The sequence below is a fragment of the Netta rufina genome, assembly GCF_964035555.1.
Source record: "Netta rufina genome assembly, chromosome: 15".
NCBI lineage: Eukaryota > Metazoa > Chordata > Aves > Anseriformes > Anatidae > Netta > Netta rufina.
In genome coordinates, this window is record NC_140138.1 from 18086406 (window position 1) to 18157354 (window position 70949).

General features: G+C 42.1%; 4 protein-coding genes across 5 annotated transcripts in view; 3 read left to right on the plus strand and 1 right to left on the minus strand.

Moving 5' to 3' along the window:
• Positions 1-27163: 27163 nt before the first annotated feature.
• On the plus strand, positions 27164-33635 carry KDM8 (lysine demethylase 8). 2 transcript variants are annotated; one of them, XM_084295820.1, is made up of 7 exons: positions 27164-27639; positions 27736-27902; positions 29393-29525; positions 29957-29998; positions 30794-30943; positions 32557-32649; positions 32736-33635. In XM_084295820.1, the coding sequence occupies exons 1-7, from the start codon at positions 27172-27174 to the stop codon at positions 32898-32900; spliced, it is 1218 nt and encodes a 405-aa protein (XP_084151946.1). In that variant the 5' UTR covers positions 27164-27171; the 3' UTR covers positions 32901-33635. The 2 variants fall into 2 exon arrangements, with proteins under 2 accessions (XP_084151946.1, XP_084151947.1); XM_084295821.1 differs by lacking the exon at positions 32557-32649.
• A 434-nt stretch (positions 33636-34069) lies between these two features.
• Positions 34070-42123, minus strand: NSMCE1 (NSE1 homolog, SMC5-SMC6 complex component). Its single transcript, XM_084295779.1, has 8 exons — positions 41791-42123; positions 41305-41448; positions 39632-39753; positions 38260-38337; positions 36746-36892; positions 35693-35809; positions 34756-34876; positions 34070-34302 (listed from the first exon to the last, which is right to left on the minus strand). The coding sequence occupies exons 2-8, from the start codon at positions 41420-41422 to the stop codon at positions 34238-34240; spliced, it is 768 nt and encodes a 255-aa protein (XP_084151905.1). The 5' UTR covers positions 41423-41448; positions 41791-42123; the 3' UTR covers positions 34070-34237.
• Positions 42124-42287: 164 nt separating this feature from the next.
• Positions 42288-57063, plus strand: IL4R (interleukin 4 receptor). The gene is made up of 10 exons (XM_084296283.1): positions 42288-42540; positions 46203-46316; positions 49457-49592; positions 50490-50641; positions 51677-51831; positions 52228-52384; positions 53176-53275; positions 53880-53949; positions 54087-54163; positions 54280-57063. Exons 2-10 carry the CDS (start codon positions 46244-46246, stop codon positions 56483-56485), a joined length of 3126 nt encoding a protein of 1041 aa, XP_084152409.1. The 5' UTR covers positions 42288-42540; positions 46203-46243; the 3' UTR covers positions 56486-57063.
• A 13757-nt stretch (positions 57064-70820) lies between these two features.
• Positions 70821-70949, plus strand: part of IL21R (interleukin 21 receptor) — a gene marked incomplete at its 3' end in the record, with an annotated part of 11982 nt that continues 11853 nt past the window's right edge. The window contains exon 1 of the mRNA XM_084295758.1: positions 70821-70911. Within this exon, the coding sequence (XP_084151884.1) occupies positions 70857-70911 (55 nt within the window). The 5' untranslated portion in view covers positions 70821-70856. The remainder of the gene's footprint in view (positions 70912-70949) is intronic.

Below are 70949 nucleotides of genomic sequence, written 5' to 3' on the forward strand. Positions count from 1 at the left end.
AAAAAAAAAAAAAAAAAAAAAAAAAAGCAGACGACATATTTGCTGCAAATTTCAGAAAGAAAACCATGTCTCCCGCTTTTATGGTAACAGGAAAATCTGAAAAAGGCATTAACAGCTCCTTTAATCATTATTACAGAAGATGTCATTCTCTCTTCCTGCAATGAATGAACACATTGGTAGTTGGCCCCCAAACCCTCCCTAGCTGAATTACAATTGCTCTGTGCTAGATTTCAAACCAGACTGAACAAAGGTTGCATTTCCTTTCACTGTTGCTATAGTAAAAGCCTAATGGTCAAGGCTGCTCCCTTGAAACAGGAATTTGCTCTGTATAAAAGGTTGTAAACCAGCCCAGGTTCAGACCAACTAAAGAGGAAGCAGCAAAACACGAGACAGACAGTTCTGCCCTGTACCCCACACTCTGTCCTGAGGGGAATACAAGGTAACCCAAGAGGTCTTTCAGGTCTTTCCCACCTTTTACTCTGGTGGCTTTGGAAAGAGAAGGTTTTACCCTGGAGTTGCAAAGACAATGACAGAACATTATAACTTTTGTTTACCCAGTTCCTGCCTGTGTTTTCAGGAGATACAAGAGACCACAGACTGCACCATTGCCTATGCAGTGTAGTGAGCTCTGTACTGTACCATGCAAAGATGAAAGCAGCGAACCAGGGATGGCACACAGAGCTGCTGCACCTCTTGGTGACCTGTGCCTATGAGGCAGAGAGAGAGAAGGCAGCAGTGGCCACCTCCCTGTCAGAAAAGGGCCTACACCTTCCTGCATCATGACACCAACAGAGCAACATAGCCCAAGCCACCCATTCCTTCAGTCCTCCTGGCTCCTCCATGGTCCACCATGGAGGAGAATGTGTCACCCACATGGCAAGCAAAGGGGCAGAGAGGTGGATCACACAGGATTAGAGCCTTCAGCTGTTACACACACCTCTGGCAGCAGCTCCCTTGTCAACCAACCCCAGCAAGAATTTATTAATGAAACTTGCCTGATTGTTGATTCATTTGATTGTTAAAGCTTGTGGAACTTGTGCTGTTATTATTCATTGTTATTAATGTTCACAGCCCAGGTTCTCTCTTTCCAATATGCTCCACAGAGGAAATCGAAGGCTGAAGCCAATCGTTAGAGTAAATGAATGATGAAGCAGCTTGGGGATAGGAGTACCCCCGCTGCTCTGGGACTGTTGCATGTTACTAGGAGTCGGTTAATCTTCGGACACAAGGACTGCAAACTGAAAGGTTGTTTCAGGTCCATTCTCTGCTCTGTGCACAGCTTCTTCAGTCAACTGGTCAGTGAGAGTCACCCTGACTAAGCTGTCTCTGCGTCGGACCAGTTACCCAGGACAGGCTTTGATCTATGTGTAGAAACAGGTCTGAGTTCAGCAGGAGCATGGCCACTGCTAGGTGTGTTAGACACAAACGCTGAGACAGACACTACAGGCTATTTGTCACAACCTTGCAGAAAGCACACCTCCATATGACTATACATACTGGAAAAAGCAGAGCTGGCTGTCCTCAGAACGTTTCTCCTTTGCACTCCTCTGCAAGTGCATAGGACAACACCAGAACAGTGCAGTAGGTGGTAGACAGAAGCTCAGGAGTGCAATACTTGCATATACCGTGTAGAAGAGGAATAGCACACTGCTTGTTTCAGTATTTTTCCTCTCTTCTGCTTCTGCAAGCCTTCTCCACCTTTCCACAGCCTCTTTGCTACATGATGATTTCCAGTTCTTGCACCACATATAAATTCCCCAGGCCAGAATGGTAGAGGCCCTACCTGTCTGGTAGTCAGAATACCTCCAAATTCTCAACAGAGTTCTTATGCCAGCTTTCCAGAACAATGTATTGGTTCATGTTATACCTTTGGTGTCTACAGAGCTGTCACATACTATATTCAGCCCATTATTCATCTCAAATAGAGAATTCTGCAGAGCAAGAGGAAATAAAAGAGAGCTTAATACAACTGTACTAAAATGGAATTTGCCAAAGACTCTTAGAAAAATGGATTTAATTAGGGCTGCTAATGGGGAACAGTTTGTTCCTGTGATTTAAGGCAGAAGTTAGATAGTGTCTATAATTTCAACATTTTAAATTATATATGGCAAGTTATTTCTCTTTTCTACCTTAATTATAAAAATCCATCTTTATGAATCACTATTTTGAGGCAAATAAAGCAAAGGCAGAAAAAAAATTATATTTTATTTAATAAAACTTGTAAGAACTCACAAAAGAAGCAAAAGATTGCGGATGAAACAGACAGCAAAAAAAAATATTGCTGGACAGACTTCTGTACAGTACTTATAGACAGCACAAAAAGGTAATTTTTTTATTTGGGAACAGATGTATAAAGGAACAAGGTGTGTTCTGTTATAAAAACATGAAACTGTATTTTTTTTGCAATAACGTGAATGTCCTTCATTTCATTTTGCAGTCAATCAGAATACTACAGTTGCAGGCACTAATTGGCCTAAAGTGTTCCCTCTAGAAATCCTGTATTCTAGAATTCTCTGCTACCCCTTCTTAATTGATTACTGTCAAAATCTCTGAATTGCCTGAAAATTCCAGATAAAAGGGCCAAAAGATCTTGTTAGAACCACTCCTCCCGTGCCTCTGCTGTAGCCTTGGTTTTATTTAAAAGTAATGAATGTTGCTTTTGTGAAATTCCTCCTGTTAGTTGGCTATGACCAGATGATCTAAGTAAATGAGTCCTAGAATTCTAAAGCACTGATTAATTTAATAACAAATAGCACAGGCAACTGACTAGCAAGCTAGACCTAACTTCTGTCACTGCTGCAGCTTCTGTACCCACTGCAATGTATTTTAATGCTGCATCTCAGATCAGGACAGAATCAATGAGTGAAGTTCAAATGTGGCACATTTCCTATTTCCCTGACAGCTTATTTCATGGATCACAGGGACCAAAGTACAGCTGCTTACTCAACAGAGGAAAGAATGAATCAATTTTCATTCTTTAATACACTATGTGACCTATTCTCTGATGCTCTATCCTTTACAATGGCTCTAGTCTCTTCAAGGCCTTCAATTTTGTCAGATAGAGAAAATTTAAAATAATGACAAAATGCCCTGCCCTAGGTCTGCTTCCAACTAACTGCTCTGCTTGTAATAAGTCCAAATGAAAGATACTGTGTCACTCAGGTTGAATTAAACAGACGAACTATAATCCTATATCATTAAGAACGAACATATCTCCTGGAAGATTTCTATGCTTTTGCTCCAAGTTACCCATGAAAGGTGCTGGACTCCATGAAGATTTTGATCCTCATCTGCTCCAGTAATTTCCCCTACTTCAAAACATGAAGGAACAACATGACAAAATGGCAGCCACTGCAGCAGCATCTGGCTGGAAGAGCAGACACCTTGCTGGGGAAATCCTGTGCCCACCTGTTGCCTTCTTAATTGAAGAGAGAGCTCTAGCCTTATGCTGTCTCCCAGGAGGGCAGTGAACCAGCAGGAAGGCAAGACACAGAAAGGCAGAGAATTCTCCCCAGCCTCAGTCCCTACACCGAACTAGGACATGAAGTTCTGTTGCTGTGCTCACCTGCATCAGACTTTCTCAAGATGGCAGATAAGGTCGACATTTCTATTTAGGCAGTGCTAATTTGGGCAGAATTAATATACTGAGAAGCATCATTTTGCAATTTCAGTGTGAAGATTATTTTTTTCATTTAGAAATATCCCTTGGTATTGTGGCTTTAATTACCCTCTGTGTGCCTTGTGTTTGTATTGCCTTATTATTTATTCCGAGTTCACAGGTGATATTCACACTGTTCTTGTCATTGATAACTTTGTTTCAGCCTGAGCATTCCCATGGTTGTAATCTTTTGCAGAAGGAAGGTCAGGTTCTGTGAAGGAGAAAGAAGCATGGCGGTGAGCATGACAGACAGCCACCCTGGGCACCACAGCCAGTAGGTGTTGGCTCCCCTGAGCCTGGGCAGGGGGTTCCCTGCACCCCTGCTGAGGGCAGCATGCATGCACCTTGCATCAAGACACACAGGCAGACTACTGCACTGTGTGAACTGGACAGACTGCCAGGGAAGCACTAAGAGACCTCCACTGGCAATCAGGATTTCTGGCTTTCTTTCTCAAGCTTTCCAGCAGGCCCTCCTTCTGCCTCCTTGAATTTTATGGTTGGGACAAAGGTGAGATCCCATAAGGCTTACCTGGGCTTAACCCATGATGGTAATAAATCAGGCCTTATCAGAATATTATGTAGATGAAACTGACAACTCATGGCTGCCTTTTTTTGCCTTTTTTTTTTTTTCCTATTTATCAGGTAGTTCAATTTTAGGGCTTTCAAAGCATATGGATTTAACAAATATCAGTACTTCAGGGCACATGGGCAGACAAATTACTTTCTCCAGTTCAGAAGATGAATCTGAAGAGGCTGGGTCACTAAACTGTTGCAACAAATGTTCCATTCCAGACCTGTGTTTAAACAGGCTGGCAGCTGTTGTGGAGGTTGCTGGTTTGATTTGTTTGCTGCTGAGAGATTCATTTTCCTTTTTTATTTTTCTGCCTTTCATGAAGGAAGTCCAGAGACACATTACAGCTTAGAACACCCCATTAGCAACAGCTGTTCCACTTGCTGCTTTGGTCTAAAAGCAAACAGGACACTCAGTCTGTGGGAGCAGGTGGCTGAGCTGTGAGCACTACAGTATTTGCCATCCCTCCTCCTGAGGCAGCATTTTAGATGACAAAAAGAAATTTGGAAGAGCTGAGAATAGCAAGTGCTCTGATTTTGACATACAACCCTTCTCCTTCCCCTCTCCCCAGATTATCCATCTCTAATACAAAGATCTGTTCTTGTTGTTTGACAATGGAGCAGTTCTGAATGTTAATCAATTCTCCTTTCAACCATTAAGCTGCCCTTGAACCCAGAAGTCCTGTAGAATGAGAACAGACCTGAGGGTGCTATCCAGCTTGCATTCCCTGAGCCCCCCTGGAAGACAATTCTACAGCAGCACTGTGTGCATCCCAGTTTACCCTTTGCACATGTGTATTGAATTGAAGTGCATCTACATGAGAATATTACTGCTGAAGCACTCCCCGGTTGTGGAGACACAACAGAGCCTCATAGCTGGCATCAAATGGGTTACACCCTTCTCACCACAGACATCTTCCCTTCACCCCAGCCTGTAGACTTGAGGCTATCTTCACATCTTCCATAAAAAGATTGACTTTTCCTTCACAGCTTTACCACGCTTATCCTTCTTCTCTCCTGTCCCTCTCCTGAGCAGATGAGCTGCCCATGGACTGGCTACTAGCAGTGCTCAGTTCACCGTGACAGTAACCTGGAGCTTTGCTCATCTGGCCAGGATTGTACAGCAGCTCAGCTTCGCATATATCAAGTTCGACTAGGTGATCTTGGAGGTCTCTTCCAATCTAAATGATTCTGTGATTCTGTGAAGTTTTGGCAGCCAGTTCTAGAGGACAGTGTTGAAGAGATGGAAACTGAGTAGCCAGCAGCTGTTGTACCACCAGCTGCTGAGTAAGTGGGTTTTGAGTAAGTTCACCTGATTAGCTTTGGGTGCACAAACAGGAACTGTGTATGCAGCACTGAGCACATACAGCCATATGGGTTAGCACTTCATATCCCTGTCACCAGCACCCATTTGTCCTCCAGCTAGCAGAGGACATGAAAACTGCCCACCATGCTCTGTCAAAGTAATGTTTAAAATGGAATTCTAACAATATCTTTTCCCTTCAAACAAGCTACAAATTAACAGTCAGCAGCATTTGAAAAATGGCCCTAAGCCCTGTCTGCATTGGGAGTTTGTTCCCAGTGCAATGTGCCATATTATGACAACAATATATTCTTCAAGTGAATGAAAACTAATGAATAACTAACCTCCTGACAGTCTTGCTATTACTGAGTGCTTAGGAGTTGGGTAAAACTGACAGAGCAAGATGAATACAGCACTAAGATGAGATGTTACTTTGCATGACTGGTCAGGGGAATCCAGATTTAATGGACATTACAGATGGGTTAATTCTAAAGGCTGAATTTGATTCCAAGCTGTAGCTGCTCTTTGAGCAAGAGCTCATCTTGCAAATAGGAAGGCTTAATTACTTGGACAACTGAGTCACAGGGACTGTAGCCCCATTTATGAAGGAAACAGTGGGGGCATGGTCCTGGGAAGAAAGAACTTGACCTGTTGTCTCCATCTCCCAGGGAGCAGGCAGAGCCCTTCACCCTCCTTGTCAGAGTCCAACAAAACTCAGGCAGATGCCTCATCTACAAATGCAGCCAGAAAGGTTGGACTGTCCCTAGGAGCGATCACCAGAGCACAATGACTGTGTGCTAGCCTGTGTTCACAACACAGGAATCACAAGGCACCGGTGAAATTGTCAGGTATCAGACTGAAGGAGGAAGGGCGGTATGACCCCAGAACCAAATGTAGTGATTTGCCCAGAATGCTGTGGAGCCCAGATGTCTTCATGGGTTTTAAAAGGCTTCAGGTACACTCCCGGAGCATAGGCATAGCACATGATGGTAGGACACAACCACTACTCCGGAACTGTGAGAACAATCTCTGAGGACCACATGCAAATAATCATGTAATCCATGCCCTGCCTGTTATATGCTTTTCACAAGCATCTGCCAATGGTTATGGCCAAGGAGAGGCCCTGAGCTGGCCGACCACCACACTGAGCTTTCTCTGAGATTGCCTCCATACTGGTGCTGGAGACCTTTCAGCAAAGGATCACCTCTCCTGATCCTCAGCAGAGGACCACCACCTCCTGTGTCTCAGTGAGCTCTTGTCCCTCCCCAGGCTAAGACAAACAAGTGCAAGGCTTGCAGCAGTAAGCAAATAACATACATTCCTGGAGTCATGACATGGCTGCACCTTGTTTCCACCCTCTTTCCCCACAGTTTAAATGCAACCAAAGTCAGATCTCCTCTCTCCTCTGGAGATGTGGAACAGGCCCCAGTCGGTACCTCTTTTTTCAGGTGATGATAACCTCATACTGCATCATCCCAGTAAAACTGTGATCACAGTCGTGTTGGGACATTAGGCACAAACCAGGAGGAGCCAGTTCCTGTAATTACAAAGTTGAACCATATCAGAGGAAAAATAATCAGCTTGCTGGATGCCAGCAAATTAAATATTAATCTAACTATTACGAACACAAAAATGTTAAACTTCAGATATTTTCTGGCACGAGTGTCAAAATCAGAGCAGAACTAAGGCTTTGTTCATTTTTCATTATCAGTTTAAATAAAAACACTCAGAAAAAGTGGGCAATGATGTACAGAAGCCACTCAGCACAGATAATTAGAATGTAAGTTTAGGCAGCTAATCACTCCTAGAATATGCTTCTGATCGAGATAACTCGGACTGGCTTGTTTCCGTACTTTGTTAAATCAGCTCAGACAGTCTCTCAGCTTTGCCTGATGGGGATGAAGTTCCCAGAGGCAGCATCTTTAAATAACAAGACGGCTGTCTGGGAGGCTTGAAGGTTCACCCCGCCAGCCTCTACAACAGGAAAGCAAAGCAGGAAGAGGGAGGAACACAGCAGCCACCATGCTGGGAGGTGGGGCAGGGAGAGCCAGCAGGAGCTCTCTTCATGGTGCTCAGACAGGACAAGCTCCACAGGTTGCCCATGTAGCAGCCAGCTGCACAATCCTCATGCCTTGTCATGACCACACAGTGGTTGCACAGGACTCTCACCTGCTGCTGTGCTCCAACTATCACAGCGACCATTTTCCCCACTGAGCCCTAACAGGCTGGAGCAGCAATACTGAGAGAGAGGTCAGGAAATGCAGCCAAGAGGAAATACTTGCACTGAAAGCAAAGGATTCTTCTCCAAGAAAATTCATTTATTTGGACTGTGGGCAAGAGGTAATTTTTTACAACCCTTTCACCGGCTTCTCCCAGTCCCAGCTTCCCATCAGGTGCCAGTGTGACTGCTGCCTGCAGTCACAGCGAGCACACACATCACAGTGGCAAGCAGGACTGGTGAACTCCCACTCAGCATGGGGCAGATGCCATGAATATGGTCCGTGTACTGGGAGATGGTGCAAGGAGCACCTGCATGAGACACAGAGTACACTCAGCTGCAATATGAATAATTTTGCATTCACCAGTATGTTGAAGCAATGTCTGACCATTGTATTTACTCTATCCAGAATGGAAAAAAAAAAAAAGAACTCCTCTTTATAGTTCCAGTTTCAATTTTTATGTTCTCAATCACCAATTTACATTGGCTTTTTGCTTGGAACTAGGGCAAGAAATATTTTATAACAGCAATCATGGATATTCTCTCCTCTGCTTAATTATTAATTTTGTTGTAGTAAATAAAGGGTGTTTATGAATTCCATCAATCTCTACAAACCTTTTGCATGTAAGGCACTCCAAGACATTTGTAATGAAGAAACAGCTTTCACTTTTCCTTTATTTAAAGGAATGAAATGATAAATATAGTTCTGTGGATGCTCTTGTGCAGTTCCTTAAATTAGAATGCCTGCCAGCAATTATGCCTGACTTACTAGCTGTATGGTTATAACAACCTAAAAGATAGGAGTGGACTGGAATAAATTGGGACTTTAAGAGCTTATATGCCCTTCAGCAACACAGGTTTTCAGAGGCAGCAGAAGCTCTGTTAGTTACCACAGTGCTCGGTATTCTGTTTTGAAACTACGGTATCTCTCCATGTCAGGAAATGTGCATCAGTTGAACTCTTCAGACATGTCTCTGAACTCTGCTTCTCACAGACTCTGATCACTGTGGTGGTAGAGAGCTGCTTTGGAGGGAAGTGCAGAAATTCCATATTTGTTTCCTTTAGCACATTTTATGTCCAGCCTTTCTTTAGTCATTGTGATGGGCTTGTATTTTGAGGAGTGCTGCATTGCGCTATTTATTGTCCTCAAGACAACTGGCCTCACCATTGCAAATGCATCTCTCTAGAGACAAAAACTAAAGCAGACATTGTTCCTGGGTGTTACTCATCCCAAGACATTTCTTTCATCTACTTATACCCCATATTGCTAAACAGGCATTGGCAGGGTTTCTTCTAATCGAGTCTGACCTAGACAAACAGTTGTTCCCCTGAAACAGACACTGGAGAATGTTCACTTCTGCCTTCTAAATAGCTATTCATCTTTCCCCCCCCTCTTGATTTCAGAAAGCCATAATCTTCAGGTGCTTAGCTGTGCTACTTAGGATGCTAAGGGCTCAATGCAAGCAACTGATACAGAAACCAGCAAATGATTTCAGCTGAGCAACATAAACAACTAGAGCTTTTGTCGATATAAAATGAAAATGACCATGCTCTCATTCGGGAAGAAACTGTGGTATTAGAAAACACGGGTTTGACAAGAAAAACTAAAATCTACAGTCTTCGGATTCCAATAGGCCTACACCATATTAATTATTTATCAAGATGTTTTCTTAAAGTAGTGTCTTTGTGCCTTTAATTTTCAATTCCCTTAATGCTATGAGGATCTCTGCTGGCAACTCATCAATTATTAACAGAGTTAAAACAATATTTGTTTTCCCCTGAATACATTTTTGAATGCTGTCCTCATACCAGTTAGGTTTTTCTGAAACTTTAATGAGGGTCTCTGATTTTCTCCAGACTCAGCTGAGGCACAGACTTGGCTGGGTCTTTGATTTGGCTGTCGGAGCATGCATAGCACTGCATCTTTCACACTGTCTCACTGGAGTTGGGGGAGCGATCAAGCTAAACATCTGTGATGAGGGAGGAGATGCAGCAGCATGTCTGTATTTGGGAATTTCATTTGCTGAGTTCAGAGGTTCTATTGTTCTAGGGACTGTTTTGCATTTTCTTATTCTAGCAGGTGTCCCCAGGCTCAGTAAAGAAAGTCTGTGCTTTTCCCACTTTGGAGTACTTTTCTCCTAACAAAAAAAAACAACAGCATGGTTCCTTTAATCTACAAGAAAGCCATTTCAATTCAGCAAAAGGACATTTGAAATATCACAGTTTTAAGAATTTTATGCTATCTCAGCCACTTTTCTCTCTGCCAGGGCAGATATAAAAAAATAAAATCCCAAATACTGCATCGTGCCTTTTTATGCCCTAATTATAAATACATTTTCACAAGGAGGAGTCAACTTAAGCCTAATATTGTGTGAAATCTTATAATTTCAATAGTCTTCACTGGATGTGGATTGGTAATTGGAGCTGTGGAATCAATTTTTCCCCTACTTGAAACACCCAAATGAGTATAAAATGTGTTGCATTTGTTCCATGCACGTCTATAGTTCTGCACTTTTCTTGGAGTGGGATGATCATTCTGATGTATTTTTTATAACAGAGCAATGTTTCCTCAGACTTTGATGTTCTACGTATGGAGCTATTATAACCATTTGCTATTTAGATGCATGATCTGTGGCTAATCTAGAAAGCTTTGATGCATGCAGTAATTATTACTATTGATGTCATTTGACCATATTTTAAAATATGAACATGTTTTTGTAAGTCCTCCACTCATAAAAAAGGGAGGCAACTTGTTCACCCTAAGGCTGGAGATTTCCTGTAGGTAAAGAGAAAACCTCTGAAACAGTGTAAGATGACATCCTATAACCTTCAGCGAGGCAATGGTGATGATGAATGCAAGGGCTCAGAGGGCAGGAAGGTGATGTAATGTCTGCTTTGGTCTCTGAACACAGAGAACTGCTCCAGGAAATTAAGCCCTGGGGTCTCCAGACGCTGCATTTTGACAATCCACTCTTGACACTTGACCTCAACTCTGCCTTGAGGCATGTTTCAGCTAACTCCCAAATCTAGGACTCTGAGTAGTTTTATCTGTGCAGTGTGTCACTGGTATTCTGGAGCCTGGTGTTCACTCAACCCTTGGTGTTCAGATCTGGCTAAACAAAACACCTGGAATTTCCCTGAAACTCTCCACTGCCCTATCATGAAAGCTGGGGCCGGACAGGTTGTTGCTTGGGTTGTTGTCATGACATTTTTTTATGAGAGCTGCAAAACACTGTGAGTCAAATATCCCTCTTGGACTAGCCAAGACAATGCCTTTCAGATATTGACATTTAATCAGAACTACTTGTCCTATACACATGCACAGGAACATGAGGAGAAAGTGATAGTCCCCAGAGAAGTTTGCTACTTGGGCATAAATCTTGGGGGCAGGTTTAGAACTGGAGGAACAAATGTGCTTGTAAAATTGAAGATGCTGTGATGTGGCTTTGTTATGCTGTAGTGAAGTCAAAGTTGCTCATGAACTTCATCAAAAAGCTAATTTCTATTCTCCTGCAAAGTGTCCTTACTCATTGATTGCTTCTTCAGCTTTGAAACAACAAAAGCCCAAATGTTCAATAGCAGCACCTTGTGATGAACTGGGAACCAGTGAGGAGGAAAAAGCTGCCATTTTTTTATGGCAAAGTAAACAGACCCTGGAGAGTCTTTCTGGTGTTGGAGGCAGAGGGAGAAAGTTGGGGTTCCTCTAAAAAGTGTCCCTCTATTCAAAGTTTTTTAAAAAGAGATTAATTCAAGAATCAAACAGATTAAGTTCAGAACACAGGTAGTTGTTAATCAAGCCTGGCCTGCATTCTGGACCAGGCCAAGAAACTCTCAGAGATGCACATGAAGATGACACAATCACCTCAACAAAGCTGCACAAGAACCTCTGGGGTATTTAACCATTCATCGGGCAATGTAGCACACTAGAGGGTTGCTTTAATGTAGATTACCAGCTGCCCTTCATGATTTATTTAAAATAAAACAGAAGTAGTGATGGGGGGCATTTCTCATAAAAATATGTTTGTATATCTAGATGGCATGGAATAAAGCTCTCTGATATAAAACTGATAACACATTAACCCTAGGTGTATATGCCTAGGGTTACCTACATTTCCAAACTAATATTTCCAAACCAACACTTCATCTAGATTGCTCTGAATTCACAGAAATAAGAAACTCAGCCAGCACAAGGGCACTTCTGTCCCATCCCCTTGTGCTCAGTTCTTCTGCATCTGTCATCAGTTCCTGGATGGAGATGTGGCTGAGCGAGCAGCATTGGCTGAGGATAGTACCACTCTGTCAGATTACAATCTGAGCACAGCATTTTTTTCTGGACAGAGCTCTAGCATGCCTGCATTGTCACCCAAGGACTCAGGATTATGGTGACAGGAAAGGAATGATGATATTTCCACAGGGGGGAAAAAAAAAAGGTTAACCTGCTGTAGAGCACAGTGCTCTTTCCCATGGCACAGGAATTTTTTGGGCTGTGTTTTATCGTTTTATCTGACAACTTGTTCCAAACTCATTTCTCAATGTGAAAACAGACACACAGGACTTCATCACCAGAAAGAAGTTGCCTTGGATGTTATTGTACCCCCAAACAAGTACAGTTGAAATACATGGCACTTCATTTTTAGGCAGTAATGTCAGCTTTGGCTTTTTAACTCACTATTCAACCTTAACCTGCCACAGGAATCAGAATGAACAAGGCTTGCTCAGCTTCTGTAGCATTCTCTCATTTATTAGCTGCCCAGGTCTTAGCATGCAAAGCACATAGCAGTTGGAACAAATGAACAGTCCTGTCTGAGAGAGAAGCAGCTGAAATATCCATAATGAAATGTTCTGAACTTATTTTCATTTTTTCTGTCTCATACTAAAAATCATTATTATTATTACCAAACACTTGATTTCATTTTTAAAAGTGATTATAGAACTGAGAATAACAGTAATATTGAGTTAGCCTTCTCAAGGTAGGCATCAAAGGTAGAGACTTGTTTAGGTAACTACTGAGCCTGTAGATGGAATGCAGACACCACATAGCTTCTAAGATACAAAATGGGAGTCTGGAAAGGATCCAGATATGACTCAGCTGGAGAGCAGAAAGGAGAAAAAATGAATTTTAGCAGTTGCTGGTCTGGTCACTCTGTCAACAAACCAGTAAAAGAGCCTCAATATTTACCATGAGAACTTCAAATGCTGCATCATTGTTGCATCCTCAACACACTACTGAGTAGTTTCCCTGTTCTCTGATGTCAGTTCCAAAGAAGAAAGTTCTTATGAACAATTTGATAACACATTGGCTGAATAGGCTTTGCATAAGAACACCAGAACTCCTTATCTCTCGTCAGCCTATAAAGACAGTGGAAAATCTATGGGGAAGTGACCAGGCATCATATGCAGCAAGTTACACTCATTGCTTAGCAAAGACCAAAAAAAAAAAATAGCAAAGAATGAAATGCCACGCACAGAGAATTTCAACTATTTTTTCTTACTAAGTTCCTTATTTTTTCTGTACAATCTCTATCACACAGGACAATGACTCCTAGCACAGTCAGATGATGGCCTTCTGTGGCCAAATTCTGTATACATATACAATGTGGGAAACTGTTTTTACCACTGGAAGTTTTTCTTCTGAATCCCAGAACAGAAAAAAGCTGTGGATGCCTTTATAGCATAAAAGAGAGATAGGGCTTGGCAACAAAACAACAGTCACTTCAGTACCTTACTGCCTGTGAGAAATTTGGTTCTTGTCCCTACATCACCTCTCCAGAGAGTTCTCCTCATTTTTCCCAGTGAAGCTGGAAAACTTCTCAAGGCTAGGTTCACTACAGCTCTCTCCAAGCAGTTAAGGAATGAAAAAATGGCATACTTTTCTTTACTCAGCCCTCTCTCTCTTCCTGTCCCATATCTTTTTGGATAGCCAACTAGTCAAAGAGTCACATTCTGGGCAACTTCAGGAATAACAAAAAGACCCCAATTCTTTCAGCAAGGAGCCAGAGCTGCTTATCATCTGGATACACTGAAGAAATACCTGTATAGTATATAAATCACCTGTCATTACCCTCCCCAGAAAACTCATTATAATAATAGCCTAATCATTGTGATATCCACTGGTATTACTCACACTAACATTAATCCTGATTAGTTCATCTGGTATTAATGTGAATGTCACAAATACTTCCACAGGATTTTCCAGACCTCTTGCATGCTGTAGCCCATCCTGGTTTCTCCTTTGTGGAAAGAAAAATATTTAAAAAAAAAAAAAAAAAAAAAAGCTGCTCATTCATCACTTGTACAGTCAGGCACCAAAGTCCCAGGATTTGTTAACTATAAGCTGATCCTTTCCCTTGCATCTCAAAATGTCTTCCTTTTCGTGAAAAGCACTTCATATGCTGTCATTGTACAAGCTCCTTGGTTTAGGGGCTTTGTGTTTTCATTCTGTTATTTTGTGTATATTCCACAGGATGGAGTACAACATCAGTGCTCAATAGTTAATTCTAGAATCATCAAATCCATCTGATATGTGGGGTCGGTCTTTTAAACTGGGGGGAATATTTGGGGTTTCCTAAATGTTCTCTTTTCTGTCTGTGCATTCCACTGGACAACAGAGAGGGACCAGTCTGTAGACAGGTCACACAGGCACCACCTATTTTCATGTCAGACAGTCCGTGGCAAGGTAGCACAACTGCTGGTGAAACACATATTCTCCCACAGTAACAGGAAGAGGGATAACTCTGTCTGCTCAGTCCAGGCATCTTATCACAGAAACAAGAGTTTTACTACCAATTCCTTCAATGCTCTTCTAGATTTTACTAGCCCTGCCTTAGACATGTCTGGAATATAAAGTATAAATCCATGGGAAGGAACATGAGCTAACCCATGCTGCCCTCTTCAGGAGCTGTCATTAATTCATTTTCAGAGTGCTGCAGCAGCCTGCCAGGTAGAGAATAATTTGGGCTTGGTTTTCATAACCAGGCACATAAAGAACTTCTTTTTAGCAAAGAAGAAAAATGTTACCTCTATGTGAAGAGAAAAAGAGGATTAAGAGCATCTACCCTTAGCAACAAGCTCCTGAAATCACTTTCCCAATGTCACTCCAGTGTGCAAAGTGCAGCAGGGGGTCCCAGAGGCACACTTGGCAGAGGCAGAGCACCCGTTCTCTGGAAGCCGCGTGGTGAGCAGAGCAAAACCACTCGTGTTGCAGAGCCCTGCAGAGGTTTTTAGGTCACTGGGCTGAGTGGCACAAGGTAAAGACAGTGCCCCTCAAAAGGAAGAACTTTTTGTAAGGTACCAAATACTCATATTGGCCCAGGCTCATAGAAGCAAGAATCAGCTTTTCTTCAGGAAGAACATGCACCCAGGAGATGCAAAGGAAGATAAAGGGTAACCGTGGAAGTAGCTACAGCCTTTGTGTGTAACTGGGGGTGGGGTATATAACGGATAGAAGGAGAACAGCAAAAGCAATGCTTCCTGTTTCATCTCTGACAAGGGGTCTTATAAAAAGGGTGGAGAAGGACTCTTTACTCAAGTAGATAATGACAGGACAAGGGGGAGTAGTCAAACTAAAGGAGGATAAATGTAGATTAGACATTAGGAGGAAATTCTTCACTGTAAGGGTAGTAGGGCACTGGAACAGGTTTTGAAGAGAAGTTGTGGATGCTCCATCCCTGGAGGTGTTCAAGCCTAGGCTGGATGGGGTCTTGGCCAACCTGCTCTAGTGGGTGGCATCCCTGTCTATGGCACGGGGGTTGGACTTAGATGATCTTTAAGGTCCCCTCCAACCCAAGCCGTTCTATGATTCTATGATGCAGAGTATACCATTGAATCATTCAGGTTGGAAAAGACCTCTAAGATCATCTAGTCCAGCCCTTAACTTTTAATATGGCACATATGGGCATTCCCTGATGGCATACACCATCACACTTAGATCATAGTGAGCTCAATGGTTTGATCACAGTCACAGACTTGAAACACTAGAAGATTCTGTTTTGACAGAGGACTTCATTATTCAGGAAGCACCAAAGCAAGGTAGTTGGTGCACCCAGTGATAGGAATATGTTTTCTCAGAACTGGAAGGAAGGACATCTCATGCAAAGGAGAGGAAGAAACACCAGGAGCAGATGAACATGCTTGTCTGGGGTTTGTCCTGTCATAAACACTTGAAGTAGGTGTGGAGAGGGGGTGAGTATCAAACAACACACACAACAGAGACATAACAATCAAAATGCAAACATGAATGGATCACATGGAGTGGGAACAAGGGAATATTTTAGCATTACATCAGTATGAGGGGAGACTTGAAAGAAATTCAGAGAATTTCAACTATTTATGTTTCATTAAAGAGATAAGAACTCAGCATAAGTCTGTGTTTGAAAGGTGCAACTCTGTCTGGGAAGATCATAGTCTAGCATGTGCTGCAAAGGACTGACAGTAATGCTGTCTCAGTGAAGGGCTTTAAGCTTCTTCCCATTACACAAGAGAAAAAGCTAGTCCCATCATATCCAAAGCAGATATCTGGAGGCAAACTAAGGCACATTTCAGAGCTAGTGTGCTTATAGTGCAATGATATTTAAATCTTTTACTTCCATCTGCCACCCAGGGACATCTTTGCATTTTGCTTTTATTTATCACCAGTCTATTCTCATTCCAGCCCACAGAGGCTGGGGAACAACATTTCTTTATTTTTCATTCCAGGGGGGTATTACTTATGTTGAACCCATTTGTCCCTAACAGAGATGTAAGATGTAGCTCCCTAGGAATTCAGATGTTATTTAAAGTTCTTTTACAATATCTAATTTGCCTTTTGTTTATATAGGGAGTTATTTCAGCAGGAACCTTGCTGTTGAGAGACACCATGACTTGTTTACAGTGCTGGTCCTGAAGGCAGCCAGGAGCTGCGGGAGTCAGGCAGGCAGCAACATTACAGATTAAAGAAGTAATTACAAGATAGAATATAACACTTTAAAAAAAAAAAAAAAAAGAGACAAGGGAGGAAAAGGAAACATAAACTGGGAAGAATACACTAGTGCTTAGAATAATCACAGTGAGGGGACTGGACTGTGCTCTTGTGCAAGCACTTCTCAGCCAGACATTACCTCTTTTTGGAGCAGTTCTCCATACACATGTTGTGACGTGGTATGTGACTGCTAAATCACCCTGGCAGAAACACACCAGAAACACACCTGGCCTACACCTTTCCGAAAGCTGTAGGCCAGGACTACAGCTGTTGGTTGCCGGGCTACTTCAGTAAAAAGACTCATCTTGCTGCAGCGTGAGCAAAGGAATGCTAACTCCTAGCAACAGATACAAGAATCCCTGTCCATGCCCAGCCCTGCCCCAGTGCAGAAATACTGTGCAGCCCTGAGCAAGTCTTTTCACTTTCTCTTCTGTCAGAGGTGCTAGTTGATAATGGCACTCCTTGCTCTCTCACAAGAAAGTGATATACTTGTGACTGTTCACAGCTGCTCTGAGCTTGCCTGGTAGGAGAGGAGGGGCTGAAGAAAATCTTGCAGGCATTCCCAGGCCTCCTCATGGCACAGCTTACAGCCAGACGCAGCAAGAAAGGGGGCTTGACTCGGTCAGGGACCAGAGGCTGAGAAACCTCATCCATGTGGAACCTCCTTGGGAGTAAGCCTCCTAGTATTGAGAGTGAGCTCAGATCCCTGTGCACGGCTCCACACTGCCAGACAGACGCTCCCTCCGCAGCAGCAAAATAACCCACTCTAACTGCTCAGACTTCTGAATAAACATTAAGAAGACATGTCCATGCCTCAGATACAAAGTAGCTGCTAATTATTCCCCCTGCTTTTGGTTTCCTTTGGTCTCACTCTGTGATCATTTAATGGGAAGTAGCTTATGCAATAATTGAATGTTGGAACCAGCAGATCCCTCCACAGCAGGGGATATCTGTTATTTGCCCGTAAAAAGTATTCCAAAGGTTATTGCTATGTAAACTGTGATTAATTAAATTCACAGGAATTATTTCTGAGGCATGTAAGTGGGAAGATTCCTGCTAAGGAAAAGCTGGGAATCTGGCTCCACCCTGGCAGAAACAGCCATGGAGTGAGAGGAAGCCCTGAATTTACCCCCATGATTCTTGTACTACAGAGACCAAAGCATGCAAAGGTATGGGAATGGTGGAGACTGGATTCTGTGTCCCATTAACTCATTGAAATTTCCATCTAGAAGGGACACAGACTGCTGAACATCTGGTTTCCTCAGTGCTAGCAGGGTGTTATCCCCTTGCACAAGCATTAGGAATACTCAACAAAAAGGCACATAGGCTTAGAACAGCATCCACTGCACAGAAGTTTCCATAAGCACTCCCAGTGCCCCAGTGACTTTCTCACAGAGAATTCAGAATGGATCCCAGATGCTGACTGAGCCTCTCCTTCCTCTTTCTTCCTCCACCTCAGTCAGCAAAACATCACCAGATCAGGGGCTTGCTTACTGATCTCCAGTGGAATCTGAAAACCACACAGCAAAGCACTCGCCTCCTGTCTTTAGATTTGGCTTTCAGGGCTGCCAACACAACCTCCACTGCAAGCACAAAACACAACACAGCCTGAGGCTGCAGTAATCTCTGAAGATTCAGAGGTAAATTTTAGAGATAAAGTAACAGTAAAAAATATTGGACCTAAACATCAAACTCTATCATATGTAATTTCTTACCTAAAATGCGTCGAATTTAGAATAATATGGACATATAAGAGTGGCCACATGAGTTCAAACCTTAAGTCCATCAGCCCAATATCCTGGTTTTGGTAACAGACAAGACAAGAAGAACATTTAGAGAAGAATGTAAGAATTAGAAAAGAAGACAGCAATATAACCCCCAGCCTCCAGCAATGTGCATGTAGCTCCCAATCTTCCTGAGACAGAGAGGGGTGGGTCTTTGGTATTTAATGTTAACAAATGGCTTTTTCTTCCACAATTGTGTGCTGTCACTTTTTGAACTCCTGTAAATTTTTAGCACCTACAACATCCTCATGCAAGAAGTTCCACAGCTCCACTATGCACAAGGTGGATAAGAAGCCCCCTTTTCTTTTTGCTTTGAATTTGATATGTGTTATGGCTTTCTTCCCATCCCCAGCTCCTTCATAAACAAAGACAGTGAACAATCATTCCTTCCTCCTTCTTCCTATCCCACATGATTTTATAGACGTATATTTCATTTAACTGCAGTTTTTTTTCCAAGCCAAAGCTTCCTCCCCAATAAATAAATGAATAAATGAATAGATAAAGTTACAGACCTTTGATCATCTTTGTGACTCTTGTCTAACATTTTCTAGTTCTGCTTTCTGCTTTCTGAAAAGGGAGAACAGTACTTCACAGAGTATTCAAGGTATGCAGCACCAGGAATTTATGCAAGGACATAATCATGTTACCTGTTTTTCTCCTTCTCTAAGACCACCTGACATGTTATTTACTATTTGATTTATATATCGTTATTTACTATTGGATTACTACTAAGTTCTAGGCCATCACTGCCATATAAGTATTCATTACAATCCTAAGTCTTATCCATGACTTAACAATCACTGCAGTACTCATTACTGTACATGTAATGTACAGTTTTTTAGGGTTGTTTCTCCTTCTATTCATCACTTTATATTTATCTACACTGAATTATATCAGATCAGTCACTCACTATACAGATGGGTTTCCACAGATCTCTGCATTCAGCTCGTATTTTTACTGTCTTCAGTAGCTGAATATTGTCAGCAAACATGCAGTCATTGCTCCCCCTTTTCTCCAGACCGTGTATAAATTTGTTAAACAGCTGAAGCACAGATCCACAGAGGATCCCACTGGTGACCTCCCTTCACCATGAAAACTGAACATTTACTCCTACACTTTTTGAGTTCCTTGTCCATCTGGGGATCTGTTCTTTTATCCCATAGCTGCTTTCTGTATTTAGAAGACCTTGACTAGGGACTTTCTTGAATTCTTTGGGGAAATCGAAGCAGAATATACAAAACTTTTTTTTTTTTTTTTTTTTTTTTTTTTTTTTCTGTCCTGCATTTGTTGTCTCCTTCAGAGAACTCCAAGGGATTTATGAGACATACCTGTCTCCACAGAAGTCTTGAGTCTTCAGTGCATCACATTTACTCACATGCTACTGACTACACGCTTTCCTAAAAGAACAAGACACTGGACTCTTTCCCCTCTCTCACTCTCTGCCCATGTTGTCTCCAGGTTTTCCCTAATTAGGTTGCAATGACTAATATACATGGAGCCTTCCCATATGCCAGCATTGGCCTATCCAGGGAATATTCAGCCAATTGTTCCCATGAAATCCTGCCTGAAGTCACAATGAGCAGCACAGGCCAGCTGGGAGAGGTGCCTCCATTCCTCTCAGTTCAGGTGCATACCAGAAAGGTCATAAGCGGTGCAATGAGGAGCTCTATCATATCCTCATGATAATGGTCCTTTCTCTAAGAGCACAGGAAAGCTTCCTGGTTCTAGCGTGCCAATCCACAGTTCTGCCACTGGCAATGAGCTGTTGATCTCTGCCCACTCATGCAGCTCCTAACATCCCACACCACAGGGATTCCTAAAAACAGCTTTAAAGCAAGGTTTCTGTTCCACTCTCAGAATAGCCTTACAGGTACAGACTGAAATAGCATGTGTAACTTGGGAGCCATTTGTCACAGACTTTGTTTAACTTCTTAGAGTGAAGAAGACAGAAGAATATAGGATTCATCACTTTAAATTCTATATAATGACAATCCAGCAAGAGCATTTAAGATCTGAAATATACTTTATAGACAGTAATGGCCATTGTTAAAGTGTAACCTGGCATTTGGATTATCAAAGACAGAGGCTATCAGTTTTAGCTTTTGTATTAAGGTTATTTTTTTCCCCCCATCTGTTGAAAGTGGATCTTTGTGATTTCACAGGGCATTACACTTTATGTGTCTCATTTGCTGCACCCAAAGGATTTCATTCTGCTACATTAAATAATACCTTGGAATGCTGATTAAGCTTTTAACTTTCCAGGACATGCTGTTGCATGTCTATCTCCATCCCAGCACTTAGCTTCTTTGAATGTCTAATTTATGCATACATACATATATGTGTATGATGTAATTCACAAGTCATACTGGTCTTGTCACAACAATCAGGATTCTGTCTCCATCCCTTTGTGCCAAATGCATAGTCATCAGCTCAGCTTCTACTACACTTGGTGGGAAGTGATATACTTGACCTCTGAAGAATACTTAGGTTCTGTATCAGTGCACTACACACAGAGGGAGGAACAGGAAACTTCTTCAGAGTTCATTTTGCCACAGACATCATGCAAATGCATACTGTACTCACATGCAGGTACATGTGGGCATTCTTTCACTCTCATGTTAATCTTTATTTTTATTTTATTTTTATTTTAAGGTAAAGTACAGGTCATTCTAGCTGTATGTTATCAATACCAAAGAAGGACTAGCTCCTGGAGAATCATCCCAATCACATCACTATGACTACCGTTCATTACAAGTGCCATCACAAAACCCACTACCAAATGCATCATGTTTACTTCCTCAGCAACCAAACATTGCTGTCACCAGTGATCTTGCCTCAGGAGTAAGTCTGGTCTCCCATCTTGTCCCAGGCTCCCAATGCCTGCAGCTCCCTGCATGTTTGCCTTCCTGTTATTGTCCCTATTACTTCATTGGCTCAGATCTTCCTGTGGTAAGATTCTTCTTCCAAAGGATCTTGCTACAAAGTAAATTTGGCAAAGTTTAGTACATTGCTCAACCAAAGCTTTCCACTGGGTCTTTCCCAGCCGTACTATTACTTCACAAAGCTGTTAACTGGAACTGATGGTATAGCGTGGTAGGTGACTTGAACCTGCCTTGCAACATACACTGCCAAAAGCAAAGAAAGGGCTAGGTACTGCACAATTGTGCAACCTGGTAGACCACCTTTTTTTAAGCACCATTCTAATCTGCAGTTTTCAAACACAAGCTGTGTGTACAACAAAGCTAGGTCACTCACTGAGAAATGCAGCCCACATCAAGGATGATGCATATTACATTTCTTTTTAACTCACTGTGGAGAGAATTTCCAGGACAGGGGAATCTGAACAGCACTTTCATGGCTTTTTAAAACACAAAGGGATACCGAGTGCACGCTGCTTCTGTCATCTTCACCACAGTGACCCAGAAGGTTCTCTTCCCCAGTGGTTTCAGCCTGCTTGAACAAGAGAGGTGCTCACAAATGGAGGACACGCCTTCCCAGAGCATGTATGAAAACACACCCTTAACTTTCTATTAATTTTCCTCACTGTGACAAGTAGCTGCTAATCTGAGCACAATGGCAGTGTGAGCTGATTTTGCAGCATGCCAAGCACTCCAGCTCTGGCCAGACTCTGCGTAATCTGTGAGGAGCTTTGCTACCACCCACACCACATGCAGTTGCTCAAGAAAAGTCAAAAACAAAATTCCACTTTGTGTAAAGCACATCTTGGAAATAGTCAGGAAGAGGCAGCAGAGTAGCAAGCATTTCTGTCACTGCAGCAAGCATCCATCTACAATCTGACAGCATGGAGAAAGAAAAAAGTATACGCAGTTTGAGAAAAATGCTAGAGAGCAATGCTAAGAAAAAGCCTCCTGTTTCTTGCTGAGCACCCACAGCGTCACAACAGAGTGGAGTTTCATTTTTTCTGCTGCGATTCACACCAAATAACATCAACCTACATACAAAACAAAGAGGTGCTGGGCATTACAGGCAAAAAAAGAAAAGTCTGAGCTTGATGTGTTTCTCTTCAGCATTTTCTCACAACCTCCAATATTATTGTGACGCACAACACCAGAGAATATAATTGCTGTAGTGATTACTTACAGCCATTACATTAAGCTTTAAAATGCTCCTTTCAAATTGAACAATGTTTTTTCAAAGTCAACAGCTGGCTCACAGCTTGAAAGCAACAGTTAAGATAAATTAAATAAAAAGGGTAATAAAATCACAGACTAAATTTAATTTCTGAAGCACATGCAAACTCTAGCAAAGGCTTTAAAATATCTTTTAAAAACATCCAGAGAAACAAAAGTCAACACAACCAATAATTATACGGTGCTCATTAATAAGAATGTGATGTATGAACACATATTATTGTGTACACTTCTAAATATACTTAAAAGAGAGTACAAAAACAAATTCATGCAGCATTTATAGCCCCAGTCTAGGTGACAAATCAAACAAAAGTTTCAAATGAGTTTAGTAATTCTTGGGGGGAAGAAAAAAAGTGTTTATGTGTATATTCCCCTCATTGTATGTATGCATATATAACATGTGGTTTATAAAAATGATTTTCCCACCCTTAGGATAAAAAGGTGATCTGGTATATGCTCAAGATCAGTACAATGCCAGGAGCCTTTATCAACTCTTGAAATGAATTACTGGAATGATATGCAAGATTTGAATTTATAGAGAGCACAACTACACTTAAGTGCCAAGACACTTTTCTCTGGCCTGGTTTTCTGTTTGCCATTGCAACTCATAATTCAAATGGCCTCTGCTCTGCTGGCTGACAAAGAAGTGACAAAACGAAACATCCATTTGGATGAGGCAGGGAATCTTAAAGGAGTCATGCGCTGAGCTTCTTTCACACTTCTGTCAAAAAAGCTTTCCGCTTACCACACCTTTCCAAACAGGCTGACTAGCAAGCTCTCTTTGCTTCCATCCTTCATACTTTTTTACCGTTATTCAGCTGTTCAGTACTTTACATCCTATCACACTTCAAAAAGAAAATGACACAAGAATCAAGAATAAATATTCCACTTTCTTTATCACAACTTTTTTTTTTTTTTTTTCCTTATCAGAAAGGGTATTTTTTCCCCAGTGCTCAAAAGATAGAAGAAATATCCTAAATCAGTTTTCCTTGTACCTCTTACAGTGGACAGCCAGATTTGGTGTCACAGTTTTACAACACACCTATAAGAGACCTGCCTGAAACAGGCAGGTATGTTCTCTGAGCTATACACCATGTTCCTTCCTTCCTTGTGGTTCATTCCTTGCAAGTAGCAACAGGAACTAAGACAGAAAGAAGAGATTGCCCAACTACTTTCCACAACAGGTGATGGCATTGGTGGACAAAGGAAGGGCAACAAATGTCATCTGCCTTGATTTATGTAAAGCTTTTGATAGGGTTTCACACAATCTTCTAGTCCCCTGGAGCACTGCATTCAGCTCTCAGGGCTCCCAGCATAAGAAAGACATGGACCTGTTGGAACAGGTCCACAAGAGGTCACAAGGGATGATCAAAGGGCTGGAGCACCACTCCTATGAAGAAAGACTGAGAAAGATGAGGATGTTCCGCCTGCAGAAGAGAAGGCTCCAGGGAGACATTGCAGCCTTTCAGTACTTAAAGGGGGCTTACAGAAAAGACAGGGGACAACTTTTTACATGGGCAGATAGTGATAGGACAAGGGGGAAATAGCTTTAAACTAAAAGAGGAGAGATTTAGATTAGATGTTAAGAAGAAATTCTTTACTCAGAGGGTGGTAAGGCACTGGAAGAGGCTGCCCAGAGAAGCTGTGGATGCCCCATCCCTGGCAGTGCCCAAGGCCAGGCTGGATGGGGCTTTGGGTGACCTGGCCTAGTGGGAGGTATCCCTGCCCATGGCAGACGGGTGGAAACAGAGGGTCTGTAAGGTCCCTTCCAACCCAACCCATTCTGTGATTCTACTTACTCTGGAAATCATTGGTACTACCTGTGTAGTAAAAAACACATTAAGCACACATCCAAAAGAATTAGTTGAATATGTAAAAGAGGATGTATCCCATTAATCATAAGTAGACATCTCTGTGAAGACAGATTACACCAAATATTTTGTTACACTTAATGTGCAAGCAAGCAAGCACTCAGAACAAGAAGATGTGTTGGTTTATATTAAGTATGTCATTCACCTCACCTACACCTTGCCATATGAGGAAGAACTTCTTTACAGTTCAGGTAACAGAGCACTGGAACAGGCTGCCCAGAGAGGTTGTGGCGTCTCCTCCTTTGGAGATATTTAAAACCCACCAGGATGCAATCCTGTGCAACATGCTCTAGGTGACCCTGCTTGAGCAGGGGGTTGATCTCTGAGATGATCTCTGAGATGATCTCTGGAGGTCCCTTCCAACCTCAACCATTCTGTGATTGTGATATATTTATCTGCCTAAAAGGCAAGAAGGTCATCTAAGGTAGTCTTTTAGCTTCCTTCTATAGACTGAGGAGAGAAGCAGACACTCACATAGAGCAATTTACTCCACTTGCTTGTCCACCCTAACTACCCCATTTCAGGTTGGGAAGAATCCCTCTCTAAAGACATCTCTCTCCCATTACTCAAGAGAGCCTAGAAGAACAGCTTAGACTGGACACCTCATGGAATAAAATTATCCCCCTCCCCCATCACACACACACACACCTAGGGTCCCCTAGGGTCCAGCTGAGACAACAGGAGGAGTACCTACTGACATAAAGAATTTTGTAAAAATTTCTTGTAAAAATTTTTTGTTTCATTTAACATTGAAGAAGCTGTCAGAATATGTTTGCAAATATGAAGGAGATTCAAACTGATATAAGCAAAAAGAGAAATAATTGAATTTTAAAAATAGTCTAACTTACACAATTTCCATTCAGCAAACGTAATTAAGGCTACATATGTAAGCAATACTAATAGTGAATATGTCTCATTTGCTTCTTAGCACTGCCACGTATGTCCCAGATGGATGTTACATAAGATTTTTGGAAAAAGAAGCATTTTCCAATAATTTCTGAAAGTAGAACTTGGTGTGCTTTTATAGCCTGCTCCAGAAAGAACATTGTGTGTCCTACACATACTGCAATGAAATGCACTCCAAAGTGCCAAGCAAAATGCCACCTTATCTCACTTAAAGCTATTCCATCTAGTAATATCAGAGAAATTATGACAATATGTTGTTCTACATGAAAGTACATGACAGCACTATTTGTGAGACCTGGCAGCTGCCACTCTGAGCAGAGCAGATGGCAGTGATAAAAACACAATGCAGGGAACAGGTTGATAAAGACATATCCATCATTACACTTTTGCTTTACAGTTATGCTTGACTCCAAGATACAATCAAAATGCGTGGCTTTGTCACTCTTGAGCAGGAAGAATTTGCTTATCTGTGGAAAATAATTCTTGTGCAACAGTTAATTCTCTATGTATTATTAATCAATATTATTCATCTCCTATCCAAAGGAGCAGGTAGAGGCAGCCAGGAAGATATCCAAAATCTGTAAGTCTTATGAGTTTATTATTTTGTTCTTTCGGAGGAAGAGACAACCATTCATCCTCTGTAATGGAAAATCAGAGTCAGTCATGATAACAAACAGTGCCATGGCAATTATCAGTTTACACTCTCACCAGAGGACCACAGGGCACATTTATTTATTTATTTATTTATTTATTTATTTATTGGGGGGGGGGGGGAGGCAGGGCAGCTGGGGGGAGGCTAGGAAGAGCATTAAACGAATGTAGTTCTCATGGAAGGTACCAGCCCCAACAATCCTACTCACAACCTGTTTACCCTAAAACACATATGGCAGAGCAGCAGCAGCACCAGCCTTTCCTCCACTTCATCCCTGCGCCCACTGCTAACACTGACAGGCATCCTCTGCTGGGATGGGCAATGAAGGCTTACACCACTCAGGCCCTTCACGAGTGCATCTTCCCCGCTTAGACTCTTGCAGGGGATTACATATCCACCATCTCACACAAGCATCAAAATCACAGACATCGGTCACCATGGGCACAGCGCTAGTAGCCCTGACATGGCAGGTTGTGGTGCCTGCAGCAGCCCAGCAGTTTGTACGCTTGTGCCTGCCACCAGACACAAACCCACCTGAAAACCCTTCTCTCTTGCTGCAGAATGAACGAGCTACAGGTGCCAGCTCTGCCTAGATCAACTGCTGGAAATAGATTCAGAGAAAAACGGCTCTGAGCAATGTTCACTAATGTTAATGAATAAATATTGTTAGCTCCTGTTAACTCCATTAAAACATTTGTATATATAAGGATTTCTTTTTAAGTGGGCAAACTAATAAAACCAACTAGAATTTTAAGACACTCCACAAAGAAAACTAGATTGGATATGTATATTAATACAAATAGCTGCACCAATCAATCACACGATTACTAAACTCCAGTAGGTTTGCAGGTGAAGGGCCCAAGTGACAACTACATTGCGTGTTGGCGATTATTACAGCGTTCACAGAGACCTGGGCCGTAGGGGACACCTGCGCTACGAGGACACCCGGACAGCCGGCTACCCCCCGCGTGCCCGGCGGGACGCACCCGCTCGCGGCTCCCGGGGCCGGCCCCGCCCGGGCCCAGCCGGCGCTGCCCGCCCCGCGCCCCGCCCGCGGTCGCCGGGACGCGGCTCCGCCCGCTCCGCAGCGCCGGGACGCGCCATGGCGGCGGCGGGCGCGCTGTGGGCCGAGGCGCGGGCGCTGCTGCCCGGTGCCGAGGAAGAGCTGTCCCTGGCGCTGAGCGGCGAGGTGGACGACTGCGTCCCGCCCCTGCTGCGGCGGGCCCGCGGGCTGCTCTACGCGGCGCCGGGCCCGCCGTGCGGGGCGGCGGCGGCGGAGCTGCGGCGCCTGGGCGACGTCCTGCGCGACTACGCCTGGGAGAAGCTGAACGCGGGGCCGTGGCGGGAGGTCGGCAAGGCCTGGCGGCAGGTCTACGCCTACGGCTGCCTCTTCGGCGCGCTGGCCGAGGTCGCCGCCTGCCGCCCGCTGGCGCCCGCCGTTCGCCTGTGCGACATGGGGCTGCTGATGGGCGCCTCCGTGCTGGACAACGCCCTCGCCCGCCTCGTCCGCCTCCTGCAGGCGCGGCTGCCCCGCGGGAAGCGGCGCGCCGCGGCCGTGGGCAGCGCCAAGGTACGGCGGCCCGGGGCTCCCCGAGGCCCCGCTCCGGGCGCGGTGGGCGGCGGAGGGAGCCGCGGGGACAGCCTGACGAGGGCGTTTCTGTTGCAGAGGGCCCGGGTTGACCCCTCTCCGGCGCCCGTGGTGCAGCCAGGAGAAGCGCTTCCACACGTTCGCTGCCCTTCGCTAGAGCACTTCAGAGACAACTATCTAATTCCGCAAAAGCCTGTTGTCTTGGAGGGAATTATTGACCACTGGCCGTGTATGAAGAAGTGGAGGTGAGAAATCAGTGTTTCTTCCCCGTGCTTATAAGGACGAGGATCATTTTGTGCATCAGATGTCTTGGCGCGCCATGTAGCGGTAGACACCTCTACAGAAGACAAGCACCGAGAGGACTGATTTTTGTTGGGTGTATCTTCCTGCTGCAGTTCTGTCTTTGCTCAGTAAATGTTTTTCTATAGATGCTAGAAGTAAAGTGAATCAAATCAGTTTAGAACATCGTGTTGTAAGTGCTCCCGTGTGCCAGGGAAATCAGGTGCTGGCAGAGACTGCATTGGAACCCAGCTCTTCCTTTCAGGGTCTGGTGCAGGAGAGAACCCTGGCAAATTCCCTGCACGTTGTTGTACGTAACTGGAAACTAGAGGTGAGTATGAACCACTAACTATATCAGTGAATTTACTCTCATTTTAAGATCAGATGCTGGTGATACTTACATCCCAGAGTTTGCTGATAAATAGTGCAATAGGAATTTAATTTCAGAGAGGCATGAATAAAGCATAACTGTCTCTTTCATTCACAAGTGCGAGTAGTGATGTTTGCTCAGTAGCACTTTTGAGTGTTCAACTTCAGACAGCTGAATTTAGGAGTGAGTAATAACATTGTGCCATTAGTTTAATGTAGGCAATGGTGCCAACATTGCCAGTCATGAGAACCAAATATTTGTGAGCTAAAGCTTGTGATTCCTCTTAAAGGAAAAAAAAATAGTCAGGCTTAGTTTGAAGAATTGCTTTTATCCTTCCATTCCACAGCCAAGGGTAAAATCTGTGTTAATTTAATGTAGATTGTTGTTACATATTTTATATATAACATTATGTGTGTGTATGTATATATATAATACAACTGGTTATCTATATTTTATATGTGTATGTATTATGTATGTAATTTTGTTATTTCTTAGGTATTTTTGTCTTTTTTTTTTTTCAGCCGAGGTACTCTTCTGCCTATCTTCAGATACTTAAAATAACGAACTTCTTAGTATAATTAATATCATGGTCAATGAAGAGATGTGTATCACCCTTCAAAGGAATTCATCTGACTTTAGCCAGGGTGGATATTACTGGCACCTGTATACAGAATCTGGCACTGGTAGACAGTTGATCTAGCATTAATAGTAACAAGAAACAGTATTTTATTTAGCAAACTTGGTTGCAGGCAACAAAAAGATTAGCCATCAGTAGCCAAGAGACTAACTGCTTAAATCTCCCTAACTGTTAAGGAAACAATAATTAACTGATGTAAACAAGGTTTTAAAAACAAACAGGCAGTATATTATATCTGTGTATTACACAGATGATGTTAGCCACTTGGTTTCTTGCTGCTTGGGTTGTTTACTGCTAACCTTTGTCTCTCATTTGTTGGTTTAAGAGAGGAAAAACTCATGGTAGTGGTTTTATTACCCTGAAAGATTTATTTCGACTGATTGTCCTCACATTCAAAAATGGTAACAAGAGAAATATAAAAGAGTGATGGAACTTTTTTTTCATTTCAGCGTGGACTATATTTGTCAAGTTGCTGGGTGTCGCACAGTCCCTGTAGAATTGGGTTCCCGATACACAGATGAGGAATGGTCTCAGAAGCTCATGACTGTCAATGACTTCATCAACCAGTATATTGTGAATGAGGTCTGTTACTCTAATTTTCTTTCATTTCCAAAAGCATCAGTGTGTACTGGTATAGAATATTTGCCTAGTTGGAGCTTATTAGAATAAACACGCTTGGAGGTGGTCCTGAAGGTGGGGTTAGGCGATAAGCATAGCACTGAATTAAAAGGTTTGACATTTGTGAGATCTGAAGCTACAAATAGTTACTGCAACGACCATGGTTGTGGGGATGCGTCTACACTCTTACAATTTCAGTATAGATGTAAGTTGGTATTTCAGAAGACCCCTTATGCTAGTGAATTGAAGCAATTCTAGTACTCTTACTCTGAAATAGTACATTGTAAATACATGTTCTTACTTACAAGTAAATTTTTACCTATAAGTACATTAATGACCAAGAAGTCTTACCCTGTATGTCACTATGCATTTTTCTTTCTCTGCTGTAATTTCAGAACAGTGTAGGATACCTTGCTCAGCACCAGCTTTTTGATCAGGTAAAACTGCATAAATGTTTTTCCTCTCTGCAGTCAAGTGTTCCCTTTGTGTGTCAAATCATCCCTGAGACTGTCATTTCTACTAGATGGAAGGGCGTATGAGGAATTGACAATAAGTCTGAAGTTTATATTCCAACTGTTTTGAAGGAAGGATTTTGTTCCAAAGAGAGGATTTTGTTCCACCTGAATGAAAGGAGTGGAAACAAAAGCCTTTCAGAGGTGAAGGAGTTTGATTTTAGGGCTGTTTCGGTACAATGTAGCACTTATTTACAGGGATATTACCTGGAAAGCAGCATTTTCCCAAAGAATAGGCAAGTTAGGGAGGAGGTTTGGACAGGAAACCGACTTCAGTGGCGATATGTTCATCAAATCTGCGATGTCATTTTAGCTAAGCAGAGATTAGGTTGGTGGGAGATAGGAAAAGGAATCATACAGAGAATCAAGCTTAGTGTATAAAAGATAAGCTGCTCTTTTTCCTTGAATAGCAAACCTGCTTATTCTTGTAGTTCTGTCATTCCCTGAGTTTCTCTGGCTTCTGCTGAAGCAAGTGGGGTCTCTGAAGTATAAGAAACCCCTTTCCTTTTTTCTTCCACCTCCTTTCAACAGAATCTGCTAGGACAGAAAGCGTGAGGACATGTCCTGCAGATTCCCAGCAGCCCAGCTATTTCTCTGCCACCATTGCAGAACAAGCAGGTCAATTGTTTTCTTTGTGTCAAGCCCTGTTACTCTATGAATTGTACACCTTTTGCAAGTTAATACATACCTTTTTTAATGTTCATTTCTTTATGGGAGTAGATCCCAGAACTGAAAGAGGATATCAGTATCCCTGACTACTGCTGCCTGGGGGAAGGAGAAGAAGATGACATCACCATTAATGCTTGGTTTGGCCCGGAAGGAACTATCTCGCCTCTTCATCAGGATCCCCAGCAAAATTTTTTAGCCCAGGTCTGTACTCTGCTTACTCTATGCAAGCCGTCAATGCTATAGCTAGAAAAAATGTGTATGGTGTGTAAGTATTAGAGACAAGGACAGCAGACAAGTTGATGGATAACTGAAAGATAGTGAATAGGCAGATATTATTTCGCTATTCTCTTGCATTGATGCAACAACAGTGATGCAACTTAATGTCATCATTAACTACAACCAGTCATTGAGATTAACCATCACTTACCCTCATTCTACAGGTGAGTGGAAATGACAATGCACAAATGCACCTTGAATATTGTTTTCAGTTTTGGGCCACTTACTACAAGAAGGAAATGGCCTCAAGTTGCACCAGGGGAGATTTAGGTTAGATATCAGGAAGAATTTATTCACAGAAAGGGTGGTTAGGCATCGGAACAGGCTGCCCGGGGAAGCGGCAGAGTCCCCATCCCTGGGGGTATTTGAGACATGTGGACGTGGCACTAAGGGACAGACAGAGTTTAGTGGTAGACATGGTAGTGTTAGGTTGATGGCTGGACTTGTTGATCTTAAGGGTCTTTTCCAGCCTAAATGATTGTATGATTCAATAACAAGAAGTGGCTTTTCCAAGGCCACACAAGGAATTTGGAACCAAATTGGGAAAAACCTTGATCCTGTTACAGTGTCCAAAGGACTTTGGTTTTCCTGAACAGCAGGATGGTGGGTAGACTTAGGTGCATCCACTTCATGTTACCCCATGAGATTATCTATTTGTGCATGCATTGAGAGTTAGGTGAAGTAGTATTTACAGTAACTAACATTTTACATAGTTCCATGCATTAGTAAAAATACCACCTAATGCTTGGTTCCTTAGAGAGCTAACTAATATCCATATTAATATAGAAAAATACCTTAAGGAAGGGTGCAAAGGAACTGGAGTTAAGCTCATTTCAGTGGTGCCCAGTGATGGGATGAAAACCAATGGGCACACACTGAAATGCAGGAGGCTCCATCAGAACATCAGGAAACACTTTTTTACTGTGTGGGTAACTGAGCACTGTCAGAGGTTGCCAGAAAGGTGTGGAGTCTCCATCCTTTGAGATATTCAGCTGCCTGCTCATGCCCCTGAACAAGCTGCTCTAGCTGGCCCACTTGAACAGTGGGGTTAGACCAGATGACCTCCAGAGGTCCCTTCCCACCTCATCCAGCCTGTGAGTCCGTGAACTAATTTAATGATGATACATAAATAATAACTAAAGGAGTACATGGAAGCTTAACATTCACTGCCAGGCTGTATCTCTGCCTGCTGATGTATTCTCAGTTCTTCTGACAATTGCTTCCTGGCTGTAGGGCTCAAATAACATTGCATAAATTGGGTGCCTTGACCACTGAACTTAGAAGTAATTTGGTTATAGGTGTTTGCTGGTATTTTGAATTTCATCTGTTCCAATGGAGCAGGTACTTGGATTCCCATACTCCGATGTAACTTTTTATTATAATAGCATCTCTACTAGTAACAAAAATAACTTATCTTTTATTTAGTGTTAAATGCCAACTGTAGCCAACAGTATGGTATGCTAGTTAATTGAACATGTCACTTTCCAAAAATAGGTAGGTTCATGGCAGATAGAAAACATTCATTTTAATATGTGCAGGTATTTGGAAGAAAGTATGTCTGTCTTTATTCACCACAAGATTCAGAAAACCTTTACCCACATGAAGGACAAATTCTTCACAATACTAGCCAGGTAAATAGTTGTTGTATTTTTAGTGTCAGTAATGTTACTTTATCAAATCATATATAACACATTCTATTGTTGTTTGTTTTTAATAGGTTGATGTAGAAGATCCGGACTTAAATAAGTTTCCCAGTTTTAGAAAGGCTGCATGTCAGTCCTGCATTCTGATGCCTGGACAGGTTCTGTTCATTCCAGTTAAATACTGGCACTACATACGATCTCTTGATATTAGCTTCTCTGTCAGTTTCTGGTGGTCATAACTTTTGAAGCATGCATGAAGTTTGTTAGTATTGTAATAGCAATTAAAAGTCAGGAAAAGTAGCATCTAGCATGCTTCCCAAGTGAATTCTATTTAAACATGAGAATATTTTTTCACTATCCAGAGGCCAGAGCTGGATTAAAAAATAAAAATCCTTGTTTCAGTATGATGAAAGAATCTGGATGGGTAAATGTGGGTAAACAGCAGTTGCTTCAATCACTTTATTTTTGTGGATGTTTTCAATGTAACTTTCTTGTAAAGAGCAACTGTTGGTTCATTATTGTGTATGTGTGTGTGTATCTGAAACACATCTGTGTATCAACAGTGCTATGACTGCTTTTCAAACTGGAACATCAGGTTAGTGTTATCTTCTACTTGGATTTAAAAATAGTAAAAAATGGAGTAAAAGTGACAGCCCAACAGTTCAATATATCTGGAAAAAAAAAAGTAACATGAAGCAAGATACCAGTCTCCTAGGTGGAAGAAGGTAAGTGTTAGGGACTAGGAAGGTAACTAAGTGTAGTTAATCCTTAGTTTAATAGCAATTAAATAAACTGAAGCTTAATCATACTTTGATAGTCAGCTGAACTGCAGACATTCTGCAGTGGAAGTCTTTGAGTCCCTTTCATTTCTACCAAGGTAAGATGTATTAACGCTCTGCTCTGGCACCTGGCAGTAACATTGTCTTTTCTTTAAGTCGCTTTTTAAAGAAAAATGAATCTTTACAGAAAACTGGAGAGAGTGAAGTCCTAGTTCTTAAATAAATAAACATTCAAGATTCTTTTAATACTTCACAGATAAAAGCTGAAATTGCCCCAAGTGTCCTGTACTACTCCTTCCCACTAGTTTTGACTGCGGGAATATTCCATCTCTTCCTGACCATAGCAGTCTGCAACCTGGTTCTGTAACATGCACTCCCTTCTGTCAAAAGAATGGACAAAAACCAAGCCAACAGTGCCAGCTGAGAGTTCAGACTCTAGCCTTACATCAGACACAGGCATGGTAGCTGACACAGGTTTTAATAGTTCACAGGCATAGATCAGCTTTCAAGACTGAGCAAAAACATTTACAGTTTTCGTTCCCATACATGCACTGAGAGTCCCAACCCAAGAATATGGAGACTTGTGTACACACAACCACCCTCAAGAAAGTTGTCTGGGCATAACTGTGTAGGAGAAGAAATCAATGATTGTTTTATTGTAAGCCTTTTAAAACTTCAGAAAAAAAGTACACTTAACAGTGTACTGTTACTAATGAATACAATATAGTCTGGCTATTCTGCCACAGAATGGAGAAAAAAAATTAATTGAAAGTAATTTTTATTAACATTGTCTAATGCTAAGAATGAAGTTCTTTTCTGCTATCTCTTTTTGATGATGACTGGGACTCTATCCGACTCATATCTGTAAAGAAAGAAAAAAAGCAAAGTTAATGACAGAGAAAAAAAAAAGGGATGATACAGTATGACTTACAGATTTTAAAAATGCTTTATATATTTCTGTGCTCCTGTTCAGAAATGCCCAATTTCCCTGGTTAAATGGAGAAATCCTTAAAGAGTTTCCTATCTTCTTAGGAACTCGGTATTTCCAAATGTTTTTGTGCTGTTCCTATTCATCCCTCAAAACTTTAATGTTACGATAAATGTATTCACAGGATCTGCTAGTGACCATAAGATAGAATTTTTGCAGGTTCAGTGTTGCACAAGGATGGTTAATTCTCAAATATACAACTGAAGCCAGAAACAACTGATAATCAACTACAATTGTAAATAATACTGGCAGTGCCATTGAATACCACAATTCATTCTTAAGTATTATTACACTTTTTTTTTTTTTTTTAAATATATTGCTTGGTACCTGGAATCTCATGAGGCCAGAAATCGTTACAATGAGGACATCGTGGTTCAGTTTGAGCTTTGAAGTACTTTGCAACACAAGGTAAATGCATTGCAATTCCACAGGTTTCACATACTTGGCTCTGAAATCAGAAGTGTTACTAGAAAACCTTTCTAATCTATCCTTCAGTTCAACATAAAGTTGTCCCAATACACATAGGCAATGCTTTATTCCTGAGAATGGTTCATACATTACAGTTAGAAGACATCAGAAATCAAGGCTGGTAAAGGATAAAGAGTTTTTCTCCTAGAAACTAAGAAATGCTGTTTTCCTATATGGATATAACTTAGCTTGCAAGCCCAACAACAAGCTGCAATAAAGGAGAGCAATTAGGATGGAAAAAGTAGTATTATGGAAGCATGTTAGCTGGAAGATAAGATTCAGTGGTAAGGAGCAAGAAAATTTGGTAGTTTTGGAATAGGAGTTCAGGTTTTAACTTCTCACGCAAGACCAAACTGGAAACTTGCTATGTATCAACACATAGTCCTTTAGTAGTGCTATATATAAATACATGTTCACTCTGAGCCTAAATCCCCAAACCAAAGATGAATGGTTGTCATACAGAAGATTACCATTTGTAAGGTCCAAAGATAAGACAGCTAGCACTTAACTGTTATGCCTGTTTAAGGATAAGGGTTCATCTCAAGCCTGCTGGCTTTGGAAAGTAAGACAGGACAATAGTGTTGTTGGTTGGGTGAGTTCCCATCCTCCAAGTTCATACATTTTTTTCCAAAGACAAGATAAAAATATCTACATTGAAACATATATACATGTGCAATGTTTCCAGATTACAACACCAGTATTTTCAGGGTCTGTCTAATACTTGAGAAAGTATCACAAACTTTTGCTGTGACACAAGCCCATCAAGAGATGCCTGCTGCGGTAATCAAACTGTTACCTGGATGGCAAGGCTATGACAAATGTTACACTTTCTTGCTGTATCTTGGTAGATGCTGAGGATGTATTGTTCCATCTCCATTATGCAGCGAGTATGCAGAGTATATTCCCCATTTCTCTAAGGAAACAAATGATGAAGTTAGCACTATCTTTTAGTTCCTTTTTCCTTTTCAGATCTTCCTCATCACCTGTGAGGAAGCATTTGATAGCCAAGTTTTTTCTGCCATCATGAAACAAACATTCTTACATTGATAAAATGCAGAGCTGAAACACTTTTGATGAGGCAGAATTAATTTAAGAGAATTGTAAGAAAAAATCTCACACCTTTAACGTAGTCCCTGAAAGGTACAGAGGAGCATACATGTTCTTCTTAAAGGCATATGGTTTGGGAAACTTTCATTTGAACATTAGCAGAACTTCTACTGTTTTTCTACACATCTAGACATTTACTACTTGAGGTGTCTGAAAATCTCTCTAACATAAGAAAACGTGGCAGCAATTCGGAGATCTATGATGTGATAAATCCAGGAGAAAAGGGATTGAGGTCTTACTTTTCATGGCAAGCAATTGTCGTGTCCACATGGTAAAACTAATCTCAATTTCTCCAATTTTTCCAAAAATGCGTTTCTGATACAGGAGATTTCAATGTGCTTGGCCTCACTGCTTTTCAAAGAATTCTAAATGTAACTGACAGTTCTGATCAACCTAAAAAGTTTTTCCCCAGCTTCTGTTCCAAATTTTAAGTATATCATGCTGCTGTGTAAAAAGGATGCCTTTTATGTTCTAAGGCAGGGCTGAGCACAGATACCTGCACTAGCTCAGGTACAAGAAACTGAAACCTTGTTGTCCCGTGTAGACCTACCGGAGGACTTTTTGCTTGTAAATGTACAAGCTTTTCTGCAAAAATCATTGACTAGAGTACCAATAAGCACAGGCTTAACAAAGCCATTTTTGCTATCATTTAACAAACAGCTACAGTTTCAGCCATCAATCCATGAGAAAATAACAGCTGGACCTATTAAAATACAAACGCTTTAAAAGAGAAAGCAGTTACCTCAGAGAGCCACTTATCCTCCACAAAAATTTTCAGCACTTGTTCTGCTTCCTTCTTCTTCATTTTCTTTGTCTTAAGTTGGTCAGCTAAGTTTAAAATATCTGTAGAACAGGCAAAGCCATTTTCTGATAAAATGATTAGGTCCATCTGTCAAAAGAAACATTTTCAATCATTAAAAAAACATGCAATTAGATAGACACACCTTATAATAACATGCAGCTTTTTCAGCACCCATACAAACCATCCATATGTATGGGTGCTGATAAATACTGCAGTATATGGCTGGAATGAGAACTGCAGAACGAGGGCCAAAGGCTAAAGCCATCATTGTTACCTTGACAATTTTAATCTTTGCCAAGAAAGCATTTCCACAGTAGAACTGTTCAGTGCTGCCTAAATGAAGCCGCAACCCTTCAGCATTCTCAGAAGTGACAGATCTGTTTCTTCTTATCTGACCTCTGCCAATGTTCTTTTGAAGAAAAGTCTTTCACTACTAAAGTAAGATGGTGCGCTCTGGATTCATTTAACACTGCTGAACCTATCTGGCACACAGAGGTTATAGCAGTATTATCAAATTTCAGAGATTCTCTCATTGGGAATATTCCTGCTACACGTTATCACAGAGCAGAATGCAGAGATTATATGCTAGTAGTAACATGCACCATGACGACACCATCTCTGCGTTGCCGACATGGCTGTATAGGTTCTACCCCAATAAAGAGGGTGGGAAGACTCTACATACTACCAGTTTAGATGACACTTCAGCAGCTGTCACAGAACAATCAATACACCTCTTTCTAGTTTGTACAAAACAGTGTTAGAGTGCAAAATCAAGGAAAGTCTAATGGCTGGAGAAATTATGTCTTCCAAGTGCTAGAAAATTCACTAAAACATGCAAGATACAAAGCTATGATCACAACTCATTAATGTTTGTTGATATGAAACTAGACATTGCATGTTCTGGCATCTCAGCCCAGTAGATTTATTTGGAACTTTAGAAATTTCTCAAATGTATGTTTTCTTATTTGACGATCAGCATTCTGAGTAGTTTAATAAACAGAATAAATTGGCAACAGCAGTAACGACACAATCATTTCCATTCAAACCAGCAAAGGAATAATGTTTTTGTAATAACATTAAAATGTACAGTGTATTACTAAACTACTGAAGACAGTGAAAAATTCAGCAATCACAACTGAAACATCTAGGAGAAAGTTGCTGAGGAAGGATGTTTGTCTAACTAAAAGAAGATATACCAAGTCATAACTCCAAGGAGCACTCCCCCATTCACAACTACATTTTATCAGTAAGTGATTTTCATTCAACAGGCAATCATTACTTGCATATATTCCCATCTCTCACACCACACGTCCTATTTGATTTGAGATAAAATTAATTATTAAAGTTGTGCAGGATGGAAACTAATTCTTGAAAGACATCTCAAATTTTCATTCATTTTAACAGAGTACCTTCCCAGATAATGTGATTTACTAACAAGTAACTGACATACTTACAGTTTTTCTAAACAATTCTAATTCATTTTCTGCATAGTCAGATGCCATTTTAGTAATTTCAGTTTCTGCCAGATTCACCTACAAAAAAAAATACACTGAATTCAAAGTGCCCATGTGTTCCTACACCATAAATTGTAAAAAATCTCCCAGGGTAAAGAATACATCATCTTGAAATTAAATGAATGTCATTTCTTAAGTGAAATAAATGTCATTTCTTTAAGTGGCACAAAGATGGTACCCGACTCCTTTCTTTAAAACCCCTGACCTTTCCAGCCACACGTTCTCCAAAGCTGCCTCTGCCTAGTCCAAATTCTTAAACAATCCTACTTCCCACCCTCCATAGCCTGGAACAAAGGGAGGTAGACAAGTGCAAAGAATTTAAGGCCAAATTTTAAGCTTGTATTAAGCTAACAGAAAAAAATGACGAATTCTGACAGAAGACGCAAAGGAATACAGTAGAACTATATTCCACCAGGGTAATTGTGCTGCTGGACAGTAGCAGTAAGTATTTTGTGATACACACTTGTTTCATTATGAAGAACAATAACTGATACTTAATATTCCTATTGTACACCCTACTGCTATTTATTACTAGCTCAACTTAATTTGCAAAATGACACACAAAGGTTAAAAGCAGAATCTAGTATTAGAAGACCTCTATGGTCTTTTGAAATCACTATATAACCTTCCTTCTTTGGCATTTGCATTATAGAGCATCCAGTGAAATTTTTTAGCCTATTCTTTAGCACCCCTTTATACTATTTTTTTTTAATTTTGAGAAAAAAACCACACTCATATTGGAGAGCTCCCCATGTTTTCTAGTTTAAAAATTCCTCTCAAGAAAAAGTCTCCTGTGAAAAAGAAATCTTACTTCAGCACTTAAGTAATGTTTATGCTAAATAAATCAGACACTGCTATGGTCCTTTCTGCCATGTTCTGTTCCCACACACCTACACTCTTGGCAGTTTATCTTCACACTTCCACATTCTACAAGTAGCTTCTACAGCAGCTGTCAGCATAACAGTGGAATAGCCCCACAAAAACAAAACAAGACACTGCTAAGATTAAGTCTCAACATGCTGGCAGATGCAGCCTTCAGTTCTAACTAACTGATTTTTCTAAATAGCACTTGTATTATATACTGTAAGGATCTTAAGTAATTCAGTCTTCTTAACATCCAAAGATGGCACTTAGATTCAGTTAGTTTTTTTGCCCAGTTTACAATCAGAAGGCATGCATACCTTTTATTGGCACATTATTCAAAAGTTAATTTTAAAGCAGACACAGGAGACTGTACTGTTCCATGGGGTTCTGTGTATGCCCTCGTTATGAGAAGCCAAAAACACAAGATGGCAGCACATCACATACTTACTAAGGCATAATGGGCTCTCCCATCACCTTCAGACATTCCTTTCCGGATCTGCATAAACAAAGGCTGCAGCCGGATATTAATTGTAGTGATAAAATCATCCAGTTTATCATGTGCATAGTAGACTGAAAATAAGTAAGAAAAAAAACACAGAGAAAAAAAAAAAAACACATCAGGCAGACCTTTTTATGTGTTACCTACTGAAACATTTTTCTTACGTGTTATTAATTGCTAAGTTATTGAGGCAGAATTCAAACATCTCTAGCATTTATGATAAATTCTTTTACAGAAGTACGGTGGCTTGGTTCTCACAAACACAGGAGTATACCTTCAAAGGCCAACCATGTTATCCTACTGTTCCATTTTTTCAGTTGAAAATTTGAACAAGTGCTGAAATAAGCTCTTTTGGCTTCAGAGTTTGAATACCTATGGACTCTGACTCATTTTAACTAAGGAAAATACATAAATTGTACCATCACCCAGGAAGGACTCCACTTCTGGCAACAAGGCAAGATGGAGTTCACAACAGGTTGTGCACATCAGTCCCTACAGTCTCCTAACAGAGAAGAATCAATAGCACTTGTGCTGCTGAAGTTATTGTTGCTTAGACATCTTGAAATGACCAAAAGCCCCAAGTAACATTTCAGAAGACTTTTAAAATAAAAGTCTCAAATACTAGAGAGCTAGCAAATAACTTCAGAGCATATCAGATCTCAAAATGTGTAATGGAAACTACATTTGCTGGAGTTTTCTGCCTTTTAATAGTAATTGGTTAAAACCACTACTTTGAACTGCATTTTGATCTTTCCTTTTAAATGGCTCTTTTTAATGGCTCTTTTTCCTTTTAAATGGCTCTTCTTACATTCTTTGTCCTTTTCAATTTTGTTCATAAACGATGAAAATACAGGAATTTTATTATTTTAATTATTTTCTGGGAAAATGTGATTGAGATATCTAAAACCAACTAATCAATTAGTGCTAAAAACATCACTCATTTCAGCTTTATTTCAGTTTGTGCCCACCACATTCTCAAAATTAGAGGTGAAACAGATCTCTGATCTGTGAGCAGATATCTGAAAAAAAGCATGAGCTGATTACACATTTCTGTACCATTGAAGTCTCAACATGAATTTCAAACAAATTAGACAGTACACAACAAAACTTTTGTTCCACATGCCATAAAATTGAGCTTGTTATTGCATGTATTAGAATTAACCAGTTTACAAAATAATTAGTCATGTGACAGATTTACTTGAGATGGATTAACAGCATACACTTCATATTATATTCCAAAGCAAATCTTTCCAAACAAGTATGAAGGAGAACATTCTGGAAACTTCACGGCTATGAATGTCAAAATATATTTAAAAATATGTATTTACACAGTCTAAAAAAAAAAAAAAACTTTGATAAAATAAAAAGCGTTCTTACACTTTTCATCAAAAGTGTGTATAAGTCTGATGGGATTAAAACTTAGTTTGCATAGTGCTGTGTTGTTGGGTTTTGTTTTGTTCTTTTAACTTTAGGAAAGAAAGAGAATACGTTGTTGAAGATTTTGTTGGTTTTGTTTTCTAACTTTTTTTAGGTGGTGTATGGTATTCAGAAATCTAAATATTTGTAAATCACAAATGAAGAAAAAAAATCTCCATCTCTCCACTTTTTCTCCAGAGACACACCTTTATGGATTTCACAGCAGCACCTGTGTAACTTCCTAGCCTCTGATCCTTCCATTATCCCATGTGACATCAGGACCTGCAAGAACCGTCGATGAGCATCAGACATCTGAGCTGCCATAGCAGCATTCCACCAGGCTTCGTATGCTGCAAGACACAGACACTGAAATTAATGCATATATTTACACAAATTACAAATAATACACCCCAAGCATAAATAAGGTTTCAGTTCAACTCTCTACCATTGTATCAGGGCAAAGAAGCTGATGGCTCAGCTTGTTCTTCACACACAGTGCCTAACTACAACAGCCTATGAGAACGCTGCCAAAGCCCAATGAATTCTGCCTAACACTTTGAGCTACCAAATAAAACGACGCAGGCACTGCGCTGTCATCCCCAGGCCAACTCGGCAGCGTTACGCGCTACAGTCGGCAGCGCATCTTGCACAGCTTTGTATCGGATGCGTTTGCTCGCTACTCATCCAAGCACCTTGTCTAGTTAGAGCGCAACCTGCTTAGGACAGGAAACCCTCCTCTGCACGTGCCGAAAAACGCCAGAAGTAAAATAATCTCGGGAAATTCCTCGCCCGCGCAGCCAAAGAAAGACAAAAGCTTCCAGAAACCGCCAATCCCGAAGAGCAAATAACCGCCCAGCCCGGGACACGCCGCTCCGGGCCGGGACTCGGGTCCCCCGCGTCGCCCCCGGGGGCGGCTCTGGGCTCTCCAACGGCCGCCCGAAGGCGCCGCCGCCTCCGCCTGCCACCGACCCGCTCGGCGGCGTCCGCCCCGGGCTGTGCGCGAGCGGGCGGAGGCGCGCGCCGTCGCGTGGTGACGCGTGCTGACGTATGGTGACGCGTGGTGACGCGTGGCGGGGGCGCGCTTCCCGCGGCTCCGGCGGAGGAGGGGCGGGGCGGCAGGGGGAGGGCGGGGCGGGGCTTCGCCGCCCGGCGCCGTGGGGCGCGGCCGCGCCCCCGCCCTCCCGAAGTCCCCGGCCGCGCCGCTCGGTGTCGCGGCCGCCTGGAGGCCGGCCCAGCCCGGCCCGGCTCTGCCTGCTCGCGGGGCTGCCGCGTGTGCTCGCCGCCCGCGCCCGGCGGGGGCAGTGGGAGGCTGCGGAGGCGAGCGCAGCCAGCGGGACGGGACGGGACGGGACGCGACGCGGCCGCAGGGGAGGGCTCCGGGCCGGCAGAGTGACAGCCGGGCGCGGGGAGCGCCGCGCCGCCCCGGCCGTGCGCCGGACCAGGCAAGTACAGCGGCGGGCCCGGCCGCGGCGGGAGCTGGCCCCCTGCGGTTCGCCTCGAGCGGCCGCTCGGTCCCTGCTGCCGGGCCGGCCGGTGCCGAGCGGCCGCCGGGCTGCGAGGGGCGCGGCAGGAAGCAGCGGGCGCGCCGCCGCCGGACGAGCCCTGGGCCCGCGGGCCTCGCGGGAGCCTCGCGGGAGCCGGCCGGGCCCGCGGGGTGCGGCCCGGGGCGGGGGGTGGGAGGGAATCGGCCGCTTCCTCCCTGGGCCCGGCCGGAAAGCCGCTACGGTTCGTGTGTCGTTAAAACCGGCATTGGCAGGAATACTTCTTACTGAGACTGCTTAATTCGAACACTTCTGAAGCAACTGATTTTCAGGATAAAACCGGTAAAATTCCTAGAAGACTCCTTTCTGCTGGAAGACCTGCTACAGGAGGCCCAAGGGCTCTTACTGTAGCAGAAACCTCAGTAGCCGGGACACGTTTACTTCGATCTGAGAATCTGTCCCAGTAAGCTTGCTCTGAGCCGATGGTGAGCTGCTCCTGAATCTCAGGTTTCATTCTTTAAAATCTATTCCCAGCACATACGGATTCTCAGAGAGAACTTAATAGCAATTCACGATGAAGACTCGGAACCAGACTCAGAGATGTAGGACTGGGAGCGAGCAATTCTCATTAGGCGCTTTTGTCTCTTTGGTGTTTTTGTCAAGGTGTCCGTTCTCAGTGATCCCTGTAGTTTCTGTCTGTTATAAATGGGAAAACATCTGAAGTTGCTTGCAAACTATGATTTGTAGCTCATCAAGTCATGAGAAAGTACTGCATTCGTTACAGGCTGAAATGACGTGTTGTTGTGCCCTTTGCTGTCTTTTGTCATCTCGAGCTCTCTAAAGAGAGCCTAGTCTAACTGTTCATCTACACCTCCTCCTCAATGCAGCATACTGGACTCCAACTTCCAAGTTCTTTTGAAAATCCACTTTGAGGCACCTACTCTTTTTCAATACACATGTTCTTTATGTGGTTGCCTCTAACAGTCTTACTGAGCGTCAAAGAGTAGGTATTTTGAGTTATGTTCCTGCAGGTCTTACATTTTGTATCATCACTTGGAGAAAGAAATAATTAAAAGCAGCAGTAATGAGAAATGATTCCCCAACTTCTTTTCAAATTTCGATACAAAATCAGTTGATGAACTTCTGCTTTGCTTTTGCTTTGTTTTTTAATGCTTATCTCATTTTAGTTTGCAGTTGTAGCCAATGCTTTAAATCAGAAAGAACAAGTTGAGCTGGACTTCAATTTAATTTTTAAAAAGTCCAGTTTTAAAACAGGGAGTTGTCCTTTACCTCTACAATAGCAGCAAAGGTGAATTAAGCAGTCTGAGGTAGAAATGACTATCATCTATGTTCTGGGCATGAGTTACACTTTGAACATAACTGTTTTGCAAATTATGCCTGTAGATGAAGTAGGACCCTAATTTATTTAGAAGTCCATTACAGGTGTTACAATTTTTCTTGATACTAAATGGAATCTTTTCAATCACATTATTTCTTCCCGGTAGACAGGAATGAGCAACGATCTGAGCATGTAACTTGGGCCAATAAACAGGGCTGCTTCCAGCCCTGATAAAGATTTCTTTCATAGTTTTTAGGAAAGTCACTTCTGTCATTTACACTTTATTTCCTCGTACATATTGAGATTGCTAGGTTTGCTGTGAACTTAGTATTCTCTGTGTGTTGTATATTCCTCATTAATGTTTATCATCAGATATAAAGAAAAACTTAAGAGCCAGCAGACATGAAAGCTGTTGTCATTTTTTTCATCTTCTCTTGTGTTTAGATTGTAGTCCACAACTCTTGTCTTTTTAAAACAAACAAATAAAAGGTTTGTTGTTTCATTAGAACTATGGATTAACTCAATTTTTTTATCAGCACATGCAGAACATTTTTCCTATGAGGGAGATATTTTTTTCTCTGTCATCCGCTGATTCACATGCGCTTATGCGATACAGGATTCTTTGCCAAAGTTTTATGAGTTTCTTGGAACTCCAGTCATGGGACACTATTACCTAACAATGGACCGAAAAGCAAATACTTCCTCTCTTGTGAACACCAGGAAAAAAAAAGGGAAAGAGTGTTGTGTGCTGGAGCGGTTTGCCCTTTTTCTCTGAGCAGCAGAAAAAGCATTTATGTTCTACTGTGCTCAGCCATGTTTTGTCTATTTCCAAATGTGTACAGCTTAGCTCTTGAGTGTTCATGAGAAATGCATTTTTAAAGTATGTCTTGTATTTCTGGATAAGTAGTAACTACTGCAGATAAGATCACAAAGAAGTTTCCATTCTGGTCTTTGATTTTCACTCAGAGTTCGCATCCCTTTACCTCTGAGATTGACATCTTCCATGTTTAATCTTTGGAAGCTTATTTTAAAGTATGGCTAATCATGCATGTGAGAATGGAAATAGTGTCAGGGGACATGCCTTTTTCTGATGAGCACTGCGAGTTGGGATATGAGTTGATTATCTTGGAGCTGAATCTGACATGCTGAAGTCATGATTTACTATACTAGAAGCGGTAGCGTTGTTAAGAACGTTGAAGAAATTAAGATTCTTTTGCTACAGTTCTCATCAGTTTTATTAATAAATAAATCTATATAAATCAAAGGTCTCTTGTTCTTTCTGTAAAAAAAAAAAGTGATATTTCTGTCCCTTACTCAGCTGGAAGGTCGAGCTCTTGCCTATCTTGTGTTCATTCTAATTAGCAACAAATATGCAGTAGCAGAGCTTGAGAATCTTGCTAGTTGCGAGAATCTTGCTTCTTGCTTTGAGACGAGTTGTTTGAGGGAATATGGCTTTGGTAGCATGCCTTTGAGGCTACACAATCTTATGTATACAGTGCTCATACGCATACTTCCACAAGGTTATTAAACTTTTCCAAAGCTAATTACTTAACAAGGTTATACCACAGCAGAGTTTCTGATCTGTTGCCAATTCCTTGTGTCTTGTGTGCTGGTGAAACTCAAATCTGTTATAAGTGTCAAGGGCTGTCCTACTACTGTAGCTGAATTAAAGCTCAACTTCACTATGCTTCAAGAATTCTAATATATAAAAGCTGCATAACTTTCCTTCTCTGAAGTTGTGCTCATGGTCTTATATGATGATATATGTTTTACAGCTTCTAATTATTCACTGTTTTAACGAATCTGCATTCTGTTGAAGCAAAACTTAGAGGTCTTTGCTCAGAACTTTTTCTCTAACTACGGTACTGGAGATAGGACTTGAGGAAATTGTATTACAATTAATAGATCAGACACACCTTGCTCTTCAATTCTTCCAGTTATCTGAGAGGAATCACAGGGCTCCAGAGGCATGCTGATACTTTGGTCTAGGGCTTACTCTTTAAATATGTTGCATACTAGAAATGTTCCTTTTCTAGTAGCTGAAATAAGTAGGCCCACTGCTGAAGTCAATCTAGTATCCTCTGTAATTAAAATTTTACAAAGAACTCATCTAGCTCATTTGTGTTGTTCTTACTCTGCTACACATCTTGTTGAACAGCCTTTAAAGGGATTGGGCACTCCAGGAGATCTGAATCCTAACATCTAGCAAAGTAGCAGGACAAACTGCATCCTTACACTACTTGGGACACTGATGTGAGCTTTTAATAATGTCTTTTGTTGGCAGAATTTCAGCACGGCGTGACCTTCTGAGCCTGGCTAGTGTCAATGATGGCAAGACTCCTACGTGCTGTACTGCATACCCTGTGGATCCTTTTGTTTTCGTATGCAACAAGTGAAGGTACATTTATTAATGTTTTAAGTTACTTTATTAAAGTTTTTTTCCAACATCTTTTTCTCATGACTAGGAATAACTAGCAGGCAACACTATTGCGATTAATTAACTAATACAAAATATGTCTTAGATCTCTTCATTTATTGGCCTTTTCCATGTGGGCAAGAAGAAAAAAAGAATTTGCAAGAAGGAGAAACTGAGGTTTGAAAAGACATCTCTGTACTTGCACATTGTCTAATCTATACTGGGCACCATGCTGCAAATAGGATGCTCAACAATAAACCAGTAACATCTCTGTAGAAATCTCATAAGAGTAGAAAACGTTAGTCTCAAATTTGTTCATTTTTATAGCTGCCACTGTGTGCCATGTGGACTAACCAGTAATAGACCTGCAGGAAGCTATGCTCATGAACAAGAACAGGAGCCTGTAGATCTACTGTCAAAAGGCATCTGCCAGTATGTGTTCTCCAAAGTGTGCAAAAATGCTGAATCAGAAAACTGAGTTGGCTGGATTTGAATGGATTTGGAAGGCATTTGCTTTCAGACAGTATGTATACTGATTTCTGCCTGTACACGGGGCCAGATGACTTCCGTCTGATCTTCCGTCACTACGCCTTTCATTTGGTCTGGCAAGATGTTTAGCTGCATCATGTTTTAGTGCTGCTTCTTAGATGATGGTTATATGATACAGTTCAACTCGAAGGATCTGAACGTGCATTTTGCTGGTATCTTTTAAAGATATTTCATTATAAAAAGAAGTTAGAAATATAAAATCATATTTTCTGACAATGCATCTTCATTCTCTGAAAAATGAATCTTACATCTAGCTTTTAAGTTATTCCACAGTAGTCTATGGGGGGAAGGTTACGGTTTGGTTTTGGTTGGCTGTTCTTAAAAATCAAAATAGTAAAATAATAATAATAATAATAGACTGTCCAAAAAAAAAAAAAAAAGATTTCTTAGCCATATGGCCCTAGTATACTGTAGGGAATCTTGTAATTTTGATTAATAAGAAGAGTAAAGGTTTGCAGGAGCATAATTTCTATGTCATCTGATTTAGGTAATCCCAGTTTTTCTGTAAATTATCAAGGTTTAATTTTACATCTTTTTTTCCACTAGGTAACTACATGTTTCAAGTTTCTTTATTATGTTACTCTAGTTGAGGATTAAAAAAGAAATCCAGCATTTCAATTCCCTTTTCTAACTACATGAACTGAAAACAAATTCTTTACTGTATGGGGTTTCAAAACAAAATTCTCGAATGTATGAGGTTTAAAAAAAAAAACTAACATATTGTATCAGGGTTGAAAAAAGGGAAAAGATCACAGGAAAAGAATACAGAAAATAAGTCAGAGTCCTAGAAAGACATGAGGATGCTGAAAGGCAAGATAAAATTGCTAGCTTAACAGCAGGAACAGCTTCATTTAATTCCAGTACTCTTGAAATCGTAAGATGATTAATACATTGGAAATTAATGAAATTCATCTTTTAAAAGCCCATCATGAAGTGAACAATAAAAATAAAAAGGACAGCAACATATAAACAACAGTAACAAGGTAAACAGGTAATGGTTCTATTAAAATAAATGAGCACTGTGTCTCTCATGATATTATAGAAGTTTAATCTTTAACTTGTTGATGTTCTGATGATTTGGGGTTGTTTGGTTTTTGTTTCGTTTTTGAAGAACCATGGACCATTCAGAACAAAAGGGAACTAAACGTGGTGCTGCCATCCAGAAAGGATATGAGTGATAGTTCTTATCTACAAGATAATTATCTAGCCATAGTAACTAAAGAAAAACATTTTCTAAATATTTGAATGATGATGAAACCATGAGCTCCAGTCAGTTCTAGGTTTGCAACCAGTCAGTATAGTAGGCAATTTAGGTTATGATTTTCACCAAACTTTAGAATGGTTCCTTGGTGTTGCCATACATCCTCATTTTCATAAGTGAGCTTCACTAAGATTATTGAGCTTACTCCAGTGATCCAGGACTGCTTGTTAATGAAGTTTTATGGGAGGCCTTCTAGGAAGGCAAATGAAAGTGATATATGGGTTTGAATGAGGATAAAAAGCCACCCATTAGCAGTACTAAACAATTAAGTGTTTGAGTCAAGTTTTTACTGAAGTACTGCGTGGTCTGGTGGTAGATACAGTGGTATGTAATGTATCACTATACCCACTAATAGAGAGTTGGCCATCATGTATGTTGCATTTGCAGATACTGTACTAAATCAGAGTGTGCAGAATTTGCATGAGAAAATTCAGGACAACAGAAAATTAGAAGTGTAAGAATAAGAATGAAATTAGGTATTTATGAGAACAGAAACTTTCAGAGGAATAATCTGGAACAGATTATTCCCACTGGAACCCACTGGGAAGAAGTCATCTTTGAAACTGCAGTGGCTGAAGAACATTACAGGATGTGAATTGTTGTCAACTAATCTTGAATTTGCAATGTAAATGACAAGAATGGAGAGTTGGTGATGTGCCAGGCTGTATAAGCAAAATTATTTACATACCATAGAGAAATGAAATCATGTCTCTATGTGTCCTTTATATAACTGCCACAAGAAAACTTCTAGCAGCATCCCTAAAGAAACTCAGAAAAATAACAGTTGATAGAATTATAAAAATCAACCAAAGCCATTCTGAATTTTTATAGGGAATTTTGATGTACAGCAGGAAAGAAGGAATTAGATCTGCAATGGGGAACTGTTCCAGGGAGACAGAGGGTATGCACTTGGGAAGCTTAAAACAGTTGTGGATAAAGCACAAATTCAGGTGTGTAGGCAGTGGTTTGGGTCTAAATCTGTTAATTGTCTGCATTTTTGGCTTTTGAACCTTTTGTGTATAAAAGATAGGCTGATGCTCTTTTATGATAAAAATTTGGTGGTTTAGAGTTTGCATAATTAAAACTTGGCATTCATTAGAACCTCGCTCTCAAAGACGTTGTCTCCAGAAAGGTGGAGATACTTGGTAACATGCATCTTTTTCCATTTTACACAGAACATGAAAAAATTGCTTACTTCCTTTATAGGGGCTTTATGCTTCTGTTTAGAGGGAGAACTAATGTTTATGCTTAGTTCAACTTATTCCTTGGATTTTCTTGCTTCTTATTGTGTGCTACTTCTCCCTACTTACAGCTACAGGACACATACAAGAATTTGGATGCTTTAGTGACTTTGCAAAAGAGCTCGTTTGTGACTGGAAGGTGCCTGCACAGACAAACTGCTCCAAAGAATACCTGCTCTACTACAGGGAGGAAATTTTATCTTCCCAGTGAGTGTTTAATAGGGTTTACCTTCTTTACCGTTGGAACATTAAATACCCTACAGCCGCTATCAGCTTTGATTTCTTTACTCTGCTATGAGTGCCTGCAACTAAATATAGTCAGGACTATCCTCCTTGCAAGGAGGGAAATGTTTTGTTGCAATTAACAGTGTGCTCTGTTCAGTGGGCTAGTCTTTGACAGACCTCTGTGTTCTTGGTACAGAGGGTTGGTCAAGTACTGCTTGTAGGAGTTGTAGGGCTCTCATAAGTTTACTAAACCTTCACTTCATGAGAAACTTTAAATGATTTACCAGGCTGTAGCCTGTGTAAAATGAAGTCTCCCTTGGAGCATCAGTGAATATTTCTGTATACAGTGTAACTTGGTATTCATGAACACACCGTTTGCACTGCTCTACAGCCAAGGCAGTATTCTTGTCATCTTCTACAGAGGAACATACATCAGGGCATTCCTAGTCCTCTCCATAGAGGGGAGCAGTATGATTTCTCCATTGAGACTTCCCAATACCTTGATTTGCACTGCAATAAAACTGTTCCTGTACTAGCAGAGCATCAGTCCACTCCTTTGGAGGTTAAAGTGTAGTGAAGGTTGCTTTTAGTGCTAATTTTTCTGCTCGGGATCAGTTCTTAGCTTTTCATTAGTGCAATACCAATAGATAGCCAAGAGGTATTTGGGTAGCCAAGAGGTATTTGGTCATCTGGAAGCTGTGTGGAGGAGTAAATTTTTGTTTTGGATTTGTTTGGACAGAGTGCTTCTGGGAACTGAATTTGAGCTTGCTTGTTTCAGATTTGATTGGCTCTACACATCGATAAGCTTGATTCCACATTTTGAAGAAATACTGTGCCACACTGCATAAACAATCATATCATTTTCTGCCTGTTTTTCAGAAACGTGTGTGTCCCTGAGAATGGAAAAGAGAGTTTCACATGCACTTGTACAATATATCCCGATTATTTTGTATCAGCCCTCACCTATGTTCTAGCTTTACAGTTCAATGGGACTGATATGTGGAATTACAGTGTTACACCAGCCCTGGTTGGTAAGACATTGTTTATTTTGTCACCAGGATATCTCGTTTCAGGCTTTGCAATCTTAGCTAACTCCTCATTAATGACACCGGAATGGTTTTTCCTTATTAGATGTTAAGTGTCATGCTGGCTTGAATTAAAACTCCATTTGGTGTAGATACCTGATCCTGGACAAGATTCTAAAGGAAACAATATAAGTAATGGGGCAAGCAGAATGATTATTCCTCTCAGCTGCCAGCCATCCACAGTTTGTGAACTTAACAGTGTATTTTGTGCATTTCACTAGTGGCTGTAGAATTCAGGGATGAAGAGGACACTAGACTATCCCTACTCAAATTCTTCCATTCTCTGTCATCCTCTAATTTTTCATGCTAGTTGAATCATGCCCATGAACAGAGCTTTTTCCAGTAATTGTTGGATTACAACAAACCATGGTAAAAGGTGAATGACTGCTCTTTCACGTGACAGAGCATAAATACAGTTTATCTCTGTCAGCACCTGGTTTGTTTAAACCAGTGTGTGTTCATAACACTGTCATCTCAAACACTCAGAAGTCTTCCACGTACCTTGGGTGGGCATTGATCTACAGCAGTGAGCTGGTTCCTTTCCTACCCAATGTCACTGCTGCTCCTCAGCAGAATAAGCAGGAGCCTGCATCTAAGACTCAGGTAGCCAGGACAGTCTGGCTGCAAAGTGGTCCTAAGCTCTCTGCCTACCCTACAGCACAGCGTGTTGTTGTGAGGGTACAAGTTGTTATCATTTCTGCAGGTTGAAAGCTGCATCCAGTGCACCAAAAATAGGACTTGAAGTTTGTTCAGCCAGCTTGAATATTCAATGCCTGTTAACAAAGACCATGCAGTTGCTCTGTCTTGGCTTCTATATCCTTGCACTATAGTGTAGTGAAAAGGTCTAAAATGGAAAGACTGAGATTCTGGTCTCTGGTGAATATCTTTATCTCTGCTTCTTTCCGTCAGTGCTGTCTCATTGCCTTGTTCTCCTTGTGTGTTTTTTTTTTTTTCTTTTTTCTTTTTTTTTTTAATATACAGTTAAGCCAAGGGCCCCCAGAAATCTTGCCATTGAGAAAGCTGAAAATGGTAATTTCAATCTGAGCTGGGAGGAGAGCTACACCCCTCAATCCATGCTCTCTGGACAGCCAGTCATCTTTGAAATAAAATATTGGAGCAAACAGCACCCAGGAGAGGTAAGAGAAAGCCAGTCTCTTCATTTTCTATCTCTGGAGCTTCAAGGGTTAAAAAGTCTTTTTTTAAAAGAAGTCTTGAAGGACTTTGAAACCATGTCATGACTAATGGTGTAAGGGTCAGAAAAGGAATGTTCCTGAGCACACTTGCTACTGATCACATTCCCTAAAGGTGGTTCAAACTGAACTTTAAGGGACTGAAATTCTTCTGACTAGTACCCCAAAGTGTCTGGTGATTACATTAGACAGGGAAGAGATTTAAAATACAGTACTTCTGTTACCCCAACTTAATTTTCTTTTTAGACATCAGGAAAACTTATGATGCAATTGGTATCTAACTACTTCCACTAACCCTTCTTCCCATAAAGAAATCAGTGAACTTCCTTACTTTCTTTTCAGGTTTCTATAAAATCAATTAACTACCAGACAAAAAGCTTTGAAATTACTGCAAGCTCCTTGCAGAGAGGCTATGATTACATTGCAAGTGTACGGTGCAAGTATACAGACTACCCAGCCTACTGGAGTGACTGGAGTGACAGAGTTGAATTTCACTGTGGTAGGTATTGTAGCAAATAGCAGCTTGATAAAAGGATGGTACAGTTTTATAAACCCTGTTGTATATATGCCACTGCCTTTTAATTACCAGAGGAGAGTTACAGAATTATTATCTTCATCCGTTTGAATATATTGTGGATCAATCTGTAAAGGCTTCCAAGGAGACTCAATGCAAAAAAGCGGCTCTTGGGGAAACTGAGGAAGAGAAGACCAAGTTGGATCCTTCAGTCTTGTGGAAAAGAAGGCTGAAAGGGAATGTATTTGTTCTCTTTGCATATTTCATGAAGTAGGCAGCAGGAAAGAAGTCATGTTTAAACTAAAAAACAATGTTTACACAAGTGGGTATAAATGAACAACAGATACTTAGGAAATTAAGCAATACTTTAACCATTAGAGGGCTGACTTTTTAAAAGAAAAAAAAACAAACAACAAACTGAAGAACAGTGAGGGTAAGAAGCATAGCTGCACTACAGCAGAGATGATAATGCCATTCCAGAAACTATGTGGCAGGTTTGTCTCAGAGAGCTGACAAATGGTTTCACAATTCATGTGGTCTCCCAGTTCCTTAATCACCAACAGTAACTGACTGAAGTACCTGCATTGACCTTTCAGACATGACACATACTATTGCCACTGGTAGCTGCATATGTTCTGTTTATCTGCTATGGGTTAATTTTACATCCTCTAAAGTAGCATTGCTTTAATATGCAAAAGAAGAACACCAGAGTTCGTGTTGTCAGTACTTACGTTTATAGGCACATATAGACGTAAATATATATTTTTATTTAACAGATTATCAAGTAACATCTGAAGACATTCTGCAGATGGCTGTTCCTATATCTTGCATCCTGATCATGGCAGTAGCTGTAACTTGTTATTTCTGTTTTACCAAGTATGTATCAATGTTCACAGGTTTTATAGACCAGCAGTTTGCACAGATATCAGTATTGCCATTGCTTAGTTGAATGTCTAGTAGTACAGGAATCTAATGACTTACTTTTCCTCAGCACGTTTATCTCAGACTCTATGAGCAAACATAAATCAGTTGTACTGTCATTTTGTGAAAAGAAAATTGAATATTTTCTACTAATCTTACTAGAATGGCTTGTTAGAGTATCCAAAACAGGTTGCATTTATAGGTCTGTCAGTTTCACACTCAGTCTTTGCTGCAGTTCCAGTAATGATGGTTAAATATCACTGGAAAAAAATGGAAAGAAATACTGATAATGTGAAAGTCGGATCCTATCTGTCTCACACAGCATTTTAAACGTAATTAGAAAAACATATGACTGTGGTTGTGCAGAGCAGTCACGCACAGAGCATAAACATCTTTGTACTAGGTTAATGAAAAAGCAGCATTTGGAGATATACGGAACAAGCACTTCCTGTTTCTGCAGTGCAGATGGCTAAGAGGGAGAGAAGAACAGAAGAGAGAAGTGTACACTGATCAAACCAAGATTTAGTTAAAGCAAACAATTTTAATTCTTGCCTTGCAGAGTGAAGAAAGAATGGTGGGATCAAATCCCAAATCCAGCAAAGAGCCATCTGGTCGTAAAAAATGTCAAGGTAACTTACGGGCTTTGCAAAAAATACCTTTTCCTGATCACCAGAAATAGAATACGTAATAAATGCTCTTGGCTGGCTTGTACATGAAATACAAAATACAGTTCTTGTGTTCTAAAACTCATTTCTGTTCTTATTAGCTTTCAGTCTTGTGCTACATCGATGAAATTAAGTTCCCTTTCCATGACATAAAGCAGAGTCATATGGAAAAACAAATGTAAGTAACATTAACCAGAAGGGGGAGGGGGAGGGACACACCTCCACTTTACGGCATGAAATGTTTTCCTATTACATAAACATTAACTGTCCTTTCCTTTTGATTTCCAAAAATAGAATTTGCAAAACCTGTCTGTCTCAAAGTTTGTCAAGCCAAAATTTCAAGGGAAAAGATAACATCAGAAACGCTGAGAAATCTTGCAGTTGCCGTAGCAAGACTGGAGAGTGGTTTCCAAAAGGCAGTAGTGCAGTTTTAACCCCTGAGACAATTCTCATTGAAGAGTCTATAGAAATCTGTGAATGTTTAACAGACATTGAAGCTGAGAGCCAGGAAGAAACTCATGACCAGATCACCATGTTTGAGTCTTGTGAGACCAGTGTCAGTGCTTTCAGGGAGCACAACGAACACAACGATGCACTAGCTAACATGTTCATTGAGCTCTTGGAAGATGAAAACAACATGAAAGATGATAAAGACCCAGATGTCATCACAAGTGAAAATAAAACCTTTGAGAAACTTGAGTCAAAAAATGAGTCTCAGCGAAGTCCTACAGAAAGCACAGCCCAGAGTCTGCAGACATACGGTATTTTTCATAGAGTTTCCCCTTTCACCAGAGCCTCTCAAGATGAGTACAATTGCAGTATAACCAGCAAGAAGTCAGTAGAATCAGAAGAATCCTTTGAATCTGGCTATCAGAGCTCCAGCACAAATTCTGCTTCTCTGGATGCAAGAGATTCTCCCCATATGCTTCATCAAAGCCTTTTTCCGTGCAGTTCTGAAAGTCAGCGTAACTCATCTGTCCTGATGGAGGAATCTCCAAATAAACTAGCCTTTGTGACCAACAAAGACAGAATAAGCAACCCTGCATACAAGAGCTTTGACACCCTTGTGTCTCCACCTGGGGAGCCAAGTAATTCTGCATACAAGAGCTTTGACACCCTTGTGTCTCCACCTGGGGAGCCAAGTAATTCTGCATACAAGAGCTTTGACACCCTTGTGTCTCCACCTGGGGAGCCAAGTAGCTCTGCATACAAGAGCTTTGACACCCTTGTGTCTCCACCTGGGGAGCCAAGTAGCTCTGCATACAAGAGCTTTGATACTCTTGTGCCCACATTCAGGGAGCCAAGTAGCTCTGCATACAAGAGCTTTGATACCGTAATGTCTCAGTCTATGGCAAACAGTAGCTTGACCATGCATTTTGAAAATGTGTGTTCCTCACTGCCTTTGACCCAGCTTTCAGAGACACCAGAGCTTTGCTGCAGAGATCAAGTTTATCGACCCCCTAGCAATCAGTCATGTTATACCAACTGCAGATCTCCCTGCAATGAGCTTGATTTTCAAAACACCTGTTCAGAACATACTGATTCTCCATCTTTCTCCACACGTGCAAATGATGGAGTTTCAGCTTTCCTACCAGAGGAGGAAATACATAAGCAAGTAGCGTATCAAAATGTTCAAAAGACAGCCAACATGCTTTCTTGCCCTGTTGGACCTCAACCGTCTGGTTATCAACCTTTTGATACTGCAGCTAAATGTAATGGTACATACTTTGACAATGACAGTGAAATGATTTCTAAGTCATTGTATGAGCCCTTCATTCATGTGTTGTACAACAACCTGAGAGAAACACCGCCAGATACCATAATCCATGAATCTGACCAGAAGATAGATGACCATGTATGTTTGATTGTACAGGGCAATTGTACAGATTGTGGCATTGTCCCAGGTGTAACCTCTAGTGAGAATATCACACACAGTAGTGTGTGCTCTAACGAGCTGCCAAGTGATAGCAAAGATGAAAATGCCAGCAGAGGTAAACAGCTGTTGCATTTGTTAGAGGTGAACTGTCAAGATTTTAACAACAGAGAAAGAACTCTCAAGGGAACAAGCTTTAATGGCTATAACTGTAATGGTAAAGGAATGCAAGAGGACAGCAGTAACAAGCTAAATACTGTCCTGTGCCCCACACATAACCATTTGAGGAAGTTTGGAAATGAAAGGGAAAAAAAACAGGTAGGAAGCAGAAGGTGTGGCTCAACAGCTAATTTGTCAGAAGAATCACTAGGCAGCATTGAGCTGAACTTAAAATCTGCAGAGCCACTGGGGCTCTTGGTCTCAGACAAGCTGTCAGCTCCTCTTTGTATGGATAACCACTGCCCTTCTGATTGTCTCACTGTTCACACTGAGGGTTGTAGACTGGCACCTGCAGTTAAAAAAAGACCAGCAGAATTATTGAGGGAAAACATCTGGAAGAATGAGAAAAGAATTAAACTTTTACATGCTCTTGCCCAAGAGGACAACTGTTACATGAAGGTAGCCTAGTCATATTTGCCAAGAGAACCACACCAGCCTTTGGAAATAAACTGTGTGGCAAATTGAAATGGTGCTTATTTGACCAATTTTGCCTAAAGTGAGGGCTACTACAGTACAAATGTGGATTCACTGGGTTGTAACACATACTTGCTGCAAAGGTGGCAGCTGGTATGTGAGGCGGGCCATTGGGGGACAGCAGGGGCTAGCACCTAATGTAGCTACAGCTCTGTCAGGAAAGCACAGAGCTGAAGTTTATCTGGCTATGATCATTCCTTAAAAGTGAGCAGGAGTTGCATAAACTATGAGTTCTTATTTGGCGCAGCTCCTGGGGTTGGTTACTGCTATGGGTCTGTATGTTGTTTGGGAAGCACAAAAGATGATATGGAAGTTGCTGACCTGGAAGTGGGAAGTACGTGCAAGTCAAAGGGGAAGTGACTGCCTTGCATTGGTGGAATTGCATACCTTCCGTTATTTGTTTATTGGAGGGGGTGCAGGGGGTGTTTCTGTGTTCCTGGCACCAGCATGTGGTATATGTTTTTATACTTCTTTAATCAAGATCTGAAATAAAGATTACTGTCATTTGGGCTTAAGAAATTGTTATTGATGATCAGCCTCTTACTTTAGAAGTAAGCAGTTGTTTCATACTTACACAGCTGTAAATGGAATGAGGCATCTCAAACCTGTTTTCCCAGAAAGTTTATCCAGTTTACAATCAGACTCCCTAAGTTCGTGGAGTGTTTTTTCAGCTTCTTGGTTTTGTCCAGTCAGAATGGAACTTATGCTTGCAGCTATAAAATAGCATATACTTCTTCTTAGATAATAGTTCCAGAAGTTTTGCTCATGACTGAACTTTTCTAGGGCGTTATCATGTAGTTTGGTATTGTAAATTCTTCACTAGTATGTTGGCAGTGGCACAAAACAGTTAAGTAATTTTATGTGTATAAACATACATACATATGTTCTCATTATTTAGAAACCCCTATTAGTATTAACATTCATGAACAAAGATGGAAAGAGTAGTGCTAAGAGTGGATCTGTGGATGCTGCACAGAAACTCATTTGACGTGTCTTGTAAAACTTTCATCCTGCAACTCTTCTGATGTTTCAGGTTGGCCCAGCAGTAGAGGTATTCATGCATCAATTTTACAACGGAAAAAAATGGTACGTAAGCCCTGGAAGGAGGGTTGCAGTGAAGTGCCTATATTCAGATGCAATATTAACTCTTGTGTAGGCACTGATTTATAGCCCACTATGGTGCTGATGAACATGTTAATATTGTTTTTAATTGAAAATACATGGTTGACTTTTATTTCCACATGGATGAGATTTAATCCTCAGAAATACTCTTAGAATCATAGGATCATTGAATCATTAAGGTTGGAAAAGACCTCTTAAGTCCAACCATTAACCTAGCACCTAACCTAAACTCTTCTTGGAGGCAGGCAGTGCTGAAGTGGAACGGCTGTGGGGCAGAAAGATGAAGAGGCATGCCAGGACCCTTCAAACAAACCCTTGCTGAAATGGTGGAACAGGAACATGCACAGAGGTCATGAGCTGTCTCATGAGAGTGCTGACTCACTTCCCTATGTCCTAATGAAGTCAAGTTTAAGTAAAAATCCACAGCTACTTACTATGGCTACTCAGCATGGGTTACTCACTATTTGCGGTAGTAGCACAGGGCTTTTAGGGGAGGCACAGGGGCACAAGTGGTATTTTCTTCCCCTTCTGCCCCTGCACTCTCCCCTGTGCTCTGGAGGGAATTGTCCTGGAAGGCCTGCATTTGTCTGTAGCAGCCAGGAGAGCTCTGCTCGGGCAATGATTGGAAAGCTGTTTGCTGTAGTAGTTCCTCTGCGGAGCCCCAGCTTCACTCTGCTTTTCCCTGGCCTTTTTTTTTCCCCCCCGCTACATAGTAACCTTCCCCCCCCCCCTCATCTACTTGTTTCTGTTGGATGACTTTCTGTGCTAGGGTGTTCTACCTGTGCTTTTCCCTTCAGTATTGCTCTGGTGAAATCAAACTGCAGCTCTTCAAGAAGAGGGAGCCCTACTCCTGTGCCTTTGCAGAACCCAGAACTTGTGTTAAACATCAGGACTGTCTGGGCTGCTGGCCTGCTAATCCCCCTATCATATGTCAGGCACAGTGCATGCATGACTGAAGTGTGATCTAAGTCAGTGTTCCATCTCCCACTTCCTCCACTTTTGCAATCTAGAGCAATTGCTAGGCTATATAACAGGTATGTTTCAAATGACAAGTTTCTGACTTAACTGGGAGTGTGCAAGAGTTCTGACTTTCGGCAGGCTTCCAGGACTGCCAGTGTGATGTATTGGCCTGAGTCACACATCTGAGGGACTAGTCTGTGTTTGCAAAAGCAGCTTATCCTGCCAGGAGAGGAGCTTCAAACCTAGAAGCTGGGGCCCTCCAGGCCTTTTTAGCTAGTAGGGGGTCCCTACCAGTTCAGAGAATTACCTCTCGCAGTAAGTGTATTTTCTTTTTTTTTTTTGTTCCCAGTTTGTTTTGAAAGACTGCAATGCAAATGGAGACTTGTGCTGAGTTTTAGCCTAGTTATAAAGCCATTTATTACTTACTCGTAGTCATTCTCCCTTCATACATATCATCCTTACCTGGCTGCCTACCGCCTACCAAGTATTAGTAACCTGACTCATCATTGTCATGAATGAGTGAAACAGGTTCCTTAGAAAAGCAGGTGTATTCCCAGTTCAGGAGAAACTAGTTCTGGTTAACTGTTTTACTTTTGCAGAGAATGTCACAGGCTTTCTTTGTTTGTTTTGTTTGTTGATTTTGTTTTCTAAATGTGAAGTTTAACAAGAGCAAGTGCTGTATTCTGCACTTGGGAAGGGACAACCCTGGCTCTACAAATGGACTGGGAGATGAGATGCTGGAGAGCAGCCCCGCAGAGAGGGATCTGGGGGTTTTGGTTGACAGCAAGCTGAACATGAGCCAGCAGTGTGCCCTGGCAGCCAGGAGGGCCAACCGTATCCTGGGGTGTATCAAGCACGGCATTGCCAGACCATTGAGGGAAGTGATTGTCCTGCTCTGCTCTGAACTGGTGCAGCTTCAACTCAAGTACTGTGTGCAGTTTTGGACACCACAATATAAGAAAGATTAAAAATAAATAAGTAAATAAACTGTTAGAGAGCCTCCAAAGGAGAGCTGTGAAAATGGTAAAGAGTGTGGAGGACAAGACGTATGAGGAACGGCTGAAGTCACTTGGATTGTTCAGCCTGGAGAAGAGGATACTGAGGGGAGACCACATAACAGTCTACAGCTTCCTCACAAGGGGAGCGGAGGGTCAGGTACTGATCACTTCACTCTGGTGACCAGCGATAGGACCCAAGAGAAGGGCTAGAAGCTGCGACAGGGGTGGTTTGGGCTGGATATCAGGAAAAGGTTCTTCACTGAGAGGGTGGTCAGGCACCGGAACAGGCTCCCCAGGGAAGTGATCACGACACTGAGCCTGCCAGAGTTCAAAAAGCATTTGGACAACTCTCTGACAGTCTGATTTTTTGGGTGATCTTTTGGGGACACAGGAGTAGGACTTGGTTCTTGTGGTTCCCTTCCAACTCGAGATATTCTGTGATTCTTATCAATGCTCTTTAGAAATACGCACCTATATTGAAAAGGTGTTGACAAATTCCTATCAATCACAAATTTTGTCATTGCCCTTGGAAAACTAACCATAACCCCAAGAGAAGGGTGAGAGAAACATGGAAGTAGGGGGGTAAGCAGACCTGTGAAACAAGTTCCTGGGGGTAGAGGTAAGTTAACCAGGGCTGGGGGGTGTCCTCAGCTTTTTTTAATAACTTGTGTCTGCATCTTGTTATGGAATGTATGTTGTTCAAACAGGTTGCAAGGATGTCCAAGTGCTCATCCATCATAAGCTACTGTGGTGGACCAGACCCAGTACAGCTACAAACATTATCTAAGAAAACAAGTTCTGTTAGGTGTTGCTTTCCAGCAGCATAGTCAAAAACCAAAGGACTAGAGAACCAGATGTGTGACTTCCCCTACCCTGCTCTGTAATGTTTATCTCTGGCTGTGAAATTATGTGAGAAAGCTCTTTAGTGAATAGAGACTGAGAAGACAGTTTGCTTTCTCCTAGCCATGTCTTTTTTTTGTGGGAAACTCCTTAGCATGATTTTTGCAGTTTGTACATCCAATGTGTGTAAATTTGCATGCAGATGCCTTCACACAGAGTAGGTGTTTTTCTCAGAGGAACTGTGCCTGTGCAGTGCACATGCATGTGTACACATGCACACAAATATTTCCCACCCTCTGCAGACTGGTAAGAACAAATTCTGGCCTGGGCTCCCATATGGTGATGTATCATGATCACGTTAACCACAATTTTATTTTTTTTTCACCACACTACTATTCCTGAGGCAGTCATGCTATGCTGTCAGATTTTCATCGGATCTTGCAGCCACTGCACAGAGCCTTCAAAGCCCCCCTGCCTAAACTGTGGTGATACGGTTGGAAGTGAAGCAGTAGCTCAGCAGGAATTTGCTGACAACCTGAGGAATGAGACAAATGTACTGGTCTGGTTTTCAGCTACAGCACTATAATCCTTACTTGGCTCTCAAAGAAGATTGCTCCAAGCAAAAGAAAACAGCATAGCAAAGAAGAGGGCACCTCTAAGGTACCTCACTAACATACTAATCAAAATTATAGTTTACCAGATTGCTGTACCTCAGTGTGTTTTCACAGAACTCCCATCAGCACCACTAATTTGCTAAGTCCTGACTACTGTCTGTCCTTTGACAAGCTGAGGAAGCAGTGTTGAGAGGAACTTGACATCTCTGTGCTGTACTCTCGCCACAGGTGCTTTGCTCTCTTTGTCTCTTGTGCTGTCCCATTTACATCCTGTCCATTTTCAGGCTTTCTACAGCATGGAATTTCCATGCACCCTTATTTCCACCCTTTACAGAACCATTGCAAGATGAAAGAAAAGAAAAACTGACCACAGTCCTGGAATGAACAGAGCAGGAGAACTGACTGCTGTGGCACTTGTAACTGCATAGTGAGGAGGAGCAGATGGTTTTTGTTTTGTCTTGTGCTTAGCCAGAACATTTTCTGTATAACTGAACACGTACACATTATGTGTTCTGAGAGCAGAGGGGCAATTGTAACAGCAAGAGTTGGAATAGTACCAATATAACCTGTGACATGTCTTTGGTAGAGGGGTGGCCGTGTTAGACCTCTCCTGGTCCATGAATTGCGGTAGGTGCCCTAAGGAGCTCCTATCTTGGTTGCTGGTTCTGTGACGGATCAGCCGCTCCCGTGGTCCTATATGTGCTTGTACTGCACTGTATTAAGAGCAGGGCACTCAAAGCAGTGTGGTGTTTGTCCTCTGCTTGAAGGTGACTGAGTCAGTGACTAACATATCACGGGGACTTTCCTACTTGCTGCTGTTTCCCCAGCTCTTAGACATGGGGGAATTTGCCATAAGCTGAAGAGTTTGAGGTTGGCTGCTTCTCTCCAGCTCAACCACTGCTGGTTTCACTTGCAGTAAACCACCCACACAGCAACAAAAATTATAACAGAGTGCGGAAGTACTGGACTGCCTTTTGGGGAAAGAATTTCCACACCTGGCTCAGGGTTTTAATCAGTCCCATTTTTTTGTCCTAGTGCTGTACATGATTGCTGTGAAAACCAGCTCTGCACTGGCTGTGGTTTGCCCTGAAGATAGTATTCTTGGTCCATGGTGAGCAGCCAGCAGAGGTCTCAAGGAGATGGCTCTAGCAGGTTTATGTTGTGTTGCATTCACTAACCAATAAACGCAACTGACAGACTCTCGGCTTGAAAGTTATACAGGGCAGTTCATTTCTGGGGATTCTGCTCTCCCACTGCTTAGCAGAAGTGCTCCAAGAATACCTAGGCTTCCCTAATGCTCCTATACCATGGCCTCATTCTGAGCTGCGGTGGGTCTTCACAACAGACCTCGCTGTCCTGAAGCAGCAGGAAGCTTCCCACTTCTGGTCAGATGACCTCTGCTGTTATTATTTGTCTCAAAAAACCTCCATCTGTGTTCTCCAGTGTGAAGGGCCAACACATTCACCTGCTGTCCATGTTGTCTGTATTTAGCATGCTGTCTGCCATTGCTTCAACTTCTTGCTGCTCCTAACACATCACTTTCCAGCTTCTGCACATGCACAGTGACCGGGTAAGCAATGTGGAAACTGGGCTGTTCAGGGTTACTCTTTGCTGATCACAGAACAGCAACTAGGGGAGCCAAGCAGCTTCCCTATTTGAGCAAGAGCTTCACACCACAGCCAAAGCCACAGTAGAGCATGGAATCCCCCAGTCCCTACATTTTGTAGGAACAGTGTTCAGATTCCTCTTCTTGCTGAGCATTGTAAAAGTTTACCAGTGCTGATTTGGATGCAGATGTACTGATGTGACATGATTTCATTGCATTAGTCCCTAGGACTAATGGAATGAAACTAGGACTCTAGAGGAGCCAATAACCCTGTGTTTTGGCCTTTTTAGCCTCAAATAAAATAGCTGCTACCTTCTGCCACCTTACAGTGAACTCTTATCAGCTTCAGAGCAAAACCACAGCTTCCAGCAATAGGGACAGTCCCAGGATGGTTTCAAGAAGTCTTTTAGCTTCCCTGTGCAGAAATGTATTTTGAATTTTTGGAAACATTGGTTGCTTTGGAAGAGTCTGTTTCCATGAAAACCTTGCTTATCTCTAGTGTTGTTAATATGCCTCAATGTATTGCAAGGTGCTTCTCATAAACTCTGCTTGTTTGTCCATCCCGCATACCTATTCCACTTTTTCTCCTAAGGACATAGTATGTCCCTGCCAGTGATGTGAGGAGCAGCCAGTTGTGGTAGGACTGCATGGTCTGTGGGTTTGGGAGTGAGCCAGCAACACTACTGGACTCTGTACATGCCATGCGATCATCTGTAGCTTGTTACTTGCCACATGGAGGCAGCATGCAGCACAAGCCATTAGCTTTTGCTTTGAAAGTGTTTCCACACTCGCAAGTTGAAAGTAGCTAGTGTGTTTATCACCCTATTAGAGATATCAAAAGCTGTGCAAGGTACACGGGATTGCTGTACCCAGCCCAGGGCGTGGAAGGCCTGCTGCAAAAACTTGTGGCCAGGCAGTGTGGGTGAGGCACCCTGATTCTTGACAGCTCTGATAAAACAAAGATTCAAGAGGCTCAGGTGGGGCTCTTGCCATGAAAAGCTATATGCCAGCAGCAAGCTGTGATGTTGGCGCATCACAGGAAGCAAACAGGATATGCTGATGGATGATGTCCCTAAATGGGTCAGTTTCTGCTAACCTGCATGAAAGGAACAGGGAGCTCTGCCCGCACTGGTGACTCAGGGGAACACTGTGAGAGCATGTGGACTTCCTGACCTCATGCAGGGTCAATGTCATTTGTAAGCACAAACACAGGGTATGGCCTGAAGTGACTCAGGACCAGCCTGAGACTGGCTGTGATAGGAGACGGAGGAGAGGCTGGGATACATCAGCTGAACAGACATGAAAAGGCTGATGCTCAGTTTGTGAAGCTGCAGGAGCCCAGCTGTGGGATGTAGCTCTGATAAACATTTTTGGGGAGGGGCTGTCTTGTGGGGTATCCAGAGGGATCCACGATCTCTGAGGAAGGTGGTGTGCAAGATATCTCAGAGGGAACATACTTTACTGTAGGTTGAATGTACACCAGTCAGGATCCAGTGTAGTAAAGTGAGAAGAGGGTTCTGGGCACGTCCTTCATTGTGCAGATGAGGGTGATGGGTCTGAGGCTGAGCAGAGCTGTAGGTTTCTGTTCCAGATGGTCCGAGTGAGTTCACAGGCGCAGTCATTCCTGTTTCTGCTTACCAGCATATATCTGGTGATTTCCTAAGAGAAGATACATGCCTCTGTGTGCTCCCCTCCGTGTGAGCAAGATGTACGTAGTTACAGCTCTGTGAAGGTAAGCCCTTTTCCTCTGGCAAGAGCCAAAGCAATGTTCTCCTACTACAGCCTTCATGGAGAAGGTGTTTAAGCTTAATGCATGTTGGGGGAAAATAGAGGCTGAGCCCAATGTTGGTGGCTGTAAAGAAACAATCAGCAAAGGCAGAAGGGAGCCAGAAGGGCAGGGTGCTGGGGTCTGTGTGGGTGGCACTCAGCATTCCCCAGACTAAGAGCAAAGTACTCCTCTGTGCAGCATCCTGTGTCAGCTCACAGGCCAACATCTGGGGCTTTGTTGTTTTTAAACCTGCTGCTTTGCTGACTAACACCTCCGCATTCTGCCTGGCTCATTCATATTTTACCCCATTTCCTGAGCTTTGAGGTGGTTTCTTCTATTGCTTTCCCTTCCAGTAGAACACTGTTACTCAGGCTTCAGCTGTTCTCCTGTCATTTTTGACTCATTGCTTATGGTAATTCATGATTATCTCCCTCCTAAATGTCACCAGCCAGTAAAGATGTCTTTGACTCTAGAATTATAATACCTGGTCTTTATCTTTGAGGATACTTTGGATGTTGTTTTAATTCCACTGTGACAAGAATAAAATACAAAGGTAGTACTGATTGTGCAGATACTTTCCCCACGTCATGAACTTGATAACTGGAAGTGTCACTAACTCTCTCTTCTAGAGAAAGGAATTGTTAGTTCTAATTGTTATTTCCTTTGTATTTTTTCTTTCTGATAAATACATATAGATGTTGTCCTTCTTCCAGTCATGATAAAATGATTGTCTCATCAATAACTCTACCAGAATCTAGCAAAGCCTTCCATGGTATGCCCTTTATACTTGCTGTTTGTTGGATATAGCTACTGCAGGCTGTGCTGAGGTTACAGCTGAGTGCAAGTAGTTGCCTTGTATCTTGAATCAACATAAATCCATTACAACTGATAATCTTCATGTCTAAATGCTTTATTTTAGCTGCTTTGAAGTACCATGGAACCTCAGGCATCTTCTGAGGTGCAGGGCAGACAGTGCAGAGTACCTCTAGAGCAGTATGTTCTTCGAGATGATCACTGCACAGTGAGACCACTGACTTGCTTCATTCAGGTGATAACAGGTTATCAGGGCTTCTGGAGATGCTGCATTTATATCCTACGTCATTCCAGGTTGGATAGAGAGAATACGGCCACTGAGAGACGTGGTGGTTCACACTGTGCTGGGCTTCCCAGAACTGAAGAGGTAAGCATCTCACAAGGATCACAGAAGGTAAGCTGTACAGATCTAAATTTTGGCAGTCTCTGAGAGATAAACTTCCTTAAATTAAAATGAACTGTTTTAAACAATTTCTAGCTGCCACTGTTTCCTTCTCTCAGATCTAACAACTTACCTTCAAACCTGCTTCTGCTTCTGTGCCCCTAGACAATAAACATCTCAATGCCCCTGGCTCACCCTTGGTTGTGAGAGGGGGAACAGGTGTCTTGGACCATTCAGGCCAGGGATGGTGTCTCTTGACTATGCTTGCCAGGTAGCTGCTGTTAACTGTGCTCGGCAATGTGCCAGTTGTATATTGATACAATATGCATGCAGAGGATCCTGTTCATGCATCACCTACAAGCATGGCATCAGGCCTGAACTTCTAGAAAAGGTTTGTCCCAGCAGATGCTGCCTATGGGTTGTAGATGTTGTTACTGCTGCGAATAGTGTGGCATAGTACAGGGTCAAGTAGGCTGTGAAACTAAGTTAAACACTTTGCAGGCAGTCAGTAATACTTTTCAGTTATGAGGTGAGAAGGCCAGGACAGTGGTAAAGCTTTTGCTCCATGGTTAGACAGGACTCTCCAAATTATGCTAGCACTGTAATTTATGCAGCAGAAGGAGGAAGGGACAGCATTATGTGACAGAGATTGTCCTGCAGGCACAAACCATGCTACTTCTAAAACATACAATAACAAGCATTTGATATTACAGAGCTAATTTTCAGAACAATAATACTGGTGGTACTCTTACAACTACACCTGCTTTATGAATTTATTTTTGCATCTAAACACTTGTATTTTTCCTCAAACTTAACTCATTAAAATGAAAAAAAATCATGCATTACTTTAATATTTTCTTTATAACTGATTAGGCTGCAATTATTCTGTATTCTTCTTCTCCTGGGAATATCCCCCTGTGTAAAGATATCTCTCCTTGTTCCTCCCTATATATCAACCTAGAAATCCGAGAGCTGCTCATTTGTATTGTTATTAACAGTTACTTCATGGTTTTATATTCATTGCTCTAGACTGGGATTGGCAGCCATTTGAGGATGGGGTTCTCCTTTTCAAGAAGATATCATATATGCTGGTAGCAGTAAGCTCCTGATTATTTTTTTCAAATACCTTATCAGTACATAAGAGACAGCTGCTACTACTGAATGTGGACCCGGGACCTTCTGTCATTAGCATCTGACAATCTCATACTCTCTATGGTTTGTGATTGCTGCCTCCTGGTCTGCATGAGAGATGGGGTTTATTCTGTTTCTAACCTACCATAAGATTGTTTTGTATGTAGACCAACCAGCCATGACTCTTCTGTATCTTCGGTTTCCCGTTATGGTTAGCAGAGCCTTGGGTTCTGGGTGTGAGCTGGCCCCTGCTGGCAGAGCATCTGCTGCTATGCTATACCAAGTCTTTGCATCTCCTGCTGCTGCATGGTGGGTACATGTTTTTTAGCTCAGCATGTCTTGAAGGCTGAACACACAGCATAGGCACCCTGCACCCAGCTATTTTATGCCCACTTCACTGCTGCTGTCTCCTTGGATTGTTCCAGCTACTTGATCCTCAACCTCCTGCCACCTGACTATGCTGTATGTGCTGAGTCCTGTTCATACTGCTGTTCCAATTCCTTTCTCCCTTGCCCAGGGGCACAAGGAGTATGCATTGTCTCCTTTATCCCCGCTTGATGTGCTAAGAATAGACCATCTTCCCTCAGAGGCAGCCTTGCAATCTGCAGACCTCCAGCCCAGCTATGAGCTGCAGGCATGGAGTTAGGGCGGGGAGAGGCATGGACCCACCACCTGTGCAGGAGCCAGACCACCTCCCTGCCTGTGGTGTGAGGGTTGTGCTGTCATCCTGGTCTCAGGGGCCATTTTAGAGACAGGTGGTAGCAGACCAAAGCGGTACTTGGGTGCCTCAGATGTGGTACATACTGTACTATTTAGTCAGGTTTAACCATTTAATGCCTTGACACTGATACCTCACCACTGCAAGCCTCTAACTCAATCAGCCCCACTAGTGACCTTTTAGCTCTAAGGTTTGTGAGTTTGTTTTATCTACTCTCCCACCTTTTTCTCACATAAGAGTAAGAGAGCAGAGCAATACAGTCATAAATGGTGTGTGGGTGTTTGGACCTGAATTCATTGCCTCCTCTGTGCTCACCACATCCTTCTATCGGCACAGTAATACTGATACAGTGCTGACGTCAACTGCCATCTATCACTGTATATTCCAATACACTGCAGCTCCCGGCTGCACACAAGTAGGCTTTACTCTGACTCAGTGCTGATGAAAGACACCTGCTTTCCAGCTCCCGCACATGCAGTGTCTGCACTCACAGTAGTGATTTAGGCAGGCCTGCCGTGAAGATGTTGAAGGGCTGAAATGGACAGCTGAAAGGACGGGGCAAGGTAATGTCCATGTTCCCATCAAGTTTCCCTGCTGCCAGTTTGTTACTGCTTGATATCTGTGACTTCATTGTAAATCTTTCTTGTCGCTGACGTGGCCCTGTGTCCCTGTTGCTTTAGCTTTGTGATTAGGTGGCAGTGTACGTTGATAATGAAGTTTTCAGGAAGAAAGCTTGCTTTTGTGTTTAGCAGGTGGACAGAGAGACTTCCCCAGGCCTTCCACTCCTTTTACGTGGTTATAACTGTGACATTTATTTTCTCATGCTTGGAAATATCAAAATTATTTTTTTCTTACTTCACATAAACTGGACTCTTAGGTTCTTTATCCTGTGGAAATTTGACAAGTGCATATAGTTCCTGGACACATTTCAAATTGTGAACTTAGACTGTATCCATGTTTGGCAGCTTGTAGTACCCTACTTCCAGAACCTTAGCAAAATAATCTTAAATGAAAAAAAAAAAAAACTCCAATCCTTCCTCTGCCGAAGAAGAGGCAGCAAAATGTCTGTCTTGGCTTACAGGGAGGCCAAGACGGTGGTGCGTGGCAATCTCAAACCAACCATATTGAGATTGGGCTTCTGCAGCTGGTCACAGCACTAAGGGGACACTATTTCACTCCACGGTCCTAGAGCTGATGCTGGGTTACTGTCTGTGAAAGAGCATGAAGGCCTGAAGAGGAACAGCAGTAGCGCTGGGGATTCTGCATTTCCATCTGAGCAGGGTGCTGGCATCCTAGGCAGTGGGATCCCTGAATATTGCCAGTACAATTATTTTCTTGGCATTCTGCTGGTAGAAAGATGATTTTAAAAGGTAGTTGACAATTGCATAGCCCTGACTCTAGGACTGGTGACTTCTAGGCCTGTTCTAGACTCAGTGACCTGTTCATTTGGCACACCTCTTCTATGAACATGCTGCAAGAAACAGAGCTCTTGATGCTAAGAGGTCATGAGCAGATGCTGCATCAGCTGAGGAGGAGGCTGCCCATCTCCAAGGTGGTTGTTTTCATGATGCAGCCAGTCTTAGCATGGAGTTGGGTGAGCATGTTTCAGGTGGCATGATAACAGGGTGCCTTTCTTAAGGGAATAAGCCAAATTAACTTAGAGAAGAGTTGTGGATAAATGCATGGGAGCATGGGTGTGGTTCAGCAGTGGGCTGTGCAGCAGGCAAGAGAGACTAGCAGGGTGGATGGGGCTCCGTGCTGAACCAGAGCAACCATTTCATTTGGCAAAGGTGTTGGAAGGGAAGAAGTGGCAGCAGCAGCAGGACTGAGGTGCTGTCACCATGGCATGTTTGTGGAGCCTCCTGGGTGAGCCCTGCTGATCTCATCTGTATGCTGTGGTGCCTTGAGAGCAAGTCTCAGTGCTCACATGGGTCTAAAGGGGCTTTTTGGTAGCTGCTAAATTTATTTTGCTTTCGTTATTTGAGTAAATCTGGAAAATTTTTAAACACCACAAATATTCCCCAAGTAGGAGAGGCCTCACTGGCATTCTCTCTGCTGAGTGACTGGTTGTTTGCTGCTAGTAGTAGGGGAGGTGCAGGCACCCCAGGACTTGCACCAGGCCCTGATAGAAGCCCTATGTATCACTCTGGTAACTGCAGCTTGCTGCTCATTCTTCACCCCTTACCTTTTTCACAGTTGCTTCTCTGCAACCCAGTGGGTTTTTCAGGGCTCTAGGACTTGTTGCTTGCAAGTGTGGCTTGCAGCCAGCAGAGGGGCTCCTGTGGGTTCAGTCACCAACTCTTGCTGCTCTGTGGCAGGGCACGTGGACCCTCCTTTGTGTCTGTGCATCCTTGCAACTTGCTCCAATAGAATTATGTCCCAAAGCAGACTGTTTCTCCAAAGCCTTGTCCCTGTGTAGCCTAGCCCATTTCAGAACACTGTGCTGAAACCTGTAGTGGGTACCAACAGACAATACTCTGTAGGGAGTTCATTTTAACTCGTTCTGTACGTATCTATGTATATCTATAAAAGTTAAATACTGTGAAAACAGCCTTAATACTATGTGGCTTGAGGGCCTGGTCTGGGAGCAGGGGCTGTGGGCTGAGCAGTCATTTGTATGTGGTGCTGTTTCCTCATGCTATTATAAACACCTGGTTGTCTCATTCTCTGAAGACTTTCCTATAGGTTCTTTTCACCAAAATGTATCAAGACAGTCTTCCCCTGAAAAGAGTGCTGTACTTCATTCTCTTCTGTTTCACATGGGAGGCTGTTATTTTTGTTTTATTTAGTCTGCCTTCATGGAGTCCCTTACCTAGATAATCCATGCTTATTTAATCATGGGAGGGACAAATCAGTGAGTTCTCACAAACGTTGCTCAGACACACAATAACATTCAGACTCTTATTGGACTAGTTCACTGTAAAGATGTTTAAGCCACAGCAATGTCACTTCTAGTTGCAAGCCATTTCTAGTTGCAGGAAGCTAATGAAGAAAAAATGGGTTAGCACTTAACCCAAGTGTCTTCCTGTTGCATGGATAGACTGAAGCTGCAGTCACTTTGCAGCTTTCTTTGAGCACGTGCTGCTGGCAAGGAGCAGAGACTTCACTGATCTGTTTTATGGCGAGTTGGCAAGACCCCACCCCCTAACTCTTAGTCCATGGTAGAAATGCATATTGGAAAGCTGAGATGCCGTGCCTAAATTAGGCACGTCACTTTTAGACATGTAAATGAAGGCTAGATTAATTTCACCTCAACCTCCAACACGCATGAGCAGATGGCTGAGCTGAACTCTTCTTTTTTGTGTGTGTGTGGCTTTTTTTGCTCTTTTCCAGGACATCCAGTCAGAACCAACATGAGGAACAAACTATGGCTCAAGAGTATTTCCTTCTTCCTTTTATTCCAGTACAGTAAGTTCCCAGATGTATTTTCCTAGGTGTACACTCAC

What these genes read in the sequence shown, in the direction of transcription:
- KDM8 (XM_084295820.1), top strand. Translation starts at nt 27,172, where the DNA reads ATGGCGGCGGCGGGCGCGCTGTGGGCCGAGGCGCGGGCGCTGCTGCCC. An exon ending in AGCACCAGCTTTTTGATCAG is followed by an intron (nt 29,999 to 30,793) that starts GTAAAACTGCAT and finishes TTATGGGAGTAG; the next exon opens with ATCCCAGAACTGAAAGAGGA. An exon ending in AGCAAAATTTTTTAGCCCAG is followed by an intron (nt 30,944 to 32,556) that starts GTCTGTACTCTG and finishes TAATATGTGCAG; the next exon opens with GTATTTGGAAGAAAGTATGT.
- NSMCE1 (XM_084295779.1), bottom strand. Translation starts at nt 41,422, where the DNA reads ATGGCAGCTCAGATGTCTGATGCTCATCGACGGTTCTTGCAGGTCCTG. An exon ending in CTGCTGTGAAATCCATAAAG is followed by an intron (nt 39,754 to 41,304) that starts GTGTGTCTCTGG and finishes ACTTATTTTCAG; the next exon opens with TCTACTATGCACATGATAAA. An exon ending in AGGATAAGTGGCTCTCTGAG is followed by an intron (nt 35,810 to 36,745) that starts GTAACTGCTTTC and finishes TTGTTTCCTTAG; the next exon opens with AGAAATGGGGAATATACTCT.
- IL4R (XM_084296283.1), top strand. Translation starts at nt 46,244, where the DNA reads ATGATGGCAAGACTCCTACGTGCTGTACTGCATACCCTGTGGATCCTT. An exon ending in GAGGAAATTTTATCTTCCCA is followed by an intron (nt 49,593 to 50,489) that starts GTGAGTGTTTAA and finishes CCTGTTTTTCAG; the next exon opens with AAACGTGTGTGTCCCTGAGA. An exon ending in TGTTATTTCTGTTTTACCAA is followed by an intron (nt 53,276 to 53,879) that starts GTATGTATCAAT and finishes CTTGCCTTGCAG; the next exon opens with AGTGAAGAAAGAATGGTGGG.